Source organism: Betta splendens, chromosome 9 (assembly GCF_900634795.4).
Source record: "Betta splendens chromosome 9, fBetSpl5.4, whole genome shotgun sequence".
Lineage (NCBI taxonomy): Eukaryota > Metazoa > Chordata > Actinopteri > Anabantiformes > Osphronemidae > Betta > Betta splendens.
Genome location: NC_040889.2, coordinates 6,781,290 through 6,852,882, shown reverse-complemented (window position 1 = coordinate 6,852,882; position 71,593 = coordinate 6,781,290). Strand labels below are relative to the sequence as shown.

General features: G+C 47.3%; 2 protein-coding genes and 1 long non-coding RNA gene across 10 annotated transcripts in view; all 3 read left to right on the top strand.

Annotated features, from left to right (window-relative positions):
* nudt4b (nudix (nucleoside diphosphate linked moiety X)-type motif 4b) overlaps positions 1-3,255 on the top strand; it is a 9,368-nt gene extending 6,113 nt beyond the window's left edge. The window contains exons 4-5 of the mRNA XM_029163241.3: positions 22-109; positions 628-3,255. Coding sequence (XP_029019074.1) covers positions 22-109; positions 628-848 — 309 coding nt within the window. The 3' untranslated portion in view covers positions 849-3,255. The remainder of the gene's footprint in view (positions 1-21; positions 110-627) is intronic.
* Positions 3,256-12,740: 9,485 nt separating this feature from the next.
* Positions 12,741-25,409, top strand: rassf8b (Ras association domain family member 8b). Of its 8 annotated transcripts, XM_055511858.1 has the most exons (11): positions 12,741-13,072; positions 13,357-13,421; positions 13,546-13,685; positions 18,012-18,187; positions 19,374-19,724; positions 19,826-20,022; positions 20,957-21,160; positions 21,248-21,322; positions 21,395-21,517; positions 22,019-22,145; positions 22,729-25,409. In XM_055511858.1, exons 4-11 carry the CDS (start codon positions 18,076-18,078, stop codon positions 22,842-22,844), a joined length of 1,305 nt encoding a protein of 434 aa, XP_055367833.1. In that variant the 5' UTR covers positions 12,741-13,072; positions 13,357-13,421; positions 13,546-13,685; positions 18,012-18,075; the 3' UTR covers positions 22,845-25,409. The 8 variants fall into 8 exon arrangements, with proteins under 8 accessions (XP_055367833.1, XP_029019183.1, XP_029019182.1 ...); XM_029163350.3 differs by having other exon boundaries at positions 12,741-13,421; positions 13,546-13,665; XM_029163349.3 differs by having other exon boundaries at positions 12,741-13,421.
* Positions 25,410-35,623: 10,214 nt separating this feature from the next.
* LOC114862636 (uncharacterized) lies at positions 35,624-70,422 on the top strand. Its single transcript, XR_003787020.3, has 3 exons — positions 35,624-35,799; positions 42,052-42,181; positions 66,846-70,422. It is a non-coding gene; the product is annotated as an uncharacterized LOC114862636 (long non-coding RNA).
* The last annotated feature ends 1,171 nt before the right edge of the window (positions 70,423-71,593 follow it).

Sequence of the window (71,593 nt, the reverse complement as noted above, 5' to 3'; positions counted from 1 at the left end):
CTTGTTTTTGATTCTCTACAGCAAAATCAAGACCGAAAGCACCGGACGTACGTGTACGTGTTGACCGTCACCGAGACGCTGGAGGCCTGGGAGGACTCTGTTAACATAGGTACGCTTTCCTCCACGTGCTGCTCGGCCCTCGGCATGCTTTTTATTTACGAGGACGGGCCCTGCGCTCTGCACGGAGACAGCATGCGGCGACAACAGGTGCCCGTAAATCTGGGCCACGGATCTTAGCTGCAGTGCTTCTCCGCTGCAGTGGACAGTAAATCAGCTGTCAGTGGGCTGGACATCAGTTTACGGTCTTGTTTATGTGCTCAGTACATCAGCAGCCTCTGTGAATTAGCGGAGGATGCTAAGTGCGGTTTATTGCGCATATTTTAATAAAAGCACTCGCCTTTCTATGACGTCTGCATACAAATACACTAACACATTAACATGTGTTGCTTTAGTTTCCACCTTCACGTTGCTGCAACTGACATTAATTTCTAATTATCTTGTATCATTACTCTAGGATTTACTGTCCAGATATATTATGTATAATAAACACAATTAATAGGCCTCATATCATGTCGTAGTGTTGCGTCATGTTTGGACTCATGCGCTGATCTCTGTCGCCCCCTGCAGGACGCAAGCGGGAGTGGTTCACGGTAGACGAGGCCATCAAAGTGCTGCAGAGCCACAAGCCCGTCCACGCCGAGTACCTGCGGCGGCTCCAGCTCAGCTGCTCCCCCACCAACGGCAACTCCATCCTCCCCAGTCCGCCGCCCAACGACAACTACCCGCATTACAGCGCCACCGCCAACACGCCGTCGGCGGGCAGCGTCATGGGCTCCTCCTGCAGATAGGACTGCACCCGAGCCCGCTCGGACAGTTCACTGGAAGTCTGTACAGCCTTGCATGAATCAGACTTGCAGCGTTTTACATGTATAATAGTCTTAGCTGCAGGACAGACCAAAGCCGTTTGCCAGAACTGCACGAAAACCTGTAGGACTGCGCAGGAGACGCTGGCAACGCTCACATGTCTGTAAATATGGATGAGATCCCAAGAACAGTTTTTCTTTTTCCTGGCAAACACCAGTTTGAGAAGAGGATGCTGCCGACTCTGCTGGCGTGAGCGACCAGGTGAAGGAATGCCTTATAGAAACTTTGTATGAATGTTTTATTTCACTAATGGTCCTTTTTATTTCCTCTTAGCTGAATGGATATGCTGCTAGTCAAAGCATATCCATGTAAAGAATGTTTCCATAATGATAAAGGCTAATATCACGTTATACTACATGGATGTAACTTAAAAAAAACACAAGCGTTTATATGTGAAGTAGGATTTTTCTTTAAACTAATAACTCTAATTACTATGACGTCATTTGACCTAAATCGATAAAATCCACTTCGAAACCAAGTGTTTTAGGCAATTTGTGTTACAAAACCCACAGGAACAAAATCTAAATAAAGTTGCCAGGATAAAAGCTGTCAGCTGTTGCTACCTCAGTAAACTGGAAACTGGATCTGAGTCCCGGTGCTGGTCAGTGTCCTGCAGTGTTTCATAGCTGAACTTCAGCCAATGCCTCCACTTTAGGTCGGCTTCATAATCAGAGCTACATACCTTTCTCCCGTGTAGTCAGATTCAAAGTATTTAATGGTGCAAAGTGCAAATCTTTGCCTGCACAGTGTTTTGCGCTGCCTTTAACCGTAACTGGAGGTCAACTGAGGTTCAAATTTCCATACGTTTCCTTACGCTATGAATGATTTGCCTTGAATGAAGAGTCATGGTGGTTTTTAAGGAACCATAGGATTAACAATGATGTTTCTGCTCTAAGTACAGTTTTGGGGGGGTCATGAACATCAATGTATCGACTTAACTGTGTCTCAGTACATCTCCAGTATGAGCAAAAACCCAGTGGAACAGGAATCCAAAGAGTGTTTCATATTCGCTGGTGAAATGTCACCTCACAGATGATGAGTTATGTTTTGCTCATTCACGGTCAACACACGCCCACACACTTCTGCGCGACGGCTGAATGATGACTAGTAACCACACAGAGATTTGTAAATAGCGTTGAAGCGAAACGGGGAAAATGTGTTTTTAACCTGAATGAGCCTGTAAAAAAAAACGTAATATTTTTTACATTTTTGTCAATGTACAAACTGGTAGAAAAGCCCATTGAGATGCAGTACGGGACGCTGGGGACCGTGATGATGTGCCACAGGTGGAGGGTTATAGGGTTTGTGTTTTAGCATGATGTAGAGATATCAGTTGAATGAACACTGGGTTAATTCCATGAGGTTCTCCACAATGAATTATAATTAAGGTGTAAAAGCCTTTATGAATATCAGCTTGTCTGTTATGGCCAAGCAAGCACACACACATCAGTATTAATGAACACAGAATATTGAACTGGTTGTGTTCTTCTTTTTTTTTTTTTAAAGAATCCACGTCTAACATTTTGGAACAATATCAAGGTTTTGAAACGTAGAGGGAGGAGAACAGAAACTGCTTTATCATATGCTGACACGTCTTTATTTTGTGTTCTGATCCACTTTGGTTTCATAGGAGATGAAAGGCGACCATTTTAAAATTCAAATGTGAAGGTTTCTGCCCAGTTTCATACAGAAAATGCTTCTTTGTAACTTCTTCTCCTAATCGACGTTGTTTAATGACTCCAACAGTTTCAACCTGAGTTTGTGTCTATGTAAGTGTATTATGGTTATGATTAACATATATAATGTGCCAAATGGAAAAAAATCTATTCTAAAGGAGAAATGTTTGACATTATATAATTTTGTAATGTCAGTGTGAAAAAAGTGTTTTGTTGAATGTACTGCATTTTCCATTAATGAAATTATGACTAGCGTTAATTCTTCACCCTTTGGTGGTTTAAACCCACTTGTCATGTAACTGAACAATTGCAGACCACAGTACAAGTCAAGGTGAATTTACTGACACTAGTTCATGCTGATGCTTTATTATTAGCGCCTCCTCCCTCCGGAGGCTGAAACACTGCTTGATACTCGGGTTGCTGCGAGTCATGACAAGAATCCCAAGAGCCTGGACACAACGTCTGCTGAACGACTGGATGCTGTCGATGTGGTCGGCTTGAATGTTCGACATCCTTCACGTCCCGAGGATGCGTCTGGGACAAATGAATCAAAAAGACTGTTCAGCAAAAAAGCAACTTTAATGTGAAATTAATTTGAAGAACCAGACTAGAAAGATTGTTTTGACAAAAAAATGAAATAAAAGGAAAAACATTAGAGTTGTGGTTGACTGATTTTATATAAAGCGGCTATGAGCGTGCAAACAATAAAATCTGCACATGATCATTTGATTATATGACTCGATCCTGATTCAGCGCTGATTGTAATAAGGTGGAACTAAATCTATAAAAAATACCCCAGACCGAGCCTTCAGGACGACTTCTATCAAATGGTAATTACTCCTCATCTCTTCTATGATCTCATCAGCAGACCAACACTTCTGTCCACGTTCATTGGGACTGTCCTTTTCTTTAGCCTCCAGAAAGGCTTAAGAGTGGCTCAATAGAGGTCGTCATCATTTAGACTAAATACATGTCTGTCTGTCTAAGATTTCATGTTGCATAGTGATTTTACCCACCAGGTTCATCTATCTGCTTCAGGGCTGATGGAGGCTGGACTGGCACATATTTAGAGGCCAGCCATGTATTAGGCAAAGATAATGATACTGTGAAAACATTTAGGGAAATGATGCTTTGATTCCCCTTAATGATTAAACAGACAGATTTTTGTGATCTGCCAGCTTTACCCTGCTGAGACTGAAGAATTTTTTTCACACACAAACCCATTATCTTATGATAATTGAGATAATGGTAGCGTCTGGAACTTCTGGGTGTTTGTCCCGCGCTTTATTAATGAATTATCAGTTATCATCAATTTCAGGTGAAGTCCATTCCTGTCTGTTGTAAAACAGATGTAATATGTTGCACCTTAAACAATTACATTAGGCTTTATCTGTTAATGTGGAGCTCCACTAATGCTGAAAAATGATGCAATCATGTAAAGTTAGAATGTGTTGAGTCTAATTTATTTATGTGATGTGATTCGAGCCACAGACTTGATTTTAACTTTGTTTTCTTTGTTGCTTTTTTTATTTTTACACAGGGAGTCAGAGACAAAACCTCAACAGATGAGAGTAAAGACGACTGTGAAGGTGAGGACAAGGTGAAAGTGATCAGCTAGAACAAGTCCCACAATGTGGAAATTTCGTCTCAACAGCACAAAGCTTGATACAATGTCGTACAAATGCTCCATAGCTATCGCTGTGGAGACAAGATAATTAATCCAAGCTTAGTTATGAGAAAAAGGGTTTGCAGTGTGTTGTCATCACCCATCAAGGCCTTTGTTCTATAGAAGTTCCCTTTAAGCCCAATCACTGAAACAGATTGATATCTATCCACCGTACAGTTTTACAAAGACGCCTCAGACGCACCGCTCCCCTGGAAACTCCAGATGAAAAGAGACAAAGGCTGAATTATTCATCAGCTCTCTGCTCTGCTTGACTTGGAATCACTCAGTTCTTGCCGTCCCACACTAGGTCTCCTTATGATGCTCTCAAACCCTTTAAGCTCCTCGCGGATAAAAAAAAGTCCACAGAAAGCAGCGTCTGCATCCTGTGCAACTTGTCTTATTTCATGAAGCACCTTGAATGTTGAGACCAGAAACTAAAACACTCATGACAGCAACATTCTTTAAAAGCTGCTACAGGTTCAATTACACACACTGAACTGTGTAGGTACTGTCACGTAACGGCAGATGAACGGACCCACATGCACAGCGAGGACTCGGTAGACAGTGGATACGATTAAAGAAGTATTTAATGACAGAATCCAGGTCACAAAACGGTCCAGGTCATTCACAGGAAGGCACAGATTAATAACACCACAGGGGTTAGGCGAATTCGGGTCCGAGGACAGGCGGGAGTCAAAACCAGAAAGGGCTCAGATCACAGGAACAGAATCGGCGGGCGTAGACAGGTCCAGAAACGAGCAGAGTTCAGTAACAGAGTGACTTACGAGAGTGGTCAGGATCAGACGAGAAGCAAAGATCAAAAACGTAACAGGGTCGATAACGGGGTAAGCTGAACAAGACGAATGCTGGAGCGTGAGAACAATGAATCAGTAAACAACGATCTGGCAGAGAACCAATGTGACAGGTGGTGGTTAAATACACGGAAAAGATCACTGATACAAAACAGGTGAGTGTAATGAGGACCGGGAGTGAAGCGGGAACGGCTGTGGTGTGATGGGAAACGGAAGTGTTTACAAAATAAAACCGGAAACTGGGATCAAAAACAGAAGAGTCCTTTCAAAATAAAACCAAGAACGAAAACCTGACAGTACCCCTCCCTCTAGGGCGCCTTCCACGGCGCCCACGGAAGCCCCCCCCCCGAACCAGGGCGGGCGGAGGGTGGACACAGGAGGAGGGACCGAATCCCTCCCCTTCCAGGCAGACAAGCAGGGTGGGTGGAGGGAGGACCGGAGGAGGGTCAAAACAAGAGTCCACAGAACCAAAACCGAAAGTCCATGACAGGGAGAACAGAGTCCAGGAGTTCCTCACGAGGGTGGTGGCAGGAGAGTCCACCACGACGGCTGGCGAGGTCCGGGAGAGCAGGGCTGAGCCCAGCCCCCTCCCCGACGGAGATGCTCCGGGGGTCCCAGGGTCGCGGCGGACGACGACGGCAGAGGCTTCGCCATCGTCGTGGCAGGCGGGGACTCACCCCAGGCGAACGGCCGTGGCGGTGGCGGAGTCGAGGCGGACGGCGCCGAAGGAGGCAGCGCCATCCAATCAGCAGGCGGAGTCGAGGCGGACGGCGCCGAAGGAGGCAGCGCCATCCAATCAGCAGGCGAAGCCGAGGGCGAGGCCACCAGTCCGGCAGCCGAGACCAGGACGAGGCAGGAACCGATGCAGGTGCGGCCGGAGCCGAGCCGCCAGGAACCGATGCAGGTGCGGCCGGAGCCGAGCCGCCAGGAACCGATGCAGGTGCGGCCGGAGCCGAGCCGCCAGGAACAGATGCAGGTGCGGCCGGAGCCGGGCCGCCAGGAACAGATGCAGGTGCGGCCGGAGCCGAGCCGCCAGGAACCGATGCAGGTGCGGCCGGAGCCGAGCCGCCAGGAACAGATGCAGGTGCGGCCGGGGCCGAGCCGCCAGGGACCGATGCCGGTGCAGCGGGAGCTGCGACGGGAACGACCCCCTCCTGGAGGTCCGCCGGGACTGCGACGGGCGCGACCCCCTCCTGGAGGTCGACAGGAACTACGACGGGCGCGACCCCCTCCTGGAGGTTCGCCGGAACTGCGACGGGCGCGACCCCCTCCTGGAGGTCCGCCGGAACTGCGGCGGGCGCGACCCCCTCCTGGAGGTCCGCCGGGACTGCGGCGGGCGCGACCCCCTCCTGGAGGTCCGCCGGGACTGCGACGGGCGCGACCCCCTCCTGGAGGTCCGCCGGGACTGCGACGGGCGCGACCCCCTCCTGGAGGTCCGCCGGGACTGCGACGGGCGCGACCCCCTCCTGGAGGTCCGCGGGGACTGCGACGGGCGCGACCCCCTCCTGGAGGTCCGCCGGGACTGCCGCTGGCGCGACCCCCTCCTGGAGGTGCGCGGGAACTGCGGCTGGCGCGACCCCCTCCTGGAGGTGCGCGGGAACTGCGGCTGGCGCGACCTCCTCCTGGAGGTGCGCGGGGACTGCGGCTGGCGCGACCTCCTCCTGGAGGTGCGCGGGGACTGCGGCTGGCGCGACCTCCTCCTGGAGGTGCGCGGGGACTGCGGCTGGCGCGACCTCCTCCTGGAGGTGCGCGGGGACTGCGGCTGGCGCGACCTCCTCCTGGAGGTGCGCGGGGACTGCAGCTGGCGCGACCTCCTCCTGGAGGTGCGCGGGGACTGCAGCTGGCGCGACCTCCTCCTGGAGGTGCGCGGGGACTGCAGCTGGCGCGACCTCCTCCTGGAGGTGCGCGGGGACTGCAGCTGGCGCGACCTCCTCCTGGAGGTGCGCGGGGACTGCAGCTGGCGCGACCTCCTCCTGGAGGTGCGCGGGGACTGCAGCTGGCGCGACCTCCTCCTGGAGGTGCGCGGGGACTGCAGCTGGCGCGACCTCCTCCTGGAGGTGCGCGGGGACTGCAGCTGGCGCGACCTCCTCCTGGAGGTGCGCGGGGACTGCAGCTGGCGCGACCTCCTCCTGGAGGTGCGCGGGGACTGCAGCTGGCGCGGCCTCCTCCTGGAGGTGCGCGGGAACTGCAGCTGGCGCCGCCTCCTCCTGGAGGCCGGCGGGCGCTGCGGCTCCGAGGGTGACAGAGACTGGAACGGCCGCGACATGGCCGACAGAGACTGGAACGGCCGCGACATGGCCGACAGAGACTGGAACGGCCGCAACATGGCCGACAGGGACTGGAACGGCCGCAACATGGCCGACAGGGACTGGAACGGCCGCAACATGGCCGACAGGGACTGGAACGGCCGCAACATGGCCGACAGGGACTGGAACGGCCGCAACATGGCCGACAGGGACTGGAACGGCCGCAACATGGCCGACAGGGACTGGAACGGCCGCAACATGGCCGACAGGGACTGGAACGGCCGCAACATGGCCGACAGGGACTGGAACGGCCGCAACATGGCCGACAGGGACTGGAACGGCCGCAACATGGCCGACAGGGACTGGACGCCGCACATGGCCGACAGGGACTGGAACGGCATCTACTTGGCCGACAGGGACTGGAACGGCATCTACTTGGCCGACAGGGACTGGAACGGCATCTACTTGGCCGACAGGGACTGGAACGGCATCTACTCTGGAGCTGGCATGGCTACTTGCCGCTGCCAAGCTCGACGGAGCAGACGTCGGGCCTGATCGGGTGTGCATGGCACCTGTACGACAGGTGGTGCCCTCTGGTTGGGACACGACCTGCGCGTGACCGGACTGAACTGGAACCTGGACAGGAACGTGACCGGACTGAACTGGAACCTGGACAGGAACGTGACCGGACTGAACTGGAACCTGGACAGGAACGTGACCCGACTGAACTGGAACCTGGACAGGAACGTGACCCGACTGAACTGGAGACTGGACAGGAACGTGACCCGACTGAACTGGAGACTGGACAGGAACGTGACCCGACTGAACTGGAGACTGGACAGGAACGTGACCCGACTGAACTGGAGACTGGACAGCTCGCGGCTGGACTGGAGACTGGACAGCTCGCGGCTGGACTGGAGACTGGACAGCTCGCGGCTGGACTGGAGACTGGACAGCTCGCGGCTGGACTGGAGACTGGACAGCTCGCGGCTGGACTGGAGACTGGACAGCTCGCGGCTGGACTGGAGACTGGACAGCTCGCGGCTGGACTGGAGACTGGACAGCTCGCGGCTGGACTGGAGACTGGACAGCTCGCGGCTGGACTGGAGACTGGACAGCTCGCGGCTGGACTGGAGACTGGACAGCTCGCGGCTGGACTGGAGACTGAACAGCTCGCGGCTGGACTGGAGACTGAACTGGGCTCGACTGGGCTGGAGACTGAACTGGGCTCGACTGGGCTGGAGACTGAACTGGGCTCGACTGGGCTGGAGACTGAACTGGGCTCGACTGGGCTGGAGACTGAACTGGGCTCGACTGGGCTGGAGACTGAACTGGGCTCGACTGAACTGGGCTCGACTGAACTGGGCTCGACTGAACTGGGCTCGACTGAACTGGGCTCGAGACTGAACTGGGCTCGACTGAACTGGGCTCGACTGAACTGGGCTCGACTGAACTGGGCTCGACTGAACTGGGCTCGACTGAACTGGAGACTGAACAGGGCTCGACTGAACTGGAGACTGAACAGGGCTCGACTGGACTGGAGACTGAACTGGGCTCGACTGGACTGGAGACTGAACTGGGCTCGACTGGACTGGAGACTGAACTGGGCTCGACTGGACTGGAGACTGAACTGGGCTCGACTGGACTGGAACGTGGACTAGACTCGACTGAACTGAGACCTGAACTGGGCTCGACTGGACTGGGCTCGACTGGACTGGGGCTGGAACCTGAACGGGGCAGGGCTGCACTAGAGCGTGAGCGTGGCGAGGCTGAACGGCGACTGGAGCCTGAGCGGAGCATGACTGAACTGGGGACTGGGCAAAACACGACTGAGCTGGGGACTGGGCAAAACACGACTGAGCTGGGGACTGGGCAAAACACGACTGAGCTGGGGACTGGGCAAAACACGACTGAGCTGGGGACTGGGCAAAACACGACTGAGCTGGGGACTGGGCAAAACACGACTGAGCTGGGGACTGAACAGCTCGCGACTGAACTGGAGACGGGGGACCGCATGAATGCCGGGAATCCTCCCAGCGGAACAAACATGGAGCTGGGCAGGTTGATGCAGACACAACGGTCCGACGGGGCGGGGAGAAGGAAACCGAAACCTTCGGCGGTGCAACCGGCGCTGGCGTGGTGCGGAGCGCGTCGCTTAGTTCATCAGACCTAGCGCACAGTCGCTCATAGAGGCGACGAACACTGGGGCGCTCTAACACACTGTCATCGTCCTCCAGCGTCAATATCGCCACCTCCACGGCGCTGCGCTGGTTCTTCGGGGTAACCGCCCGTCGGTAATCCTCCGCGAGGATCTTAAAATAAACTCGTAGCTCGCTAGGTAGCTCGGCACAGGTGAACTCCATGCTCCCTCGGGTGGATTATACTCGCCGTTAAAAAAAAAAAAAAAGGAGCGAGAAAAACAGTCACTGACCTGACCGGGGGCTGAGTGCTGGCTGGGTCCAAGTCTGGCCAGATCGTTCTGTCACGTAACGGCAGATGAACGGACCCACATGCACAGCGAGGACTCGGTAGACAGTGGATACGATTAAAGAAGTATTTAATGACAGAATCCAGGTCACAAAACGGTCCAGGTCATTCACAGGAAGGCACAGATTAATAACACCACAGGGGTTAGGCGAATTCGGGTCCGAGGACAGGCGGGAGTCAAAACCAGAAAGGGCTCAGATCACAGGAACAGAATCGGCGGGCGTAGACAGGTCCAGAAACGAGCAGAGTTCAGTAACAGAGTGACTTACGAGAGTGGTCAGGATCAGACGAGAAGCAAAGATCAAAAACGTAACAGGGTCGATAACGGGGTAAGCTGAACAAGACGAATGCTGGAGCGTGAGAACAATGAATCAGTAAACAACGATCTGGCAGAGAACCAATGTGACAGGTGGTGGTTAAATACACGGAAAAGATCACTGATACAAAACAGGTGAGTGTAATGAGGACCGGGAGTGAAGCGGGAACGGCTGTGGTGTGATGGGAAACGGAAGTGTTTACAAAATAAAACCGGAAACTGGGATCAAAAACAGAAGAGTCCTTTCAAAATAAAACCAAGAACGAAAACCTGACAGGTACAGTAGAAAGTATTATTGTAAATTATTTCTTTATATTATAATTCTATAGACTAGAGCCAGACACTTGACTCAGGACATGATGTAGACCAACAGTGAGCTAAAAGGAGACAAACAGATGCTAATAGGCATCCTTTTTCCCCATCTCCTAAATTGCACACTTACAAAGAATCATCAAAGCACATTACACAGCTCCAAGCGTTGCTATACCTCCAGTGAAGTATTGTAGTTGTTGTGTTGTTATGTAACATACTGAGTTCACTGCGGTCACTAATTCTTCGTTTCCCTTTTGGTTCTGCAGAACATTAGGGCTCCTTGAGTTAAATTCCCTGTTCAGTACCATGATTGCATTGTAGAGCACTGACCGCACTATAGACAGGCATGAATTATAGAGCTAAAAACAAATAGATGCTAATGTCTAGCTGTGTTTAGTGGAAGATGATAAAATGTTACATTTCTGCTGTCATCAATTAGCAATAAACACTGTTCAACTCGTAAGGAGTGTATGTTCACTTCAAAGGTGCTTGAAACAAGAAGCGCTGATGCTTTTGACCTTTGTTTCTTTCTGGACACCTTTCTAGACCCATGTGCTCCAGAAAAGCTCCCCTCTCAGCTTTTACAGCAGCATTCGAACACATGGGGTCACTTCCTGTGTTGGGGCAGGGGTCTGAAGCTGTGGCCTTCATCAACCAGAGGGTCTTCATCGCATTAAGAAGGTGAAACCATATATAATATTGAGCCATATATAATAAAACCATATATAATATTCTTATGGTGTTCAGTATTTATTATTACATGGGTGCCAGTCCTGAACAAAGCTATAGGGACAGAGCAGGGTGGAGAACGGGGAAATCGCAGGTCTGCAAACAAAAGACACGCCAATCAGAAACGTACAGAGTCCTCAGGTCTTGTTCAACACTTCATATTTAAACCAAACCCCCCCAGAGACCCGCTTGATCTAATGAAGTCAGATCCACCTGGGAAATCTGCTGTAGGCTTCACCTGATTTCAGGCGGTGGTTGAAATTTCTAAATCAAATTAACATTTTCCCCACAAAGCAATTACAGCTTTCATCCCTCGCCGTCCACTTCCAGCCTGTGAGCATAAGCAGACATATAACATAATGTGAATATTCAGCATGGACATGGTTCCTCTTCTACAGTAGGTTGAAAATGAAAACAAATCTGAAGTGCATTTGAAATTTAACTTTGTGTAAATATTAGGCCTGAAGAAAAATGAGTGAAGCGCATCTTGTCCTGCAGATGGCGGTGGTGTCACATTAACGCCCGAGTCCTCCATTAAAGCTGAGGAAGCCTCGTTTTTATCTGTTAACCCTTCATCAAAACTCAAACCTTTCTATGAGGAACGATGGCGATTAAAATCGAATTCCTCCGTTTTGACTTCGGCGACAGTGACTCTCGGGGCTTTGGTTTTGGTGCAAGGAGCCAAATCCCGTTAACAAACGCTCACTTGTCCCTCTGTGATTCTGCAGCGCTGGGAACTGGTCTGATTTGTTCATTTGTCGTCCCTTCATAATGCATTAGGTGACCGGATCACAGCAAAGCGTTGTGGCCTCAGTCAGTTCAAACTCGCAGTGATCAACTCCTGTCAGAAGCGGGACGAATGATGTTCATAGAGCAGAAATAATACGTCTGAATCACAGAACACGGGTTTGTCTGCTGCTGGAGCTGGAGGGAACGGATTCTTGCAGGCTTTTACTTCACACTGACGCCCTTTGTCCGACGTCCACTGACGCGAGCGCTCGAGACGTCCGCGCTCCGGCGTCCTCTGCAGAGCTCAGCCCAGAGGTCCGCGCTCCACGGGACGCACGCGCGTTCGCCCTCTGATCGTGTGAGAATGTGTGCAATGAAGCGCCGCCCCGCAAACGCGGACACGGCGCGTCGTGTTTTCGACGGAGGATCAGACGGAGCTCAGTGCTTCACCTGCCACGAAAGCCACACACACACGCAGCGCATCAATTAAGTGCAAGGGAGAGGGAAACAGCACCTGATTGGCTGCTAGAGTTGAACGACTGAACTTAAATATGGGTTTATTTCCGTTCATGCCCCATGGTTCTTCTGGACCCAGGCCCTTTGTTCTGAGTTCCCTTTCCTGAGGAGCAGTGGACCTGGACAAAGCACCGATAATTAGTCAGATATTCAGATGAAAGCAGAGGCTGTTGACTCCAGGGAGGCAGCGGATGCTCCGAGAAAAGGGAGGTGGTTCCTCCACTTAGACATAAGCAGAAGGTTTTAACTTAAAAAAGAACACTAAAATATAAAAAGCCAACTTTATTTATGCTTGTAGAAAGAAGCGATTCCAGACATTTCTGTTTGGGCCTGAATGTTTTCACAGGTGTTTGTGGTTCTACCTGAAGGCGTGAGGTGGTTCAGCCATAAAGTGGAGTGAGATTTGGAGGAGGACGAGTCACATCAGCAGCGCTTGGCTCGAAGCGGGGACATCACGCAGCCGCAGACGGCGCCCTGGCGCAACTTAGCAGGAAAAGCCCTGATGGATGCGGTCGGCAGGCGGAGGGAGGGCGTCCGCGGCTCAAACACGAGGCCTCTGCGGCGGAGCCAGGGAGGAAAGTTTGGGCTGTCGGTGCCAGACGCGGCGGACGGGTCAGGACGGATGGGGACGGGCTGTGGAAAAAGCACTGACCCCGCGTGTGAGCGTGGGCTTCTCTTCCGGCGTGTTTCTCTCTGTGGCTCATCCGTGTATGGATTAATTAGAGCTTAGTCTAAACTGATGTATGGACGCGCAAAATTACAGTCACTGGAAAAGGAGCGTGTCGTGACTTTTATTAAATTTATGAGTCATGTAAAGACATTTGTCTACACAATGGCTTTTTGAAAGGCTGCTTAATTAAGCAGCAAAGAACGAATTAAAAACTTGAATCGCAGGCTGTAATCTTATCAAATTTGTCACAATCATTTTTTTCTTCCTGCGCAGCGCTGAGACCACAGTTCACTGAAAAGCCCCACGTCTCCAGCCGTCACGTTATTTGTTGTTGCCTGGTGCGTTTAATGGACGTCTCTCGTGCTTTCTAATGAATGTAGTCATTTGACACATGTTGATTTCATTTTGCAAATTTCTGCAGGATGAATGTGTTTGTTGCTTCCCACTGTTTTTGTTTTCTAGCGCGGACTAAACCTGCTGGTCGTGTTTACAGTGAGAGCCGCAGTTCGTGCTCTCCGGCGCCAGGGAGCGCTGATGAGCGCGCTGTGCGCGGCGCAACGAGGCGAAGACGGCGAAATCCCGGTAAATCAAAGCGTTTAAAGGTGAGCGTTGCGCTTTATGCGGCCTGTGCGCCACACAGTGCAGCTTGCCGCCGTTCGGGACACGACTTGGGAGCTGAGGGGCAACTTCGTGGTTTCGCCGGTGACTTGCTTTGCTCGCTGGCAGGTGTCGGCACCGTCTCCCACGCTGTGAACGGCCCAGTCCGGGACGGGGCTATAGGCGGGGATATATTTATATACACGCACTCCGTTATCCGGTGCGGGCGCGGATCGGCGCGGAATCAACGGGATCTCCCGCAAGTAGCCCGCATGACACGCAGCGGGGAGAGGCGGCTTCTATTCCAGAGGGAAACGGGGAGTTTTAAAGGCTGTGACACGAGGGTCTGCGGCTGTGAAGAGGTATGTCGCTGGGCTTTAACGAGGGCTGAATGCAGAATGCGTCAAAGCTGCCACAAAGCGACGTGGTCGCTCAAAGTAAATGACGGGGAAAGTGCGGGGCATCTGGAAAAAAGTGCCCACTTAGAGTTGCGTAACTTTATTTACGAGATCACTTCACGCTCCCAATAACGTACAACCGGCCGCGTCTCAATCTACTTTTAGTTTGTGCTTCGTGTGTAAATGGCCCATTTTCCACATGGCCGTGGGTCGTACTTGATCCACGGGCTCAGCGGGGAGCGGGTGCGTGAGTGGATGTGCTGAGTCCGGCGATGATGAAAGTGATGAAAGGACACAACTCATTCACGGTGGGGAAAACTCCTCCACGCGAAAACAGATCAATGTGTCACTTTGTCTGGCAACAAATCGGGCTTCTGCCGAGTGGGTTTTATGCTGACGCATGCTTTCTTTCATCCGCTTTAAAAACGACCCGGTTTAAAACCCCACCGCCTCGCGTCGGGCGGGTGTCGTAATGTGGTGAGTTTAACTTCAAGACGCGAGACGACTCATTTATTTATCTGCTGTGAAGATGTGTTGGGGCTTTTTCATCTTGTTCTCCCGTTAGTGATGACTGCCGCCTCGTGCATCTGGGCTCACGTATGAAAGGCCTTCTGACCAGAACCCCTCCTGTCGTCCCGATATTGATTCTCAGTGTGCTGATTTGGCTTTTATTTCTATCTTCAACCCCCACCAGCACCGTGTGGTCACTTAAGCCCCGAGTTAAAGGGTTAAAGGCTAATTGTCTCCAAGCTGATTGCCCAACTTCTGAATGGCTTTTAGAAACGTATTTAACTCGCCGGAGTTCGTTTCTGCGAGCGGTCATCGTGGTCTGATGGTTGAACCCGAGTCCAAAGCTGCCGCGTTTATTCCCACAAGCCTTTCTCTCTCCACTTGTTCTGAGACCACCTTTAGGCTCTAAAACAAGTGTCTGTTGTAACGTGCTGTAGAAATCAGCGGCACCTCGTATGACGTGGATGTGTCATGAAACAAGGACACTAAAATCCACTCAGAAGCCAGCTGTCAAATACTAATATAATTAGCTTTTTGTGTTGGACATCCAATCCCTGCTGACATCAGCTTTCCCGGTGGCTATTTTTAGTCGCAGCGGCAGCATCGCCACGGGGACGACGGTGTCAGTCAGAATCAAATATCCCATATATGAATAAAATAATAAGTAAATGTCTCCAGTTGGCTTGAGTGATGGCTTAAATTCCCTTTATGGCAGCCAGCTAGACCATGTGACCACTCCCCTGACATTTCAGCAACACCTCACTTGTAGACCCCATCCCACACACACACTCACACACACCTCCACAAGTTCCTGCAGCAACAAAACACACTAAAAGAGGAAGCAGCAGGAACGCACGGGCCGCTTTCTTAATTGTGGGTTGATTTTTTGGAGGCCTTTCCCTCCAATCAGTGCAGTCATCTGTGTGCGAGGCCGGGACAAAGCCGGGGCCGCGTTGCCATGGCGAGGGATTGTTTGCATCCACTCATGCCGCTGGCCGTGTGGCAGCGCACGCACACACGCACACACGCACGCACGCCGTCGCAGGCTCTTTTGTCCCGTGGACCCTCCTCCCGCCGCCACAGCCCTGTTGTTCCTCTAAAAGCCAGGGCTCTGACCACATCATGCTGTCAGCCTGCTGCTAAGTCATCTGGTGTCAGGTATGCTACATGTGTGATCAGCACGTCGAGCAACAATGTGGCAGGCTGTAATGAAGAAAATAGTTTGGCCACGGTCATGGGTTCGAACCTAATCAGGGATTTTGTTTCATTTCGTGATCTGAGCAAAGCAGGAAATGAACTGTGTGATTAGTGTTTAAACCCAGGCTTGGTCTGACTGTTTGTTCTCATACGTCCTAGACATGAGTTATTACCGCCCCGTGTCCACTCCCTAACTCTGCCTTTCTGTGGCATCCTGAGAATGAAACCCCAGCAGCAGGCGAACTGAAGTCAGCCCTAAGTTTAGCCCAGGAGTCCGTGGCGGCCACCAGGCGTTGGCTCTGCAGCTCCTCTGCTTCCACCTCCTTCCACCTCCTTTCAACGTGAGCGTCTGGTGCTTCCAGCGCCGTCCTCACAGGTTCCAAAATGCAAGTAGACATTCACAATGGAGCTGAACCGAAATAGAACCCTTCACATCTCGGCGCTCGTTCGCGTCTGCTCTGTGAATTTATTTATTCGCACACTCTTGGCAGCGCGAGCATCAAAGTGACTGTAATTTAGATCAAAGGCGCAGCCGCGGGGCGCGTGATGAAAATACTGAAGACGAACGGCAACGTCTGAGGAGGGACGCGCGGCCGAGGCGGCTGCGACGCGACGGAGGCCGAAGCTCCACGCTTCGGTGGCGTCGGTTCGGTGCTTGTTTCCAGTGCAAGAGTGTATCACGCAGGAGGAACGTTTCACATACGCACGCTTTCACATCTGCAGCATGTCATGTCTGTGTGCGAGAGAGAGAGGGAGAGGCATTACATTAAACATCTGGTTGCTACCTTTAGGCCACAGCTGTGAAACCTGAGCTCGTCATCGCGTCCTCTGCTTGGAGACACACCTTTTGTTCACGAGCTCCAAATAAAGGTCTCGACTTGGTTTGAACTGCAGGTCAGAAATAGTTTGCTGTCATCAGGTGTTGTGTTTCTTCCTCGGACTCATCCTGTGATTGTACAGCGTCACTTCTTCTGGCTGCATTTATGGGGAAGCTGTGCCTTAACGAGCATCTGAGCACAGATCCACGCTGGTTGAACGCCGGCCTCTTCCCTCCCAGATGCCTCCAGGCCGGGGAGCGTGCAAGCTAACGCAGTCTCAGTAGGAAAAGGCCTCCAAGGGAACTGTTAGTTAAATTGCAGGAGGGACTTTGGTCCCGTTCCAGCTGTGATGAAGATGGAAGACGCTGAAATTGTTAAGGGCGGCCTCGAGCGATACGTACGTCAAGGATCAGAGCTGAGCTGATGGCCCTGTCAGGGAAAAGGGGCCACCGCCCGGCTGGGATGCGGGAGTCTGAGCATCAGACACCTGCTCCTCCTCCACTCCTCCTCCGCTGCTCCTCCTCCTCTGCTCCTCTTTCGCTGCTCCTCTTTCGCTGCTCCTCTTTCGCTGTTCCTCATTCGCTGCTCCTCATTCGCTGCTCCTCCGCTGCTCCTCCTCCGCTGCTCCTCCGCTGCTCCTCCGCTGCTCCTCCGCTGCTCCTCCTCCGCTGCTCCTCCGCTGCTCCTCTGCTCCTCCTCCGCTGCTCCTCTGCTGCTCCTCTTTCGCTGCTCCCCTTTCGCTGCTCCTCCGCTGCTCCTCCTCCGCTGCTCCTCTGCTGCTCCTCCTCCGCTGCTCCTCCGCTGCTCCTCTGCTCCTCCTCCTCCACTGCTCCTCCGCTGCTCCTCTGCTGCTCCTCCTCCGCTGCTCCTCCGCTGCTCCTCCTCCGCTGCTCCTCCGCTGCTCCTCCTCCGCTGCTCCTCCGCTGCTCCTCCTCCTCCGCTGCTCCTCCGCTGCTCCTCTGCTCCTCCTCCGCTGCTCCTCCGCTGCTCCTCCGCTGCTCCTCCGCTGCTCCTCCGCTCCTCCTCCTCCGCTGCTCCTCCGCTGCTCCTCCTGGAGCGTGCTGCCGGGGCCCTGCCAGCTTCTTAATGACCGCCTCGCTGCAGAGGGTGCTTGTGTCAGCAGTTTGAGTCGTTGCCGCCTGTGACCGCTGCTGCTGCTGCAGATCAGCGGATGAAATCTATATCAGACGAGGCCTGTTAGACATATAGGTAGAATCAAAGCAGGAAGCTTCAAAAGAATCCAAGCTTTTCTCATTTATCCTTTAATAGCGTATAGTGTTTTGCTCTGCTTTGGTCTCCACCAACACCTGCTGCTGTCAGCAAACTAGAGCTGAAATGCTCTTTTACATAAGTCGATGATGAGTTTGTTGTATTACCTGCCCTGATCTGTCTTTTGTTTTTACTTTAGCATGGACTTTAACGCACCACTAGCACCCCCTTGTGGTGTGGAGGAATGAGGACCCCTTCTCTTAATGAAGGCCATGGAGCTGAAAGTGTGGGTGGACGGAGTGCAGCGCATCGTCTGCGGGGTCACGGAGTTCACCACGTGCCAGGAAGTGGTCATTGCTTTAGCACAAGCTATCGGTAAACCACGACAAATGACCTTCACGTCAGTAACACACGGCATGAAACATTATTCATCACATGACAGGGACGTCTTAGCATGATGTGAAGTTGTCCTAAAGCTGTGGTGGGATGGATCCTCTGCTGCTCCACACTGTGTGTATGTGTGTGTAAATGACACGGTGTCCTACATAAATCCCCACGGGCTTATTCTGTGATGTGGGCTGTGTCCAGCGTTGGCCAGGCAGCCTGTCAGACGAGCTGGAGATGATAAATTGCATTAAAATGAAAAGCGACTTGAGGGCCTGGAGAGATTTTCACCATAAACGGGCTGCACAGAATGAGATGAGTCACGTTTTTAACGGCTGCAGGGAGAACTATCAGCGTATTCAAATGGAAACGGGGCTTAAAATTTATACCCGGGTTCCTCGTTAGCGCCGGCGCCGGACGCCTCTAAGGTGAAACGCGTGACTTTGGGAGTGACAGCGTGGCAGGAGTTATGGCCGCCACTGTTCTTTGTGTCCACCGTGGCTTCTGTACAGGACCGGGGGCACTTTGATGCCCATGAATGTCTCCTTTTACAGCCGTGAGGCGGCGTTGAGCTCTTATCTGCGCGCGCTCAGGCCGGGGACACGCACAAACACGCGGAGCCGTGACCCATGGACCCATGCTTCCCAGCGCAGCCTTTGTTTGAGTTTCCCCCACTGCGAGGTGTTTTCACCACACGCAGCCTCACAGAAGGTGTTCACAGAACACTGGGCCTTTGAATGTCTGGACGGAGCACAAACACCATCTGTTTGGCTTCTCTGTGAGACCATCAGAGATAAAGGATCCAAAGACTCACAGTAGCGACAAAAGGTAGCATTTGTCAAGGGAAAGGTATTTGGGTGGGTTTTAGTTTTTAGAACCTGAGGAATAATTGGTATGAAGCGTTGACCCTCGTAAAAGCCATTAATACGTCCAGTCACAGCCTTTTATTCCCAGATACTGTACCTCAACACAGGATTAACACGCTGAACACCAGGGGGCTGTTTTCCATTTTAACATTTGTTTATGGAATAAAGGCTGCTGGAAATATGTACGCTGCTCAAAATATAATCCTAAAAGCCTTTTACCACTAAGACTGGGCACGCGCGATGGCAGCGTCTGCGGAGGAACAGCTCCTGCCGATCATCTCAGTGACACCAGCCCCTGTGCTCTGTCCCAGGAAGGACCGGCAGGTACACTCTGATCGAGAAGTGGCGCGACACCGAGCGCCACCTGGCGCCGCACGAGAACCCGGTGGTGTCGCTCAACAAGTGGGGCCAGTACGCCGGCGACGTGCAGCTGGTGCTCCAGCGAACCGGGCCCTCCGTCAGCGAGCGGCCCGCCTCGGACCGGCAGGCGCCCGCCCCGGAGCGCTGCTTCTACCGCCAGAGCCTGCCCCCACTGGCCAGGCTCCGGGCGCCCGGGGGCGGGGGCTCGCTCAGACGCAGGGAACCCAAGCGCAAGTCCCTGACCTTCAGCGGGGGGGCCAAGGGTCTGTGGGACATATTTGGGAGAAGCAGAGATGCTGAAGGTGGGAGTGGTTCATGTCTGTATCATTTGGCCTCACCTATTTTTATCCCTGTCAACAATCCAACCTCCGTGCTTTCATCTCCCTTTCATGTTTCCATCCAGCCAAGCAGCAGCGCGGGGTGAGTCTGAGCTTCGACAGGGATGGAGGAGGAGGGGGAGGGGTAGCGTCTGTACCTGGGAGTCCAGCCAGGGAGCTGAGCCGGCTGGTGCAGCTGCAGCGAGGCAAGCTCCAGGCGCTGGAGGGCCGGCTCGTGGGCTGCGAGGCCGAGCTGCGAGACTGGGAGGACGTCATCACTGAGGTGAGGTTGCAAAAGCGCCGCGAAAGCGCTGCAAAAGCGCCGCAAAAGCGCTGCAAAAGCGCTGCGAAAGCGCTGCAAAAGCGCCGCGAAAGCGCCGCGAAAGCGCCGCAAAAGCGCCGCAAAAGCGCCGCAAAAGCGCAGCGAAAGTGCTGCAAAAGCGCCGCAAAAGCGCAGCGAAAGTGCTGCAAAAGCGCTGCAAAAGCGCTGCAAAAGCGCAGCGAAAGTGCTGCAAAAGCGCCAGAAGCGCCGCGAAAGCGCTGCGGAAGCGCTGCAAAAGCGCTGCGAAAGCGTTGCAAAAGCGCTGCGAAAGCGCTGCAAAAGCGCTGCAAAAGCGCAGCGAAAGCGCCGCAAAAGCGCAGCGAAAGTGCTGCAAAAGCGCTGCAAAAGCGCTGCAAAAGCGCAGCGAAAGTGCTGCAAAAGCGCCAGAAGCGCCGCGAAAGCGCTGCGGAAGCGCTGCAAAAGCGCTGCGAAAGCGCCGCAAAAGCGCTGCAAAAGTGCCGCGAAAGCGCCGCGAAAGCGCCGCAAAAGCGTCGCAAAAGCGCAGCGAAAGCGCTGCAAAAGCGCTGCAAAAGCGCCGCAAAAGCGCTGCAAAAGTGCCGCGAAAGCGCCGCGAAAGCGCCGCAAAAGCGTCGCAAAAGCGCAGCGAAAGCGCCGCAAAAGCGCAGCGAAAGTGCTGCAAAAGCGCTGCAAAAGCGCTGCAAAAGCGCAGCGAAAGTGCTGCAAAAGCGCCAGAAGCGCCGCGAAAGCGCTGCGGAAGCGCTGCAAAAGCGCTGCGAAAGCGCCGCAAAAGCGCTGCAAAAGCGCTGCGAAAGCGCTGCAAAAGCGCTGCAAAAGCGCTGCAAAAGCGCCGCAAAAGCGCCGCGGAAGCGCCGCGGACGGGTCGCGGACGGGTCGCGGGCTTGCGTCTTAAGCTTCACTCGTTCTCCTTCGCCAGGGAGAGCAGCTGGAGGAGGAGCTCCTGCTTCTGGAGCAGCAGGTGAGAAGGAACGATGCCGAGATGGAGGAGGAGGAGTTCTGGCAGGAAGAGCTGCACGCGGAGCAGGAGCGCGAGCGGCGGCTGCGGCCGCAGCTGGCCGAGCTGCAGGGGCGGCTGCGCGACTGCGAGGACAAGCTCTCTGAGTACGTGGCGCGCATACAGGTGAGCCGCGCCCCCCCCACCCCCCACCCCCCCCTTCAACCCGATGGGCAAAAAGGCTCAACATGCGCTCTCCCCAATGTGGCGCAGAGCATGGAGGCAGGACTGGAGCGGGAGCGGCTGCAGCAGGAGGCCGAGCTCCACAGGAGGGCCACCGAGGAGGAGGTGACAGCATGTTGACCCGCGCCCCGCCTCAGGAGTCCTCCTCGTCACTCTGCGTCCGTTTTCCCATCTCAGGTCCGAGCGCGGCTGGAGAGCGCGAGGTCCGAGCTGGACGCGCAGGTCCGGCGCGCGGCGCGGCTGGAGAGCAGCTGCGGAGCACTGGAGCGCTCGCTGGGCCGGTCCGGCAGCAGGCTGCAGGTCAGCTACAGCTCGCAGCTAATGGTCAGCTAATGCAGCAATAAGGCAGTGGCTGCAGCGTGTGCGTGCGTGAATGACCCCGGCGCACGGGCGGAACCACAAATCTAAGCCCATTAAGCTCCAGGCAGCGAAGCGGAGTTTCATCTGCAGCAGGAAGTGCAGTGGATCCTTGAGGCTGCCTGTATGTATCTTAGTGTGAGTTTGGGGTTTATGTGCAGACGAGGTCCGGCAGGGTGTGGGAAGCATGAGGTAATGCGATGGGGGAGGGAGGGTGTTACAGCATTCTTTGCCTGATTAGAGAAGGGCCTGTATAAGTACACAACTTCCCTGCTTGCAGTTGCACAACCATCCGACCCCGTCCCTTTTTTTCTGTAGCTGGATTCCTGACTCATGAGACTCATGTCTGACATTCACCTCAGTTAAAGTGCAAGGAACACAGGGATCTTGGAATTTAGGGTGGTTGCGTGGTACCAATAGTGATTATTTATTTTACGGTGGCAGGAGAAGGAGCAGGAGCTGGAGCAGCTGACAAAGGAGCTACGACAGGTCAACCTGCAGCAGTTCATTCAGCAGACTGGCACCAAGGTCACCGTGCTGCCTGCTCAGCCTGCTGGAGGGAACGCCAGTGGTACCAACACACACTCACATATGCATCCATATGCACTACACAGCGCATGACTTGGCATATTACCAGTTTATTCTGAATAAGGTATGTTTCATGGAGAATCACAGCCTGGCTAGATATTACGTTTAGTGTTTACCGTGTGGCCACAGTGCCACCTGGTGGCCATTCAGAGGATCACAGGTTAGACTGTGGGCATATCTGACAAGACGTGGCTGTTGTGCCAAGGCAGCTTAAGTCTGTAACCCCATTATCACCAGCACCCTGAAGTGCTGCAGGTCTTTTACAGCAAGTCAGAGAAAAATCCCCACTTTTTATTTTTTAAAAGCAAAATGCCCCATTTTTTCTGCCATGAATTAAACCAGGGGCGTCCAACCCTGGTCCTCGAGAGCCACAGTCCTGCTTTCCTGTTTTCCAACTCTCCTGTCACAGCTAATAGTAATTACCTTGACCAGGTGTGTTAATCCAGGTAGTCAATCAGCAGCTAACTGACAAACTGTAAGTTTAACGTGTTTGAGCTCAAACACACACACATAAATCATTCCAGCTGACTGCTGCATGTGTTTGGCTTTTGCATTTCTTCCTGCAGAGGTGGAGACAGGTTCTCTGAAGAGACTTGGTTCCTCGCGTCTCTTGCCCAGCAACCTGCGTGCTCTGCAGAGCATTGTCTCCTCCAGCCTTAACCCTGAGGGCATCTATGTTTGACCAGCAGACACTCCCAGGACACACTGTTGGAGGATTGGGATGCTCAAGTCATCGCGGGGACTGCTGCAGTGCTCTGAATAGAAAAGCTTGTCCAGATAGCTAGTGGTCAGAGAAATAAAACTGGTTTGGCATCATTTTTCAGGACTGAGACTCAGACTGATGTCAACATCCATTTGTGAACTAGCACTCTCTGAAACTGAATCTGAAAACTCTCTGAATCTGTAATATATAATAAAGGATGTGGGATTATACCGCTACAGGTCAGCAGGCATTCAGCAAGAGGTTTGAGGCACGAAATACCTACAGAAATACCTTATTTTTGTGTTGTGCATCATAAACTGTAGAGACTGTAGAGATGCAAAATTTAATGTAAGCAAATATGAAAAAAGGTGAAGCACAAGCATGAAACACACTTGTGCTATAACCATAGCCATATCTGATTGCCTTACTCTGGAAACTGGATGTCAGTAAGTGTGAACCCGAACACTGTACAGTATGCGAATGAATTTACTATTAGCATCAATTCAGGTGATCTCTGGCCATGATGACTGCTGTCACAATAGCGTCGCTTCAGTCTTTTTTCTTTTGTATTTTGTATTGATTTGAACAGGAACTTGGCATCATTTTAAAGTGGACAACTCGTTAACCATCAATATTACAGAACAACATACCCCAATATCAGCTGATTGTCACTTGGTTGGACTATTTCAGGCTCCAGTGTGGCTTGTTTTTGCTTTGGGCTGTCAATCTGCACTTTGTTCGTGTTCCTTCAGAGGCTCTGTCATTGGAATGGATTGATGCGGAATCTGTTTAACAAATCCTTCTTGGAAGACAATTCCCAGTTCGGCCACTGGGTGGCAGCAAAACACATGTTATTTCGCCAGCGGAAAAGTTAACTCTGTGAAAGTTGATTCTGCTTTGTTGTGTAACTAAGCCTCCAGCTGTGAGCTGTGAGTTACAACACCGGCCAAGTGTTCCACTGTGTTGTTTAAGCAGGGACCTAAGCGTTTCTGATCGTCATCCATTTGTCCTGTCTGGAGCTAAAGGTGGCGCGTATGAACCAAAGCTAGTGTGTAGTTAAGTGAATGTACTTTTTATATGTATTTGTTAAAATAATGCAAGTATAATACTAGGAGGTGTCACTTGAGCATAATCACTCAAATTAGTGTCAGTAAGATTTGAGTTTGCAAATTATGCCACAAAAATTGCAAACTAGCCTTATTTAAATAATGTAACATTGAACAAACAATATCTCTAGTGGAAAAAAAAAATTCTTGTGCGCATAAAGAATTTGCTAGTGTTATCACAATTTTGCATTGTTTCTTTGTACTTGAGCAAAGTCATATTCAAAATATGAAGTTCTTTCTGAACATCATGAAACATAGATGAAGGATAATATATTTGTGCAGTGAATGTGTAGTAACACTGAATTCCACCCTCTAGGATTAAGGATAATGTTGGATATCTATAATAAAAAAGGTAACTTGAGGAATTTGCATCAACTTGGCAGAGGCTTCGGAGGAACTGTCCATTGACATTACTTTTCTGTTTTGCTCCCCCTATGCAGTATTATCGTCATGGCAACAACTTCAGCTGTGACAAGAAACTATAATAATAAAAGAATTGCAGCTCTGGTTGACTGAAAGTTTTGAATAATGGCATGCCTTACTGAGGAAAACTGTACATAATGTCTACATGTCACATCAATCTACGGACTATTTTTAATGCAGATTGAAGTCTGAAATATGCAGAATGCCAGAGAGGTTAGATTTCAGTGCCGCTGTTCAGGAAGCAGCCCTGTGCATGCAACAGTGTGCGATTGGATGATTCAGGCTCCTTATTAGTGGCAACAGAGGATGCCACAATTCATCTGAGATACATTTTGTTTGTTTGTTTTGTCCCTTTTCGCCTTGTTGACATTTACACTGATGGGGCTGTGAGCACAGTTAAAGAGCAGGCCGGCGGGTGGTAGCAGAAAATATGCACAGTCCTCTTTTGTTATTTAACTTTTAACAAATAATAATTATAAATGTAAAAGAGAATTTAACATGGGCACAGTTACTAACATTGCTATGTTTTCCTCCTTTAACTTTATCGCTAATAATTCATCTTCTGTGCCATGAACATTACTTTTCTAATATAAGTGCATATACAAATGCGATTATGGAGCCATTATGGAAGCAGCCATCAAGATTTGAAAGCTATTTTAGAAACGATGCGCCTCATGGATATTTCAAGACATAGAATTATCCAGACAAGAATGGGCAGAAAGTAATTATGGATAAAAGCTGTTCATGATGTCTCCAGCCATTTGACGTTTAAAGTGTATATTTGCTCGGATGGTGGCTTGAGCAGCTGTTTGGTGAACTATGATTCACGACAAATGAATCCTACAGAAACGTCGACATCATGCTCGTAAGCCGAACAAGCTCAAATGCAACCCTTGAATTGCTGAATTTTGCATTGTTCTCTTAACGGCCTGCTGTATTTCTTTTCATAATCTAATATGTTCTTCATGTGGAAAATGTACAAATAAATCAATAAAATATTTTTTAAAACAGGAAACATGTGACACAGTTGAACTTGATGGGTCCAAATCTTTTTCAGCCAATCAAATCATAGCCTAGTGTCAGCGTCGCCTACAGCCGGTTCGCGTCGCTAGCGTTAGCATCAGTATGAGCTGGTGAGATTTGGAGATTTTAGTAGAAAGCCGCTTTACTACGGAAACAACTTGAAGTTAAACCAACTAACAACACAGTTCCTGCTGCATAGAGACAGGAACAGGAAGCCTTCAGAGGTTAACAAGGTTAATTACGCGGTACAGAGCGGCTAGCGGCTAGCGGCTAACCTTCACGTTGCCTTGCTAATGGCCTGATCCAGCATCAGCCCAGCTCATTCCCGTCTGCAGAGAATAAAAAGGCGAAGCGTGTGGACAGGACATGCTTTGTAACCAAGGCTGCTGCTGTGGAGGAATTAAAGGCCACTGGGAAATGCAGCGACTGGCTCTTGACCTCTTCACCAGCATAACGGGCCGGAGAACGACCTTCCGCCTCAACCGGGGCGAGTGCGACGCTCGTCCTCGTCTCTGCAGCCTCCTGTTGACTCAGTTCATCACAGCCACGTCATTACCTTCTCTGCTTTACTTTGCCTGTCTGGACGTAGCTGCGTGCCTTAGTGCACTACATGGACAACAGTTGTGCAATCATAGCGACCAGTTCTTCATATTGGAGAGCCTGTAATCACAAGCAGTGCCTACAAGAAACAAACAAAAGCTGCTCCTGTTGTAATAATCACTATATGTCTCTTTAATTCAATTTGGTTCAACCTTAATTATTTATAAGGTTTACAACAAAATTAATCTCAAGGCACTTCAAAGTAACAACAAATCTTGGTGGGGCAAGCTTCACAATAGACAATGTTTTAAGAGATGCTTTCAACTATAGTATAGTATAAAGTAAAGAGAAAAAAATACCCATCAATTTCACCCTTTTCTTATTTTTGAAGCCGTTCAACTACAACATGATACACCCTGCTGCCAGGGAAAATCCGCATGGCTGCCGTGTCTAGTAGGCACAGTAGTTGTTTGGGGAAGGGATTTAGCAAGTGGTCAATTACCAAAAACCCAAGTGACGTGTCGAGAACCCGGGGCTTTGGGCCCTGGGGCAGCTGCCCACTCCACCCGTGGTAATCTGGTCTATGCTGACGGCGAAGGAGTAGGAGATAAAAGCATGTCTGTGAACTGACAGACCACTGGAAATCAAAATACTGGCTCTGGTAAAACCAGCTGGAAAGTGATTGACATTCATACGAGCAGACGAACAAGCAGGTTTCGGGAGTGTGGCCTACAAACAATGGGCACTCACGGCCGTAAATGAGCCACAGAGGTGAGGTCACCCCTACAGTGGTCCAACACAGAATAGATAACAGCGTGGACGGCCTTCGCTACGTCTGCAGAAGGATGAAAACAACTTAATTTTTAATACGTCTCTGAATTGCAGGAAGCAAAGCTGCAGGAGCCACTTTACCTGCACTTCAGAAGTCAAGTAAGTGTAAGAATCACTCGCAGCTCTCCAGCCATGCAGCTGGCTGTGCTGGAAGTCAAACAGGACTCCTGCCAAGGCTGACTGGAATGAAAACTTCTTCACATCAGACCCAGTTTTAGATTTATTTCCAAGTTCGGAGGGGCACTTTTGATACTTTTATGGAATTGGAGAACTTTGGTTATCACACCAGGTGTTTTCGTGTGAAAAGTCATTTGTCCCTCAGTTTCTCCCCAGTGTATTCCAGCTTTAATACAATAAATGGAGCTCAACAGCTGGGTCAGAGGGGCTCTGATTAGATCTGTGACCCCCTCACACCAGATGATACGTGAAGATTTGTAGCTTTAAATGCCATTACGTTCATCCAGCTTGTTTTTTTTTTACCCACAGTTGTCTCCTGTTGTTTATAAGGTGCCATCAGATTTAATAGTTTGCCATTTTAACAGGCATTACTTGTGGTGATGTATTATACACTGTATCTCATTAGGGGATAAAACTTCTAAAAGTGACAGCAACTCTGTATTCACACAGCAGTCAAGTCTGCAGCTATAAAAATACTACAGTACAGATTTACTGTTTTAAGCCACTGCAGCCAAAATTCGTGTTACATGTAAATATATTAAAGGACAAGCATTTCACATAATTTATAAGTAAATCAAATGGATAAAGGTAATACCTGTTAATAATATTATTAAGTGCTGTATTATCATTAAGTATATTTTTCAAATATTTTACATAACCAACATAGTACACAAATGTCAATGCATAGTTGGATTCCTTCCAGATCAAAATACACCACAGGAAGAGTCAAACGTGCCTCTTTATTGGCTGCCTAACCATTAGAAATCTGTTTAGATGAAGCGTTTTGTCCCCGATTCATATCCTGAGCTCTGCTGATTCACTCACGCAGCTCTCCCAAGGTTCATAAAAACATCAAAGTAGTCCGATTTTGTCAGAAGAAAATCTGTGTGACAAGACTGTTTTTGGAGAAATCGTCTGGATGCAGATCAGAGATTTTGTGACTTGTGAGTTATCTGAAAGTTTTCCAGCCAGTGCTCTGAGGTGGGGGTGAGTAATAGTGATGGATTCATGAAGCCTAATTAGTTAACCCCAATTTGTGAATTATGATGCAAATATCGCACCTTAGATGGATTAAACACTTGTTTTTAAAATGAATTATAGTTGTGCCTGAAGATTGATTACGCTGCAGTCTGTGTGTGTGTGTGTGTGTGTGTGTGTGTGTGTGTGTGTGTGTGTGTGTGTGTGAATATTTGCGCACGCTATGGCTGATGCTGTCATTAAATAGCCCCCTGGCCCCTCTCCTGATTTTGTTTATTCTGCACTGGGCATGGGAGTAGGTGGCAAACAGATGGGCATCCATGAATTATGGAAATTATGGGCTTTGATTAACCACCACACACTGCTGGATAAAAGTAACTCAGCGATTGCCAAGTTGTGTGGTGCACTGGGCTGTGCCGTCAGTCAGCAACACCATGGACCTGAGCTTGACTGATCTGTACAGCTCAGTCCTAAACGCAGTACAAAACTACTGAATTTCCTGTTTAGTTGAGTCTAAACTAAGTAAAGGGCAGGTCCAAGTATTTTGAATGGCTGTTATCATAGATGTATAATAAAAAGGCTCCGGGGCCTGAGAGGCCCAGAGCCAGAATCACACAATGAAGTCACCAATAAAGCCACAGTAAAGCATGAAAACATTCATGCTTTACAGAGAGATGCAAAATCTACAAAGCTTCAAAACAACAGTTAAAAAATAGCCTAAAAGACAAAAGGAGCAACCTACAGTACAGTATAAAAATAACTACAGTAATAATAAGACAACTGAGGAGCAAAAATAAGAGAAACGTATCGTCAAACAAGACAGAACGAACCACAGAGGGCTTCTCTGGGTTCAGTGTCTTATTCAAGGACAACCTGACATGTGGCACGAAGGAGGAACCCATAATTGAATATGGTCCTGGAGGCACAAACAAACAAGCAAATGGAGCCAAAAAGATGTCTACAAACGATGAAAAGAGGAGAAAAGATGAATTTGTAAAAAAAATAGACACAAAGTCAAAACAACAATGGACCAAAAAATCCTAAATGATGAGATTATGGCTGTTTTATTGAGGGAGTCCCGCTTTGTGGCGAGGAGCCCACTTTTCCAAAATCCACCCGTGGCCGTTCGCACTATTTCACATTCCATTTATTGCTGGATCCTCGGTTGGAATTCTGTGGAATAATGCTGATTAGCATTGGTCTGCTACTGCACAGCGGCCGTGTCTGAAAACACACTACGACGACGACGGTTCGGCCGCTTGTGTCTCATTTGTATCACAGTCCACCCATTAAGAAGGAGTGTTTAAAAGTCGAAACGTATTCGGTGCTGCCGGATAATTAATCACGTGTGTCATAATCGTTTAATTCTCCCCTTACTTTCATCAAATGAAGTCGGATTGTGAAGTGTTTAATCAGAGCTCTTTTAAAAAGTGTTTGATTTGTCTGAAACGGCTACCAATTATCTCGGCGCTGGCCTTGGAACTCGCCCGCAACCAGCACCACTTTTGAGCCGCCCGCCCCACACGCACAGACACACACCGTCGGCCGCCCCCCCGACTCAACACTGTCCTCATCGCTCCACTCTCACAAATGAAGAGAGACAGCCTTATCCCGGAACCAACGCGGAAAAGCAATTAAAAAGGAATTAAGGGTGTGCAGGGAGAAATTGGATATGATATCCGACGCCCATTGTAAATGTCAACCTTATTACTGTGTTGTTGTTTCCCGTTCCTTTGGCCGCCTTGGCCGTTTTCTGGAGTGACAGCCCATAGTCTGCTTGGCTTAATGAAGCCGTCTCAGCAGCCGGGGTCTTGGTCTATAAGGTGACGAGTGGTGCTTGTCCTCTTCTGCGTGCATCTCTCATTAGGATCAGTGTTGTTGGTGAGCAGCGCCTCCCCGTCTCCGTCGTGAAGCAAATGCCCGTTCAACTTATTTCACACCGGGGCCGCGATGTTGTGTGAGCGTTGCTGAGCGATTGGTTCATCTAATCGTGTTTTCAGCCCCGCTCACGCCAAGAACGCGCAGTCTTGCCTCTTTTTAGCTAATGGGCTTTTGAGACGACAAAATAGACACAACTTTCATTCCTGTTCTTTGCCTCTGTTATTGGCGTTATTTCCACCGGTACAGTGATGAGATGAATGATGAGATGAATGTCCCTGTTAGGCGTTCACTGTGTGCACACTGTGCAGCTGGAGACCCACCATCGACGCACTGCTCTGTGAGCAGCCCTTCCTCCCGTCGCTTCGCTATGCTCTTCCTCACTTTGAGATGTGATGAGTTTGACATCATGGCGTCGACAGCACCTCCATGCAATAAGATGATGTAAAAAAACACACCGGGGGCAGGGGGATATGCTTGTTATATGAGGAGCTTGATGCGGTAGCTAACTCAGACGACAAAGATGAAATTGCTTCATATTATCATGTACTGTGATTGATTTACAGTATCATCAGATTTATTGGCTTATTTGCTATTTTCCTCCTAATTGGTTTTTGAAGACGTAGATCAGTTCAATTCCAACTTGAGTAAGTTTTTTCGACACTAAATGAATTAATAATTACTGCCTGTGGAAATCCATAACCTGCTTCTGTCAGTTGGAATTCCTTATAAAATTCAGTCATGGACTATTCCCTCGGAGGGAAATCTACCTGGAAATTGAACTTTGGAGACACTGAAAAGCAATTTCACTTTCCAGTCGGCGCTGGCTGCTGTCCGAGCTGTCACCGAAAACATCAGAACTGATTCTGATAGGACAGAGTAAAAGGAATTACGCTGGGATCTGGGAAATCCACGTTGAGCGCGGCTGGCTGTATTACTAGAATATATGAATGTCCTGTTTTATCACACTTTAATTTCCCCTAGGGACTTTTACTTTACACCTTGTAGCTTTGGCTCAAATGAATTGCCGTTCCCCTGGGTACTGCTTCAAATTTCTTTAAAATACATCCTGAGAGGGGTTTTGCTCGCTGCTTTTTCAAGCGTGAGCTTCAAATTCATGCAGACATTCACTTGGTGCAGCTACAGTCTGATGCTGCCGGCCACTGAGCAGCTCCACTGGAGCGATCTGAGGTTTAAGACTCTTCCTCAAGGGCACCACAGCGCTGTTTGTCCAGGGGGCTGGGAGCTGGTGCTCACTCATTTTCCACACCCAGACATCTTCGAGATGATCTGTCCCGAAATCTCAGCCCGCAGTTCAAATGAAAACACACGAAAACAGCCGTCCCTCCTCGCGTTAGCGAGATTAAGGACGACGAGTCCAATCAGAGGAAGGTGTGCGCGTGCACGTGCATGTCCTCGTGCACGTTTCTCAGCTTCCTTTGTTCTCTCTCCCCTGTCTTACAGTCTGTCCCACTTCATCCTGCTGTATAATGGAAATGGGTGACAGCCACATCTGAAGTCAAGAGATGAAAGACATCATTTACAAGTAGGTGCCTGCTCTCCCTTTGTGTGCCCTCACACACTCACACACACTCACACACACATAGAAGTGAAAAGTTTTTTTTAAAAACCGACTGTAATGTGTCAAATGTGTTTTTAAAGGGGAAATCACTTTAAACCACATTATAAACCTTAGCAACAATAGTTTTCATCTGTCACTTTGAATCATTTACTGCACGGAATTCGTCGTACACAAGCTCCTGTGAATAAACATATTGTAATGTTCATTTACATTGCCGCTACTTAACAGATCCAAATGGATGTCGCTCCAGCTCACACGTTCTGCGTTGCTTCTAATATAACGTTCATGCCCACATTAAATGAGCTGGTGCACAGATGCATTGACCAGAATAGTCTTTATTAAAAGTATTGCAAAATTTATACGGCTCTGTTCCAGATTCATAGGTCAAGTTGGAGATGACATTTAATTTTTCATCTCACACTGAGGAAAACGGCTTCCTAAGTGGTAAAGTATTAGATGGAGTGTAGTGGTAATGCCTTATTTTACGGGTCAGTAATTACTGAATGATTGCCTAATAACTTTTTAGTCCCCTCAGAAGGACTATGGATGGTACTAGTTGTAGTGAAAATACAGACAGGCTACTTTTTTAATGAATTCAACATAGTTGCAAGCAAAGTGCAGCTCTGCACACATCTCCACCTGAGACCTGGACCTGGCTGCATCTCTGAGATTCGACTGGACCGAATCCAGCTGGAACCGCCAAATGTGAAGCCCTAATCGAACCTGACACCTGGAGCTATGTTATTGCTTAATTCCATCCGTTACTGACTGCTACACTCTTTGATTATTAAATGAATTATAGGCCAACCCAGCCTTAACTCAGGCAACTAGAACTAGTGCATGTGGACAAGGCGTGAAAATAAAACTTGAACATGAGCTTTACAGCTACATTTGTAAAAAAAGTATATCAGCAAAGAATTTGGCTCTATTGTCAAAGTAAATATCATTATCTGTTTGCCACGTTGAATGCATTGGTCATTGGGTGCGCTAAAAGTAACTTCTAAGCGTTTTGGTTCTACATTCTAGGTTGTGCTTGTTTGCCGTTCAAGGAAAGCCTCGGCGCTACTGGCGAAAACAAATTCTCACAAGAAAAGCCCGTGTCTGAGGTGAGTTGATAAAACCCATAACTGACAATGACCCCGGCTTATCATTCACCACCTGCTTCAAACGGTCTTTTTCCTCCAATTACACGAGACATAATCTGCCGGGTCTGATTGCGCCGCTGTAATCTCTGCCTCTCCCTTTGTCTGCATCCATACTGTACCCTGTGGCGCAGAGCACCATGAGGGGTTAGAGTACAACCTGCACTGTCGTCAACCCGCTGCACCTTGTCTTGATGCCCTTGAGCAGTAATTGGTTGAATCCCTCTAGAATCTGACTTGAGGGCACAGAAATCCACCGCTCCCCAATCAGCCGGCTGTCAATCATTCTGCCAACTAAACTAAAGCCCGGGATAACTAACAGGCTGAGATTGGAATTTAGAGTTAGAGAGACATAAATCTTCCCGACAAGTTTGTGCTTGGCCTCTCGGTACTCCTTTATAGGCAGGTCTATCACCAAATTGGATGATAGGGATGTTGTCAATATGATGGTTTGGGGGAAGCCCAACATCCAATTTGGTTTTTACAGGGAGACAGGATGTGCATTTTTCATGTTTTAAAAATGGGACAGCCCTAATAAAAGCTCCAACTGGATGTTTAGCCCTGAATCATAGACAAACGTCAACACGTGGGGGCTGGTGGACATGCACCGCTACAGCATCTCTGTGTGTTTAACACCCTGCCAGTCTAAACACATTTTGAGTTGATGAGTCATCTGTTAGTTTAATAGTGGCATATGGCATTAGACCTGAAATACCCCGGGGTGCAGAGTGGTCGTCCAGCTGAGCACGTTGGCTGTAGGATTTCACAGAATACTACATTTTATTTATATATTTATGTAGTATTGCTCCTAAAATACTTTGCCTTCATTCACATAGAACTAAATAACTTAGGTGTTTGTGCCTCCCTGCTTGTTAATGTAATAGTTTACTGTTTGGTAGCTGCAAAGCTACCATTAGTTATAACAGTAGCTCTCTTTGTTAAAAAAACAGCTCATAGGCCAGTTTCTGGAAGGAATTGGTAAAATATTAGTCAGTGCAGCTTCAATAAAATTTTATTGTTAGTCTCAAACAAAGGAAACATTGAAAAAGAGATAAATCTTGCTTCTTTCCTGAATAGGGAAAAGATTTAAGATACGTGCTAACATGGTGGTATAAAATCCAGCCCTGCTCCTCAGCGCACTGACAAGGTGTTATGTCTTCGCTCCCGGTGACTGAAGAGTTAACTCTTCAATTCATTTCCTTGTGGAAAACAACAGCAGAGGAGCCCTGCGGTAAAAGAAACCATCCTGTATCCCATAAAGTGTCACATTTGATCCACGTAACCTCCCGGCGTCCACCTTGCAGTAATATCCCTTTAATCATGACTCTAAATGTGTTGCCGCTGCTCGAGCCGCTGACCCTGCCTTCTGACCTTCCTGGTGGGGGAGGCCGGCCGCAACACAGCAGCTGCACGATCGATGGAGAATTAGAAGGTTCACAGGCTGGATTTCTACTGTTCCTTGACCACACGCGAAGGACAGCAGCTCACAGCAATCACATTTAACTGTGATTCATGGGACCAAATGAGGCGGTGCTATTTTCACTATGAGCTACGGCACGAAAGATAGTGATAATTATTTTTGATGCTACCTCGTTCAAAGGTCGTGGAGACGCGTTACTAAAACACAAACATGCTAATTTAAGTGTGAGGGTGATCCTCAAGGTCAGCAGGTTTCACACAACCATCCCTCAGCATTGTGCGTTACTATCCTGCAGCATCCGAGGCGTTTTCTCCACCGCTGGCTGGCATCTCGCTTTAGACCCATGCTGAGCACCACTCACATTAAAATTCAGATTGATCAACACTATCCCATAATTCATTTCTACTCTGGTGGGAGCATTGTCACAAAGCACAAGTGGCCATCTAGTTGTTTGATGAGCATGGTAATTATTTCAGCCATATGCCAAGGCTTCCTGAAGCACCTGATCTGAACCCAGCATAAGGCGGAGATGGACTCGAGCCCAACGCACTGTTTGCCACCGACAAATCATCTTTATTGAGATTCTCTTTATTCATTATTTGTGCCTTCATCTTTCGCTGTTTGCCCGTTTTTATCGTTCACATCTTGGCTGTTCCCTCAGCCCCCCACCACCACCAACCCCTAGTTCCCTCTTTCGCCCCCAACCCCCACCACTATCCCGTTTGCTTGATTATGTCGTGCCAGAGTCTGGGAAAGTGTCACTATGGAAACAGGGGCAGAGGTAGTGGAGGGCTCTCTATGGGAGCGAGGGGAAAACGTGAGGATGAGGAGAGGCTCACAACTGGTGCTGAGGAATCCGCGAGTGGTCATCTGATGTAAATCTACCCCAATCTAGGAAATGATGGAATTGAATTGTATTAATAGGCAAGTGGTATGTTTCCCTCCAAAGCACCTCACCGTGCATTACTTTTATTACTCAGTTCACACTTTGAGCAGTTTATTTCCAGCATATCAGATCAGGTGAGATCGGATCACTGGCTGTACTTAGCCTCAGCTCATTTCAAGATAATCCACACTTCTGAATTATCATAGACATTAAAAATTCATTATCTCCTCGCCGTATTTTTGTTATCTTCATCATCGCTTTCACGATTAACATCATATTCACAAAAGAAATCAAAAATTCAATGTCATTTTTGCCTTAATTCACCTCAGTAATGTATGACTTCAGTTATATTTCTACTTAACATTTTGTTATTTTGTATTAAATATGAAATCTATGCTACCTTCTGCTTCTTGTGTATCAAAATTGATGCTTCTCTACATAACAGCATGCTGTTGATTAGATAAATCAAGCAATTTGATGTCACACTGAATTCTTCTAATACAGCCTTCTGGCTTTTATGGATTATTGTGCATTTTCAGATAAACCTAAACCATTGTGTAATTATTTAGATTCCCCGAACACACGAGCTTTACCAGATGCTTAGATGCAATATTTGATTCCATTTTAGCTAAAAAGCAAAGTGAAAGTAATAGCAGAACCCTTCATTTCCTTTGTCACAGGATGGTGCAGGGGAATGAAAAGACAGGAGGGACCAGGTTAGAAAAGGGGAGGAGTAAAGAAGAGGAGGGGGAGCAGCGTGGGAGGGAGGTATGATAGTGAGCGGGGCTGAGGCAGTAGCAGAGCGAGCCAGAGGCAGGAGGCAGGCAGCGACGGAGCAGCTCTCCTGCTGAATCTCCAGCCCACAGACGACCCAGAGAGTCGGCGGTCCCGCCTCAGCGCCGCTTCCCAGCACCTCCTGAATCCAAAGAGCAAGTCGTCCGCTGTGAGGTACGTGCCCTCTCGCCGTCCCCTCTGCTGCCTCCCCTGCTTTCATCTTTGTCAGAACTGGAGACCAGCAGCAGGCAGGTGCTGGAGGGTGTTAAATAGACTGTCTGTGTGCAGAAATCCTGCCAAGTACGAGGCTTTTCAGCAGCAGGTTGCTCTGTGTGTGTGTGTGTGTGTGTGTGTGTGCGTGTGTGTGTGTGTAGATGGAGCGAAACAGGGTTTAATTTATCAAAATGTCAGCTGCGATTCTGCTGAGATGGAGTTTCTTTGACATTTGAAAACTGATAACATTTCCTGCCATCAGACTCATTGGTGGCGCAGTGTGACCTGATGGCACAAAGGACGCAAAGAGAGTTCAGCGCAGCCTCAACGTGGCACAGATGTGTCTATTCTTGTCACTTTCCTCTCGGTTTTGCTCAGGTGCGCTGAACACAATACGCCAAGAGCCCAACTTTCTCTATCTCACCTGTGGCAGCTTGTTGCAAATGTGTTATATATTATGTTTAAAATATCCTAGTTATAGATGCACACATTTCCGGATGATAACATTTTCACCTTCTTCTGCATCCAACTACTAGCATATAATTAAGTAATTGCCATTTTCACTGCAAATACAACGATTAGTTTATTATATAATTACCCCAGTCTTCATCTTATGCAGCCAAGTATCTGTTCAGCTAACAGACTGTTTCCCTGACCTAAGTCCCTCTGAGTATGTGTCAACCACTCTCTTCATTAGAGCCATTAAGTGCGGTCTAATGTTATCAAGCACATTGTTGCTATTGATCTGCTAACCTGTTCCCAAGGGGCAGAACCCCAGACCAGGTTCTAGCCCGGGCTTCGAGCGCTTCCCAGCATTCTGTGGCGATCTGCAGGCTCCGTCTTTGTTGCAGATGTCATGATGTCATAGTAGCTGGACCCTCTCCTTCCTGCTGCACACTGGAACACGTCCTAACATTAGAGAAAGGAACAGAACAGTCTGTTATTACTGTTATTACTTGTGCGGCAACAAAGACGCCAGTAGAAGTGTGGTGGCAGTTTGGTGATTCAGTGCGATAAATCCAGCCTTTTTAAAGCCGCGTGGCTCCTGGAGTATAATATGTAATTCTAACTGTGTGCATTTTACAGAGCATTTCATGTAAAATTCAAGCAGTAGCGAAAACCTGTGCTTCTACTGTAAGTGGCACGGTGGAATATCAGGAGCTGTGCTGTGGCTGAGTCTAAGGTCGATTACGCTCTAAAACCTATTAAAAAGCACAAAACTGTTGACTTTCTTTATTATTCGTGGCTTTGACAAAATATTCCAGATTCCAGCATTAAATTGTGTAATTACCATAATGTCCTCAGTCTCGGGGTAGAGCTTTTTACTGCTTTGCTCCTATGTGCATAATAATGTGGTGCTTCAGCATTCCTGTTTTCTTACAGTACAGTAAGCAGCTCACTATTAATTTTAGTGGGTATAATAAAATTCTCTCTAATCTCGGCACAATAGTATTTTACTTATTTCCTCTAAAAAAGTCAGACATGGTGTGTTTGCATAATTCTTGTTAATGCTGTTTTACCACACGTTTTGACTGTGATGACGTGTAAATATTCTTCTTATGAATCCTGTGATTGAGGATTAACACAAAGAACCACATAGTCTTCTATGTACTGTGTCACTAAAGCTATAATCATTTTCACTGTGAAAATTGAGCAGTGAATGTTTTATTTAACTGTATGAAACAAAATCGGTTGCGAGTTTAAAGACTTATTTAAAGCACCTGTTCCTCAGAGAATCAATAACCGATTAGGATAAAAGTCAAATAATGGCATTTAAAAATCTTACGTGACTGGACTGTGTTGCATTTCTGCTTAGATGTCGAAAGCCCCATGTTCAGTCGTGACAGATCTGCAGCTGCTGAAGCTTTGACATGAGTCCGGAGAAAGTGAAGTGCTGCTGTCTACAGTAGATGCATGTATTCATGTGCCCATGGGCAGCATCTGTGTGCGTGTGTGTGTGTGTGTGTGTGTGTGTGTGTGTGTGTGTGTGTGTGTGTGTGTGTGTGTGTGTGTGTGTGTGTGTGTGTGTGTGTGTGTGTGTGTGGACGCGTGTGCGGATGGCAAAGAAAGTATATGGAGATCAATGCAAGCAGCTGTTCTCTCTACACTTCAAACGCCGCTCTGTTGTTGGCGCTGCAATGCTCCGACAGGCCTCACGCAAGGGGATCAAAGGCTAATGAGACAGCCATCGCACAAACGCACCCGGCAGACCCATGAATATTGATACAGCTCAGGAGAGAGAGAGAGCGGGCGAGCGAGATGGATGCAGGGTGTCTTCAGTTGCTCAACAGCAGCCTGATAAATTAAAGTGGGGGAGGGGGCGCGAGCGCATGTTGGAAGGACTTTGGGGTTTAATGCATCACTAGAATATGTGGTCAAGTGTTGAGCGGGCTGTTGACAGATCTCATTTAGATTTCTTTAAGATCTTCAAATGTATTCCACGCTTTAGTACCACAGCGACTTCTGTTATTGTACGGCCTCAATCCCCACGAGAAGGTCACAGTGAAAACTGGAAGAAAGCCTCTCTTCGAATAAGATCGGCAGCAAATGTTCTTTTCATGTCGGACCCTAATGCTAATGGAAAGCTGCTGATCAAATGAATTGGCTTCCAGGCCGCTGCGTTCAGAGGATTTACTCTCAAAAACCTCTAGTTGCAGCCAAATGAGACATTTTACTGGAGCCTGAGCGATACACAAAGGCCTCCGTCCACGCACGTTTACAGCGTAGGCTTTAAACATGAGCGCTGGAATGCCCCACTGGCCCAGTTCCACCAGCAGGTGCACACCACTGCACACTGAGCGGCCCCAGCAAAACAATGCGCCGTGTTCCTTCCGTCGAGGTGCCTGGATTGTCTAGCAGCACACTTAACCTACTGGGTGTCACCAGTTTGTTTCTCCCAGTGGTCGACGGCCACCTGGCATGTTGAAATTAGCGCGTTCTCTGGCGTTATCCATCTAAACGTCAGCGGGAGTCTCCCCTCAAGTGACGCTTGTTTGTAAAGAAATAACTGGCCAAAGGTGACATTTGGGATTTCAGCCTGCAACAGATCAGACTGAAGGCAGGGAACACGCTGAGATGTTTGTCTGGGTGCTATGTCATTGCAGCCTGTTCCTGCTGTCAACAGGCAGGCTAATAGACACTGGAGGGAGGACAAGCACGGCGGCGGGCGGGCGAGCGAGGGAGCGGATGGAGGGGAGAGGGAGACTGATGTTGCAGGAAGGCCGTCTACAGTATGTGGGCGACCGCGCCTCCATCTCGACTCTGGCTCGTAAATCAAGCCTCGCCTCCGGGGCCCATCTTCCATTCTCAGACCTTCACAACAGCTTGTTCTCCAGCCTGTGACGAGAAGGGCTGTTGTCACAGCGGCGATCGATCGCGCGGGATGAGTTTGTCGGACCGGGGATTTCACCCATCGGAGCGTGGTCACTGAAGTGTCCCATCTTGTCTCTGTGTCTGTCTGTAGGCTGCGCATTCTGTCTGGTGCCAAGTCACCACCGGCTGCTGTCAGCTGCACCTCAGAGGTTTCTACCACACTAGGATTCAGGGGTTTCAAAGAAAGGACTCACAAAACTCAGCCCACTAGATTTCTTTGGAACTGCAACTAAATAAAATATTGACGCCTCATAAAATAGTGATAAATTATAAGTGGATTGTAGCGAGATCCCATCAGTTTGTAGCTTTAACGCCCTTTATTTAAATAGAAAACACAAGCCTCAAAGCAAAATAGCTCAAAAATAAAATAGCTTCCTGACACCTTTTGAAAGAAGTTCAAAGTCCACGAAGTCAGTCAGCTGTTCTGGCTGTGACAGGCACAGTCTGTCCTCCAGGGCCCAGTGTCCCTCTCTGCAGCTCCAGGGAAGAAGGCCACGCTTCCAAGAAGGAATCCCAAAATCACACTCAAATGCCGTGCAAACATTTCATGCTGACAGGGCACAACGCAAACAATGCCAGAGCTTTCTGGGAAGTCACCCCAGCTCACTCGCTTTCGCCCATGTTGCTGCTCGGCGCCGACGTGACTGCTCTGACTAAATGTTTTAATGGGCTCCTGGTTGAGAGACAAAATTTAAATCAAATGCAAAGCGGGTTTCTAGATAGTGGTTTGATAAAAATAGAGCGCAGCGCTGCGCAGTAACAGATATGCAGGAGCATCCCCAGCAAAGTCAGCCTGCTTTAAAGCCACGTCGTTAAATAATTCACTTGCACTCGATCCACCCCTTAAAAGCCAATTAGGTGAACATTTCATGGAAATCAGGGACAGTATTTGATCTCCTGATGCCTTTTTGAATTCAAGAGGGAATAAATTACACAAAAGTTGACACATCCAAAATTAAAGGCCCCCGTCCGTCTGACAGTCCTGTCAGGTGAACGCTTAACAAGATAACACTCACAGTTACGACTTTATTTGCACACGCAGTCTTTTTTTACAGTTCAGGTTTTGTGTAGTTTGGGGAAAAAAACTTTTCTTTTTCATTTTAATAGTTAATATTGCATTAAAGTTTCAAGATTAAATAGAAATGTCATAAATGTCCAACAGAAGCGTTTTCACACAGCTTCCTAAACTCATATTGCCGTTGCATGGTACAGATGAAGAATCATTTCAGAGACAAAATGAATTTCGCCTCGGAAAAATTAAAATGTATTGAAAATGGAAATAGCAGTAATATTGCAGTGCCATGTCACCAGTGCCCCCTCCATTCTTTGTCCTCAGGCAGTTTCAGAGCATTTCTTCATCTTGTTTCCTCACCCTGAAAGCTTGTTTGTGAAACTCCACCAGCGCTACACACAAGAGTACTCCCACTCAACCTCCCAGCCTGCTGAGAGCACTTGAAAGCAATTTTCTTTTAATCAACTTCACTATAAAGGCCCCACTGATGCCAACCTCAGCAACACTACCATTTTGTTTTTTCAGCTCCGTCTCTTTCTACATGATATTGATTTCTTCATGAGCACTATGAAATACCGTTTGCTGACGTAATGAGAATTCTCTTCGAGTTTATTGCTCTTTCAGATACAAATGTAGGTGAACTCTTAGGTCGAAGCTGAATTTTTATAAATATCTGCTTTATCAAAGCAGCAAATGCCTACTTTGTGGCACACACTTCAATCAACTGCATAAAACATCCCAATTATCTACATGTACAACAACTATTAAAGGTCAAGTAAAACTATCACAAAATAAAATAATAGAAATATGAGTTTCACATTTTATGGTTAATGAAAATGTCTTTTATGATAAAGAAGAGTTCTTAATGAGGTTATTCAACTTCAAATGATGAGCTGAATACATCCCTCAACTCATTAACATTCACTGTTGACAGATAAGCTTCTGTTTAAAGATTTCCATTCATGATGGAAACTTCTTCTATTCCTTTTAATCATAATGACAAAAGAAGTTCATTCCTGAAGAGACATCGAATTTAACAAAGTCTATGGTAGCTGTTTGGAATTAACTGATTTTGATAGAAAATCATTTTTCAGAAAAATTAACCTTTGTGATATGAAAAGTTGCCTCTAAACTTATAGCAGATGTTTTAGAGCAACAAATAAAACGCTAGCATGACTTGACTTATAATTTTACATTTCTGTTTATCAACAACAACAATCAGTCCGACTGCTTCAGTTCAGCTCACCTGTGTTCTTGTAGCAGAAGGGAAACCTAACGGTTGTTTTCATTATCTCAGGAAATCTGTTATTTAAGTTGGTTAGATAAACTACAGTACTTTTCTAAAAGACATGAATCTTTAAAATATGTTTTTCATGTAGGCTGTGGCTGTAGCTCAGTGTCTGTACATGATTAATGACTACGCAGATAAATGTTGGAGGAGGGGCGACTCACACTACACACAGACATGTCCTCTGGTAAAGACATTCCTGCTGTATCATATTAGTGAATAACATATTTTAAAGTGACCTTGGAAGTGATGTTGCAAATGAACGTTACGCTGCTGCATAGTTAATTCAGAGGGCAGCACCTTTTTTAGCACGTCATGAGTGCAGATGGGCTGCATCTCGCTTCTGTAACGCGTGTAATGTTCGATTTGATCACAACTTTTGAATACTCTGACAGAACAGAATGCATCGATTCATTGTTATTGTTTAATTCAATCAGTGACCAAACTTAAAGTCAGCCATCTTCATTCGCGCGCCTGCAAAGCCATGAATGTTTGTGCAGCCCTGACTGAATTTATATGTAATCTGACACTTTGTCTGCAGGTCACAAGAACATGACGTGCTACGAAGAGCGTCTGCGGTGACTCCACCTGAGAACGTGTCAGAAGACTGACTGCCCTGAGCTCACGGGTGAGCCTCACTGCTCCTACGTCTCCTCCCTGAGATTAATAAGGTAGATCCTTGAAATGATGGATGATAGCCCAAAGTTTACATCACATATTATGAAGTTGGAGCAGGATTTGATGTGTCAGGACGTGACAAGTGAACCCTCAGTGTATTTATAGTGTTTTATTACTGCAGTGCTCTGCCCACTTTATCTGTATGTAGGGTAAGCTGCAGCATATAAAATGAAAGTGAAAACGGTTTCATATTCACTACTCCAGGAACGTAATCCTCACCCAGGACTTAGCCAGACTGTTCTTTCCATGAATTCTAAAGTGGTACACCTGTAAGCACCAGGGAAGCTGCACATTTCACTTCTTTCTTTCACTCCCCTGCTGCATCATTGATGGCCAAGAGGAAAACCTGCAGTGCCTTTGCAGGATTGAAGCCATGCAGACAGATCATAACACCAGGAGTAATACAGTAGATGTTCACACTGCAGCAATAACAATTTCAACAGTATTTAGGCTTCAAAAACAAAAGGAGGTACTGACTTTTATATAACCCAAAGAACTAAATTGCAGTGAATGCAGTAAATCCTATTCTTTATTAATTTTTCATTTAAGTACATTTTCAAATTTAACAAGCTCAAAAAATGACCAAACTTTTGAAAGTACAGTAGCTGTAGTTCTTCTCATGCACACTAATTTATAATCTAAATTAATTCAAGAGGGAAGTTGTAGTTTAAGCAAAACTCTCCTCACATACAGTATATCAGATATACTGTACAGTATATCAAGTATGGAAATTACATGACCTCCCACAGCTGCCTAATGTGTTTTCACAAAACTCAGAAAAGAACCTTGTGGTGGGAGGGTGGGTGCAACCAACCAATAAAAGTAGAAATGTATAAAGCCCTGAAATGTCCTTATAGGATATTAATATGCAGTCCCAGAGCAGCACAAGCCCAGACGCTAATAGGCACACTCGCTTGACTTCCTCATATTTGCAGTTTTCTGTTTTTCGCAGCCCTGTTTATTTTCAGCGGCAGAAACTGCCGATCTGCAAAACCCTGAGGTCATTACCTCCCGTGTCTGTTTGTACAAACCTGTTGTAATGATGATGATATTCTGAGTGCGCGTTGTGCAACAATGATGCTGAGTTGTGCGTTTACCTGCCAGTCTGCGTTAACGAGGCGCCTCCTGTCTGCACACTTTGCTGTGCCGTTCGGAGCGCGTCACAGCAGCTGTGAGGAGGCTCAATAACCCGGTGCATTCAAGCAAACGTTATATCTGCAGCTATATACAGTACAGCATGCACTGTATCAGTCGTCAGGTACAGTAGTTATACTGCGCTGGATGATGTGAGTGCAGGTATTTTGCATTTCAGACCTTAAGTCCCGTGTTTTGTCACAGTTTTAATGACGGTACCTGACTAAGCTCAGGTTGCAGCCTATCAGTGCTGACCCTCACACTGAGCCCTGGTGACACCTTCCAATATGTGTTAATGAGATGACTCCGCTCTGTCTACAGGTCACGGTGATATTTACAAAAAATCTTGTAGCGGCAAAGATCCGCGCTTCCCCGCGGCGCTCCCATGCTCATTTGCATAGCTTTCAGACTTCCCTTTCTCGCTCTCCCTCCTTCACCGCTCTGACTGTGCTCCTTCATGATCGACAGGCTCCTTCGCGCTTCTCTTCAGTTTGTGTCGCACATGTTAATTAAAGCCTCTAATTAGCTTTCCCCACTAAAAGGCTGCATTAAATCAGAGTTGAATGGCAAATGATTCCTGGCATTAGCATAATTGTGTTTTTGAAGTTTAAAGATTTGGGCATTAGGGAAGCTAGCACGCATTTTTGTTTCAGTGATTTGTTGTGTTCGGGGCTTGGGGCCCGAGGGGCTACTGGAGGTTGGCTGGATAGGTTTGTGGGGCCCAGGACCCTACAGGGGCCGTGCACTAATGAGGCCGGCTCCTCTCTGATGGAGCAGATACAGGAAAAACCAACCTGTGATGTGGTACCCTCAGGTGGCCCTTAGAGCCCGGTGGAGCGGAACAGGACACTGGTGGAATATGAGTGCGAGTTGTGTTGGTGTTTGTGCAAGAGAAAACAGTTGAGGGAGAGGACAAAATTAAATATTTAAAATATTTACTGCTTGTATTACTATAGTTTTTAATGTTTATAGTCGTTTTGTACAGTGAATAATGGGATTGGTTCAAGTTGAAGCAAACTGGTGTATTAGTAAACTAGTATTAGTTATTATAGTCTACCGTACTTCAACCGACTCTAAATAAAAAGCAGTGATAGCATAATAATCAGAAGAGGCCAAGAGGCTTAGTAAAATATTTAACAGCACTACAGCTTTTGGAACGGTCACACGGGCAGAACCTCTGTGAAAACCTTGGTTCTGATCCCCTCTCAGCTGGTGCCTCGTCGTAGCTGGTCAGCAGTCTGCCAACGGAGGCTCCCCAGGGCCCATGTTAGCTTCAGCCACCTTTGGAGCTACCGTAGATGTGCCTAATAAACTGGCCACTAAGCCAAAATAACCCTCAACTGGATTGAGACATTTGTGTCCAGGCGGCGATGGTTTGAGAATCGACTTCCTGTTGGTGGCTACTGAACACACAGGGAGTGGCGCCTCAGGTCGTGTCCTCCTTTACGGTGCGGTGTACCTGGATTTACCAGTGATTAGTGCTGTGCACATCCTCAGCTATCAAACATGATTGAAGCTGTCACCATGAATCATGCCTCGGGGTAGACATGATGTACTTTTCAAGAACTTCCTCTGGGTGAACTTGCTCACTGACTACTGTGGCTAAATTATTCAGGCTGAACTTGTCTTCCCAAAGGCGGCGCGGTGGAACAGTGACAGTTTGGGGGTGTGTGATAGCTGGGAGTGTTGTCATATGAGTTATTATTGAACCAGCCAGATATACCACAATGCTGCAGATTCCCGCTCCGGCCTTGATTCTGCTTCAGGCATGAAAACCCATTAAGATGCGTGTGAGGAAGCAGCAAGAGAGTTCAAGAAATGCTGCGAGAAGGAAGAGGCTGCAGACTGAATTATGGCTCCTCTTCCACACAAGGCTGCTTTTAATTAGATTAATTCTAATAAACGCTTTCCGTGTCAGCAGTCAGATAATTTTGGGTTCTGTCAAAGACCCGTTTTTCACCAAGGGACACACGGTCCAATCCTAAGGAGACAGATGAATTTGCACGGAAACATTTTTTAATGGCAGGAAAATCCTTGGCGCAGTAATGTGTTTTTCCTCATGAAAAGAGATTTAGACAGAAAACAGAACAAAAAAAAGTAGAAAATACAGAAAGCAAGAGAGGAGGGAAGGAGAGAAATGGACAACAGACAGAAAGCGGGAGAAATAAAGAGACCGCGAGCAGCGCCAGGCTGTGTTTGGAAGTCTAACATTCATTATGTCTGTTTCACTGGTGCTGGCAGTCAGAACGCAGGAGGAGATCTCAGACAGCCAGCAGAGAAACCAAGGGCACTGCCAGAGGCTTGATTTACACAACAAAAAGACATTTCACCCTACGTGACCTGAACAGGACTTTTTTTGTTTCTCAAAGTTTGCCAAGTTTATGCAGCTGCATCTGCCAAAAGGAAATATTCCTGTATCGCGCTCCCCCTGCACTCCCAGCATCTGCGCTGATTGTTGATCCAACTGATGCGAGGCTGTACTGAACCTGCAGGAAGAGGCAGGAGGAGTTGGGGGGGGGGGGGGGGGTTTGCCTGGCACCGTGCAAAGCAGAAAATCACGGCACATTCAACTGAATAATTGCTTTTATAAACAGTAATTTGCTATTTTGTTATAAAAGACAGAACAGCAGCATGCAGCTGGCAGAGCGCATACCATGTAATTATAATATTTCTGGTTTGAATGTGGCCGCCTCTTATTTGTCGTCTTCAATTCATATTTGATTTATTGGCTCACACTTATCTAAGCATAGTAATGGCAATGCAGGTTCAATCCAAATACAATATTCCCTATTTAGGAGATCTTGTCAAACTAAATTAGATTTTTCTTGTTATTAGTGTATGCTTTACTTATTTTCATTAGTTTAAACATAATCACATATGAATGTACACACATGCAAGACTGCTCAGCAGTGGATAAAAGTCAAAATCATCAATACATTTGTGTAAGTGAGGCAGTAGTGCAGATCTAGAGGACACCTTCTTTATTAAACACCACTTATTAACTTACAAAATACAGCAGCACATGATAGCGTTGATAAAAAAAGTCTAATAAAAATGTATGTACTTAATCTAAAATCAAAGTCGTGAATTTCCTAGATTAAAGTGAGAAGTTTCAAAGTCAGTATTAGAAAAACAGAGGATGAAGTCAGAGAAGTCATCTTCACACATGTCACATTTGCTCAGAGCTAATGACCGTAGCTGGTTGTATGACCTGCTCAAGGTCCCAAACGGCAGCACCGTGGAAGATTCATGCTTATTTAACAGATTCTTTTATAAATGAGGCCAAATACAACTTTAATGATCCGCTTATGCCATGTTTTCTCTAAACCCTCTTTCGCATTCTATGACAACCAGGTAGCTGGTAATTGTGGGTATTGCAGTGTGTTTCTGCTTTAGGTCATTAGTTTTCAAATGGACCATGATGTGCTTACAGATGTGCATTTATTAGCTTGGAAAGTGACTCACCTGACCAGAGCCTTTAGTCACTGCTATGCGACAAAAACACACCTTAATCGTAGCCTTAAGCATCACGAGTGGGAGCATTTGTTCTTAATTTGAGTTTTAATCTGCGAGACAAAAAGGAAAACTCATTATCTGAAGTTCAGCGTATAGGTCGGTTCTGTTTAAAAGTTATCTGTCAAGGACTCGTGGCCTTTAAAGGTGCTCCCTGCTTCTAATTTATTATTAGGATAATGATGTGCTTTTCATTTTCAGTCATAAATGATGGGAAAACAACGCTTAAATGTTAAAAGACTTTGTTTAGCTGTCAGGGCTGACATGTAAAGTCATACTTGCTCATTTATGAAAAAAAAGGGGGTCCAACCCAATGTGACAGGTAAACACACATACACACACCTTCTGTAGCCCTGATTGAGTGTAAGTGTCTCTGTTGGCGGTCAAGGTCAGCTGATAATGGGAGAGATTGAGGACAGGGTGAGGCGGAGGGGGGGGGGGGGGGGGGGGTCGTCGGCAGTCTCAGGTAATGAGATTTACGACCCTGAGCTCTTGCTGCAACCCCCCCCCCCCCCCCCCCCCCCCCCACCAGCCCCCACCTCTTGGCTAACATGATTTATAGATCTAATGGATGTCAGCGCTCCCACCCAAGATAGAGGCTTCGCATTATCACCGAGGGAACAGGACATACGTACGATGAGCAGGACAGGCATACGTAGACGCCTGTGTGTGTGTGGCTGTGTGTAAAAGCGCTGGTGCTTCAGTCAAAGGCATCAGCACATGAACGCGTGCCCTTTTTAGATACAAGTCAGTGAAGTAGCTTTTTAAATGCAGTGTAATATTAATAAATGGCTTTGGAGAAAGTCTTTGTTACTGACCTTCCAAGTGCGCTAATCAATACTTTTCTATTAACCGTAGATCAAATCACTGGAGGTGCAACCTATCGTTCAGAGTGAGGAAACACAAGATAATCACAAACTCTGCAGATGTTTCAACAGACATGTTTAATTAGGCCCTACACGTAGTTTTCTAGGACATGGATGCGAATAACATCGCCTGGCCAGACCTCAGTGTTATGATCCTAATTGAATCCTGCACCAAAATCACTTTAAGTAATGATGTTTGTTCCTAAATGTAATAAATGTGAAGGCTATTCAGGCGATAGCGGTTTCATTTAAGGATGTAACTAAAAGCACATTTACAGGAATTAAAACAACAAACACAGTGAAGGCGATTAGCTGCCACACACACACACACACACATACACACACGAGTAATGGGATTACTCCGACAGGCCGCCCTGCGCGCCGCTCGCCTCATTGTGCTAACACTGGCGACAAAATGACATTCAACACACAAACGATGCCATTGTTCCGCTCCGCCGCGCACGCCGGCAGAGGCGCCGTGGCAGCGAGGACGGCAGCCATTGAACTTACTGCTCATTACCAGTACAAGTTCTCCTAGAGCGGCAGGAACAACAGAGGCAACATTCAGTGTCTGTTCAGCTCTGTTTACTGACGCCCGTGTGAAAAAACACCCAACAATATGGTGACAGCCAGATTGCCTCCCAATAGAGGCAGTGCTAATATTTGCACTAGGCCTGCTGTACGTGTTGAAAAAGATGGTGGATTGGATTTCGAGCACACGCTTACACACACAAACACATACAAACACCCCCTTCAGTTGTTTGTTCTTATGCAGTCTCTCATCTCGGTGTATTTTGAGAATTAAACCAATAAGCCCCCCTGCTAAGCCCAGCCTAGCAGTTATTGATGTGCTGCCTTTTCATTGTCTGGAGTTTATTCAGTTCATATTCACTGTGTCTGCCTTTGTGCCAAGAAGCAGCTCCCTTTTTAAAGCGACTGGCGCCGTAGTGCTCACAGACGCGAGTGCAGCTGTGAAATTTGGGGCAAAAATATGTTGTGGAAATCATTAATGCGCTGGCAGTCTGACGAAATCGTATTCCTTTATAGTTCGTACATGGATTCTTCATTTTTAGTGAATGACATGGACAAAGACAAGATTAACTGATGTTTCAATTTTCACGCAAATTCTCCAAATTAATAATTTTACAATACTTTTTCTTACAGTAAGCAACGGAAAATGTGCAGAATGCAGGTAACTGGGATCAAAACAATAAAAGCAACCACAGAACCACAACATGCAGAACAATGTGATCCTCCGCCTTGAAGTTCCATCAGCTGTCAATCAAGCCCCTCATCATTTTCACCCGCGCGGTGCTCTTTAAATTATAGTTCATCACCGCGTAGAAATTACATAGAACTTCACTAAGTAATTACAAATATTAGACTTTAAAATTCAACTAATAACGTGACAGCATTTTTTAACATTGTACATATTATACGTTGTCCATATACATGTATTGCGTTGCTTCAGAACAATTACAGCCTCAAACATACCGCTGTAATACTTCTGAAATTCAAATGACAACATATGTTACATTTACATATATTTCTACCTATGAAGCACATGTTACTGTGGTGAGGAGCCTGTTTCATATGTTTGATTGAATATTCAATATTATGGTACAGTGTGTGCAGATGACATTTACTGCACACATAATGTGTACTGTATAACATTGTAAACTTTAATATATTTTCATGAATATTATGCGTATTATTCGCACAGTAAACATTCTCTGCAGCAGAATTATGTGGCTTTAGAAAAATATCTTGATTTCTCTTAAACAAACCTATGTATGCATTTAAAATCTCTAATAGGTCCATAGAGTACATGCACAGGTCATTCCTCAACAGCCACTTAGTATCTGTTTTCGCAGCCTTTTCTGAGCTTTTGCTTGCTGTAATGTAAATATCCCCCGCTGGGGTTCAATGAAGTCATTAGTTTAGCTCGAAAAAAGGGATTAATTAGTGAAGGATCAAAGAAGCAAACATGCTACCTTTTTAAAAATATCCCCAAAGGACGTGTGAAGCCTCTGAATCACCTCACATTCCTATGAACCACAAATGATTCGCATGACATTTGAGCTTTGCTGCACACTGTAGATCACAGTGGGGAAAAAACACAGAAAGATGAGAGGAATTACAAACGTAATGACACAAAAGTTCGGCTCTTAAGACTTTTTTCATTTATTAGTTACTTGAAGCCGCTGCCTCCTGAATGCCTCTGAAATCATTCTCCATTATCTCTCCTGTATCATTTTATCTCCTCACATCCAGCCGGTATCTCTGTATGTCGAAGCTCAGGCCCATGGGGAAGTTTGTCATTCTGATAACAGGTGGGATAACGCATGAGGGGTGAAAATACAAAATAGATTTAATTTTCAAAGTTGGAGTCGTAACCAAGCTGCAAGGTTTTAACAAAGCTCAACAAAAACTTCCTTTTATTTATTTTGAGATGAAAAAAAAATATTAAATGAAGGCATGCGCACAATCTCCGGATGCTGCTCATTTCGTTTATTTGTTAGCTGCTCAGCTCTTTTCACTTGAGGTAACATTCTCGGCTGAAAGGACAATAAATAGCGCTGTTCAAGTGCCTCGACAATTTTCGGCTCAATAGAGAAAATGCACAGTTGATTTCTCTGTGGCGTCTCGGCTGTTTCATTAGCACAGAACCAAAGGGGCTTTTTTCCCTTCTGTTTATTCCTCTGTTGGTGAAAACGATGGTTTCTACAAAAAGTACGGTTGCTGAAGTAATCAACAGGAAGTCCAGAAGGGAGAGAAATAATCAAAGTTTAAAGTGAAACAGCTTTCAGTTGAGCCTGGTGTGTTTACACAGACTTTAATACTTTGTCTGCATTTTCTGATCCAACATTTTATTCTATATTACACGAGGCAGTCTCAAAATGCACTAAGAGGCTAAATCCTTTGCAAATGTGATATGGATCCTCTATTAGATGCCAGACTTTTAATACCTGGTACATGCACTGGAAGCAAACAGATTATTAGACACTTGCTACAGCCACTCTGTTCACATTCATTCAAACAAGCACAGGAGCAGCACTCCAATGCTAAAATATTACAGCTTTGTTTCAACACAGAGGAGGGCGAGTGTTGCCAGAGAAAGCTTAAAATGGCTGCTGAAAGTCAGGATACTGGAGCTGAACCAAGCCCAGCAGACGGTGGACAGGCTTGTGGTTGGATGGCTGGGTTCGAAGGCATCAGCTTGTTAGGGTGGAAATGGATTAGTGAGAGGCACAATGGGAGTCTTAGGCGTGTCTGCGGTGTTGTGTTAAAGCCCTGCCTACGTTGCCCAGGCGGCTACACTCATTTATGCCCAGCGGTGCATGCAGCAGCCAGCGCGCGCACACACACAAGCCTTTTCTAATTGCCATGGTTTCTTCAGAGCTTGCAGCGACAGCCCCGATTCTGCATCCATCAAAGCCGTAAATGAACCTGCGGCGCTGCACAATTGTTCTGTTTGTCACGTGCAGCTGGCGGTGGAATCATTTCTGGAACACTCCTGCGCTACGTCGTGGGAGACACCGCAGTGAGCTTCACAGTGAGATGGGGGAGTAAACATTGATTCAGGTCTCATTCATTAGATGAAATTTATGTCATGTCAAATGTTTATTATAAATCTCATTCATGAAATGCTGAAAGGTTGAAATCGTGGCCTGCTGTAGCTCAACGCTGCTCCTCTGATATGTATAGGACACTTCAGCTATTACCACCACTGTTACTGACACAGTACTAACTGGAAAAGGTGTTGGTTTGAATCCGTTCGTGGGCCGTGTGACTTTACAGTACGTGTGTCTTCTGCAGGTTCTCCTCGTTTCTCTACGGGTTTTCCTTCACCCGCCCAAAGACATGCAGTGGCTCTAAACCGCCATTTTAAACCATGTAAGAACATCGTCTCAACTTATTGGACAGATGTGTCACCGCGGGAGCAAAAAAAAGTAAATAGAGGAAGGAGATGCCGCTGTGAACGACACACATTTACTCACATTCACACCTACAAGCGTCCAATTAAACCGAGCTGCGTGTTTTTGGACTGTGCGGGAAACTGGAGCACCCGGAGGGAACCTCGCGCGAGCAAACTCCACACGGAGCGGGAATCAAAGGGAAAGTCTAGGGAAGTGTGGGCGCCGTGTGAGTGACAGGTGATCCCTGGAAACGGCAGTGGAGAGACATCACAACAAAGATGCTGCAACAAAGGCCGAGTCTAGTTGCTGAGCTAATTGTCACAAAGACACACCAGAGTAACGGCGTCTAATAGTAGGAAATGTTCCAAAACAAACACCGATCTGATCCCATCACTGCGTATTTGTAGCTTAAAAAGGATCTGGAATAACACTGACTCCTGATCAGCCCTGATACCTTACTTCGTGTGGAATCATGTGGCATCGCAGATAAAGAGCCCCGGACTTCCCTCCAGCGCCTCCGGGGGCTTCCCCAGCCGCCGCGGCCCGGCCCGGCCCAGGACACAGTCACTCCAGCTCGTCCTGGGTCTTCGGGGAATTTTGTGCTAAAGCCAAACGTGTGTGTGGTCACGGTTAATTCTGTGCAAGCGCAGCCTGTGCAAATGAGGATTGACGGGCGCCTAATGCCCACTGCAGAGAATAAATGGATGATGGAGAATCCTGTTGTGACACCCCCCATCCTGCGTCTGAAATGAGACACAGCCATCTAAGATTGATTTTGTGTTTGTGTATATTTTGGGTGTGTTTGTGAGAGAATGACGGAGCGATGAATTCATTCTCTGACTTTCATAGTATCAGTCACAGTATTTACATATTCATTTCTCATAGTGAGATGACAGTGATGTTATTCTGTTGCTGTCTTCACAGCATCAGTCTCGCTTTTGAATTTATTGAAACAAATTCGCCCTAAACCTTTTGACATTTTCTCAACTCTGTTACTACGGTAACGTACATTTCTTTTGTAGCATTGAACACATTTCCAGCTATTATCATTTTTTAAAGCATTCTCAAACGACCCTGTTGCTGCTCAGAAAATGGAAATTTGCGCTTCTGCAATTCCAAACACTGAGCCAACTTTATCAGCGCTGGAAGATTTTGTTGCATGATCAAAAGCTCCTGCTGTTAAATGGACCTTTTTGGTTGGATGGAGTAGTTTTATCAAGAAAAGAAATGAATAAATAAATAAATAAATGAGCTTATTTAAAGCATTCTTATATTAGAATGCTCATAGAAATAGACTTAAAGTAAGAAAGGGAGCTTCTTATCACTGGAAATATCCCTCTGCTTGGAAATCAACTCAAGTAACTTCAAGTGCACATCTTAGATCCGCTTTGGCTTTTATCCATGTAAAACCCACAATGTAGAGACTCAGTCTGGATTTTCAATGCAAAATTGACTGTTTAGAATCCAAGACTCAGATGACACGCCTGCATTTGCAAAACAAAACAAATGTGTCTATTTTTTGAATCCAACAAAAGGATGTTTACGTTCCCTGGCTGTGTGATCAAGGACGATAGAGAAGCGTAATGAAATAAACGTCAGGCAGAGGAGAGATAGACTTCTGGGGTGAGTCACGTCCGCCTCCAATGCACTTATCAGGTGGGGATTTTCTGGAAGTGTCACTCGGTATAGGAAGCCTTCAAGGCTCTCGGGGAAAGGGGATGCTGCGCTAGTGACAGGGCTATCTGCCTCTGACAGCCCAAAGACCTAAAACCGGATGGCGGCGAGAGATAAGGCTCTGTCAGCACCGGACACACAAACAGGAGGACTCACACGTGCACACACGATGCGTGCACGCACACACACACACACACACACGCACACAGACAGACACACAAACACTGGCATTCACTTTGCATTAACAAATTCCCTATTGCCTGACCACTCACTCATTCATTCACTCATGTGCACTGATACACACACACACACACACACACACACACTGGCTCCCTGTCTGCCAGCCAGCGAGGCTTCCCATTAGCTGTGGTGCAGTGTGCTGGGTGAGGAGCGCTGGGGCGAGAGACATCAATTTGCTTCCTCTAATGCTCTTGCTGCCCCCACAAGACATATTGATTATTTCTTCCCCGCAAAGCGACAAATAGCAATTTCGGGGGCATAATGGAGATAGATGGTTGGTTTATAAGAAGCCCCCAAAGAAAAGTTGTGAGGGGGGGGGGGCAGGGGGATGGGCACGCTCTTCCTCCATTGCACGCCTCCTCCTCTCGCTCCCTTTGCATCCCTGGCGTTTGACTTTCTCTCCCCTCCACCTTCTCCACGTCGCCCCCACTTCCGCACACGGCGTGAAACAAACGCGCTAAATATGACAGGCGAATAAATAACCAGGAGCGGGAACGAAGCGGGGCGTGTTGGGGTGAAGCCACGTAATGAGGGACGGCTGTACATTTGATAAGGTGAAGGTGTGATGGGGCTTTGGGGTGCGCAGATGTTGTGGCGCGCCATCAATGCACATTCATTACGCAGCGCCTCCATGGAGCTCTGCCTCCTCCCATTTTAATGGTCGCACTACAGAGAGCAGCTGCTGCCGCAGTGCTTTCCTCCGCCGCACTCTCCGTCTGTTACTTCTACTTTATATCCCCTTGTTAGCACCACTGAGACTGATCCATAGGTTGCTATTATGGTGGGATAATGAATTTCAGATCCTTGGTTCACTGTGGGGTTGACTGCGAAACCTTTGAAGCCTATTTTAAGTTCTCAGATGAGTTTCTGTGTAAGTAACTGCACTTTATTGATATGTGGTGAGAGGGCTGTTGTGTGTGTTGGCTGTTCTTGGTGCAGCGCTTCTTCAGATCAACTCTTCAAATGTACTGTAGGGCCGTACACAATTCTTTTGACAAGGAGGCAGCTGCTTACAAATTCCAAGACAAGCGAGATGCTTAGATTTTGAAAAGGAGAACATCAGTGTCATAAAGCAGTCTGTTTTCCTTGAAAAACGGGCCTCGGCGCTGACAGGAGCTTACAGATAAATCACGAGATATGTTGTTAACAACCCAGTTGAGCCTTGAGTCTGTGCATCCATATGTCTTCATTTATTTCCAGAAATGTCCCTCAACTTTATCTGACTGCGGTTTTTACAAACTTCCACAGTGAACTTCCTCCTCTCACGCAGCTTCAGTCTCCACAGCATCAACGGCTGACAGCTGAACAACAAGCGCCAGTACCTGCTCATCGCACGATGAACTGATTGGAAAACTAGTTTAGCTGCAGACAACTTTTTCCTTCCAGAGATGATTTCTGCTTGTAACAGTAGGGTTTGAAGTAGGCTGTTGACAGAGTTTAACCTGTAAGAATGATCTATTCGCTCCTAGTTGAGCTCGATTATAGTAGTTGTTCTATATGATCAGATGATTAAGCAAAAGCTCACCTCCAGGTTTTTCAGATATGCTGTGTTTTCCGTTGTGTGATCAGTTTCTGCAGCCATGTTAAATCCTCTGGAACGCTTTGCATCCTCAACAAGTAAAATATCGCAGGGGGCTTTGATCTCTAAATCTTCTCTTTTCAGAGAGCTGTCTTCCTCCTGTTTCCCAAGCCTCTTTATCACAATTCTCCTGAATATTTCATCATCTTTTTTCCCCAGTCTTAAACCGCTGCCATTGTTTAGTCACCAGAAAATCTGAAAGGACAAATCAAGTTTCTGTCGGAAGTTTGTTAATCAATAATTCAGTATTTTGGCTTAGTTTGACAGACTGAGTGACTAAAAGTGAAGTTGTTGCTTTTCTAAATACATTTTTGTATGGATCATATTGTGGACATGTACCTACAGTCAGTTTATATCACTGCACTTTGGGAATTAGTCATTCAAAGCATATGCTGAAATATATATTTACTCTGACTAATAAAATGATGTTTAATATCAGTAGCATGTTTGTGCAGATAATAGGGAAACAGCAACAAAGGTTCTCGGCTCCCTTCCTCGCTTTATGAATGTGAAGCACACATGACAGGCCATTTTGTTGTGTTATAGCGATAATGGATCACATCTTTAATTGCATGCAACACGCCTGTAGTGGGTCATAAATCACAAATTATTTTCAGTGCTGCGTTGAAGAATTACCAAAACTTTGACCGTTCCAGAGGCTTTTATGCCCCTCCGCCGGCAGCCATTATCAATTTAGTTGCTTAAATGAAGGTAATGCAGCCATTACAAAACGTAGCGGCAGCAAGTTTCCTGCTCGCGCGCAAACAGGCGCCCGTGACCAAATGGAATTTTTAAACACCCCGGCCAATCCTCGACAGACTAACGACGCCGCCCTCCTCCGAGATGCAGCAGAGCTAAATTATAGGAAGCAGCCCAGACAGACAGAAGTGACACGAAGCCACATTCACAATGAGCTTATTATCCCTGTTACTGTCAACGCTGCACGGCCAAGCTGTCAGTGATCACAACAGACATGTTATATACGACGGCCGTATTACAGGCCGCTGCCTGATAAGAGGAGTGATTCACTGCGGTGATGAAAACAGACAGGTGAGATGGAAACCAAGGAGGGGCCCGGGGGAGGGGGGGGGGGGCTGGTGTCAGGATATCGGGGCGCAATAGGGCAGCTGAAGGGTCGGAGTGGGAAAGGAAAACAGACGCCAGAGGAGAAGGAGAGGATGCAGACACAGGAGACGGAGGAGAGGAGATGGATGGGTGGAGGAGCGAGGGGGACGCCTATTATCCTGCATCGATTTACTCCGGTCAGGGACGGCTGGGCGTGTAATGAAGTGTGGGATCTAGGGGTTGCCGCGTGGCGTGCCGCTGCCTTATAGCTTTCTGGATGTATTGTGGGATGATGTGTCACCGTGGCGCGTGTGTGCGCGACATGCAGATCCTAATGAGCGATCTGCTGTGGTTAACCTCAACGTGGGGCCTCTGCCTCCACAACGCTGTGCTGCTGGAGTAGCTTTTCCAAACTTTGAGCGAATTTGAGCGGCGCAAAGTTGAATATACAATTAGAAATTGTGGAAATTCCTGAATATGTAACATTTTCGAAAATGTCTTCTTCTTCCTTAAAATAAATATATCTACCGTTGACTGGTCAGACAAAGGCAACGTGCTTGAGCAGGATGCTCCCAAAAGGCCACCCTCCACCCCCTTGACGTTCTCTTAGTCATTTTCTCTTGCAACGTGTCGTCCATCCTGGCGCAAATCACAGGCGGCCGACGGCTGCAGAACGGGGCTCGTAGCGCATTAGAAGACGACAAAGGCAGCGTTTGCAAATGCCGGGCAGGAATTTCATCAGGTACGAGTGAAGAAGCGCGGGTGCCGTGGGGGGAAACGCACATTACAGCTACTGTATGAGCGAGAAGCTGCCCCTTTGTTTTCCTCCTCCATTCGCTTCACTGTCTCGTTCGGATCCCTCGTGTTTCTCCTTCCTTGATTTCCTCCCCCAGAAGCCCCAGCACTTCCTCCCGCAGTCTAATCCGCCGCTCGCCGCTCCCCCTGTGCTCCGCGACCTTGACACGTCGTCCCGTTCCCCCGCTTCCAGGACAGCCCCGGCGCGCTCAGGATAATGGAACGGAATGCTGGAGTGGTGAACCCCCCCGAGGACGCCGGGAGAAAACACAGGAGTGTGTCAAGCAGGGTGATAACACTCCATTCTCCCGTGCGTCTGTCGGAGGAGCAGGGATTATGGTTTTACAGGCAGGCTTTGGCAGATTTGCAGGCTCTTTCTGCGGCCGGGGGTGTTTACACCGGAAGGGGGGGGGGGGGTTCTCACATCTGTCTCACACAAAGGTCTTTATTAGTCTGGCATTGCTGCATCGTGTGCACTCACATCTTAGTGGACAGGCAATTTAAAAGTTGCCGTCGAACTTCAAGACGTCAACGCTCCCACAGAAATGCCGCTGCACTCAGGGATGCGCTTCTAATTTGCCTCCCGGTAACAGGCGTCATCGCAGGACGTTCACATCTGCAAGCTGTGACATTTTGGATGTGTGAGTGGGCACGGGCGATTCCTTTGCGCCACAGACCTCCGCCACAAACTATTAAAAACACATCAGCGCGCTGTTGCACCGGGCGCCATCGTTCATTTTTATCAAATGTTGTTTCAAATTCAGTTTTTGTTATTGTTTAAACGTGTGTGGGAACTGAGGTGAGTTCTTACAGTAACTGCTGGTTTACAGATAATGTATTTGATGATTTCTGATTAATGTGGATTCACACATCACATGTTCTTATGTGCGATTTGCGCCAGTGAAGCTGCATTTGCCGCGCTCTGCCTCCATCTTCATTATTCTGGCAGTAATTGTCTGTGAAGGGCACTGTCTGTGCCGCAGATTTTGATTGGGGTGAGGTATATTTTATATCTCAGCCCTTATTTGCTCCGGCCTGCACTCCGGCTTGGTCGACCTGGTCATTATCAGACGCCAAATAAGATTCGGGCGCTTCAGAAGACGTGGAGGCTTTGAGCCTGGATTTTTAGGTGTAGTGAGACTGTGAGGTGAGAAATCAATAAAAACTGATTGGTAAGTCTGCTTTGTTGCTGAAAAACAATTATCAGAGTTTGAGACTCTTGGTAAAGTTCAACAGATGAAACTTAGCAATTTCTAGTAAACATCCTGCCTTGTACTATTAGACTGCAGCCGCCTACTCTTGACCCCAATCTACCTCAGATCCAAACAAGCATGGGCGCTGGACATGATCCGCTTCCTCGGTCCAACGCAACCTCAGCCCACCTGACAGTCAAACATTCTTTAAAACTGACCTTCACCATGAGTTAAGAAAAATAAATCCAATAAGAGGGGGAGGGAGCCTCATAAGAACGCCTCCCACCCTAAAAATAGAAAAGGTGGCAATTAAGTGCCAATCTAATCATCCCTCTGGTAAACGAGCCCTAAAGATTCCACCCTCATATCCCCGAGGCTTTTTTTTTTCACACCGCTTCCTCATCATCGCTGGCTATCGGCTTAATTACGCCCCCGCCATCCCCAGATAAGAGAGTGATAGCCTTATCACCACGGCTCATTTCCAAATCCATGAAATTAATAAAGTCCACCTCCCGTCTCAGTTCTGGGGCCAAACTTATATGAGCTGTCACGTATGAAAACTCACTGAAGTCGTACTTTTCTTGTTCTTACAGTTGGCAAAGGAAAGCTACGGAAAATCATTGTCCTGGATATTAAATGGAAGGAAGGAGGTTTTAGTGTTTGGAACGCTGTAATTCTTCACCCTGTGTGTTAGTTTTATGATTTTCATTTATCACTCTCACAGTAGCTGGATCATCTGCTCGATTCCGTTAACTACTTAATTTCCCTTAATCTCCACCTTGGGAGAACAGCGAAATTGCACACACTTGTTTCCTCCGGGAGCCGACCTTTAACACTTTACTTTACATGCGTGTAAAATATCAATTAGCAGGAATGCGCTGTAACAAACGCGCGGCCAACAGACCTGTCCATAAAAGTCCCGGGTCTTTGTCAGTATATCATCAATAAAGCTCCAATCAAATAACACTGAGCTGCCTTCCAGTCAGATCCACCTCCAGCCCTCCGTGTTGGCTGCTGTAATCAGTGGGGAGACAGCTGGTTTCACCACGCCGTTCCACCTGCCCGCTCCCCTGAGTAAAGGGCTGTGCTTCACCAACCAGATCCACTCCCAGTCTCTTTCCAAGGCACACTCCAGCATGACTGGCAGGGGTCTCACATATCGATTTGAGGGAAGGGAGAAGGTTGGGCGGACCCGTCACCGCACCGATGCTGGCAGTGGAATGAGACGGGCTCCCTCTAGGTTTGGGCCTGTCATTTATTTCTAAACGGCGGCAGATGGTGGGTTTGGCGCTCGCACCGTCCTCTCAGCCTCCCAAGGTGCACTTCTGTGATGGATGTGGCGAATGGGAGCGCTGCGGAGAAGACTGAGGCACATCTGCGCAGGCCGATAACAGGGGGCAAAGTATGTCTGGGCTCTCCAGCCGTCAACATGCTTTCACATATTACTCATTCCCACACCGGCCTCTTGAGGATTCACATCTTTTTGAGTTTATTTGCTTCTCACTTTCATAGCGGTGCTTTTTGCGGCTCTTATCAGCAGGACACCTTTCTGTTTACTGTGCAGGTGGACTTTCAGGTTTGACATTGCTACTGGGCTGGAAAAATCTATACAAAGTTTTCTTCCAGTAGAACATGTACTGAAGAAAACCTGGAGCCAGGTTTTAGATCTTTTGATAGTCTTCACCTTACAGAAACTCTATTGACTGGACTTAGTGAAACTATCCACACTAAAATGCAGTTTGTAAATACGTATTATTATTTCAGATCATATTCAATAAATACCTTTTCCGGACACTGTAATAACTTTAACACCAGCTTCAGTCACTGTAAGCGTTATGTTCTGATTCATTCTCAGTAACGATACGTGTAGTGGACATCTTTCCACCTGTGTTGTTTTTCAAGGCGCACTGAATCCAGCCTTTGTTGCAGCGGTCCACACCCTCTGCCCACTCACCGTCTAACGCAGTAGATCCAAAAGGCGCGTTAAAGTGAGCGATCGCCGCCTAACAAAACCATTTGTAAAGGTCACGTCAGCTCCATCATCCTAATCATGGAACACATCACTTTCCGTGATTTAGGGTTGCAGTAAAAGCATCATAACCCGCCCAGCCGCATCCCTGCCCATAAACGTATCCATGGCAACAGAGACTTCGGCCTGCCCTCCGATGATGCATCTTTGGGATTCTCTGTGCATCGCTGCAGGGTGACGAGTCAGGCGTAAAGAGTCGATTTAGCTGCGGCATTGGGGAGGCTCGCACATTAACGGGAAGGAAATAGGAGCCAGCAAATACTTAGTGGGTGATTGGCTCCGCAATAACAGAACACCCCCTTTGGCAGCTCGTCAAGCGGTGCTATACGGATGCCATTACAAACAGGGAGCCATTAGCAGGCACCGAGGCTTTGTGAGGCATGTCGCCGCTTCACGCCTTTAACCCCCGGGCCTGTTTTAGAACGTGTCCGATCAGCTGTGTAGTGCTCATCCCCTGTGTGCGTGTTTATGTGTTTTACCTTTCAGACGCGCGCACACACAAGTGCTGGCATTTAAGAAATATTAGTTCTCGCCCAACAACGACTGGTAAATGCAGCACTTAAAGGGAGATTTCATGTAACATCATGCAGGTCCCTCCTAAGGCCCAGTTACATCAATCCCCTTTGCAAAAAGAACCAATTTAGGTCACAACATGGCACAGTGTGTGTACACAACGCCCCCGAGGATCAGACCCAGATCTCAGACATAAAAAATAAAACCTTTATCAACTGAGAACCTCCGTCTGCACTTTCAATACATCGAGGTGCAACAACGTCATGGTTTACTGCGTTAATAGAAGCGTTACATACACACGTGTTTAGTGCATTTATGCCGCGTTACGCTTTCCAAGTAAACACATCAACACACACATCTAAGAAGCTTCCTTCGGCCGTGAGCTGCACTAGAGACTAGAGCTGCATTATAATGACATCACCGCAGGAAAGTGTGCGTTCTGATTTCTTATGCCTCGTGCAGCACACGTGCGGTAGAGAGATACACAAGCAGGCGCGTAGCATGCAGGTGAAAAGCCAGCTGAAGCAGTAGAGCGATGAATATTACATCACTATATGATGCTTTATGTTCTATTTTTCAGAGGTTTTTTAGTGGCATGGAAATTTGGAAAATGATCCACAGAGAAATCCTTTCATTTGCATCTGTTACAAACTACAGATTTAGATGCCAAGTGCTCAGAGAAGCCTGTTAAGGCTAATTTCATACTCTTGCACTTTTACTTATCGGCAGTCCTGCTTTTATATTTTGTCATAAATGACACATCATCTTGATAACTGAAATAATTAGTAGCTGGTATTCACTGATAAGTTGCCTGTGAGTGTAACAGCTAATTAGACAATTAGGAAGCTGCTAAAGTGGAAACCAGGATATGTTCTGTTTAATGTGTGTGTATATAAAATACAAAATACAACCAATGCATTTGTGGGTCACGTGATTATGATGCATGTGCATAAATAGCCTCAGGAAATACTTAGTAATAGCTTAGTAATATAGTAGACATACTGTAGGTCTAGACCATGAATGTCTTAGTGTCTTATTTTAGCTTGGCAACTGTTTTGTCTTTGTCTATACATTTTTGTTTCACCTAAAAGCCGACAGGCGTCATATGAGCCTTTGCCGTTGTTCTTATCCACAATACTGCAGTCCTTCCAGCCTCTGCATCCACAGCCCCCTGACGATCCTCGTCCCCCTCCAGTGGGACCCTGTGCAGCTAAACCTCTTGTAAACCAACGGCGTCCAAACTGTGTGCTAAAAATGCATCCAATTCACGCTCGAGTACCACCACCAAACAGCGTGCGTTATGTTCTATTAGACGCCTGCCCGGCCTGGGCCAGCTGTCTGCACTCCAGTAGCCTCCTCTACCACCCATGAGTTGGTGCACAAACACCCAGGAGGGTTTTTTTTTTTGTTTTTTTTTTACATTTTACTTTCACAGTCCCGCAGGCACCCTCACTGACTGGCATCTCATTAGTAGAGCAGAGCGCCGCGCGTGTGTGTTCGCCGCCAGACAGGCCACGCCACATGCTGCATGCTAATTGCAGAGGCGTAGCCAGCGTGAGACGACCTTGCATGGTAAAAGAGGAGGGCGGCAGATGAACTGGGTTTTGTTCGGCGTCTGGTGGGCAGGGGGCGCCGCTGCAAAGCACTTTAGTCGTGACCTTGGGTGGCAAAGTCGGCCAAGTCTGACCACTCGCATCATAAAAACTGAAATCTCATTAAAAATATGAAGGAGTGTGGTGTTTAATACGTGTAGCCCTTCGCTTATCACACAGGGCGATATAACAGCGTGTAATGAGTAAAGCGTCTTATTGAGTGACAGTATTTTGACATTAATTTGCTGCTTATCATAACTTTACTACAATTTCAAAGTCTTGGTTTGTGCTTTGGTTTGACAACTCATTAGGTTCAGGGCTTCACGCGAAAGTCACATTCAAAACATGTGATGACAGTAATTTTGCACATCTTGGTGGTAATATATATATTTTCACCTTCTCTGACATTAATTTACAACATGTCTGAGCTGTATGATAGTTTTGAGGGTGGGTCATCCTTAGAAAGGGCATGTAATTTCCACTGAATTTGAAAAATGGCTTTATAAACCCAAAACATCAGTGCATATGATACAGAGGGAATTATTTCCCTTTGCTAGAAGACATGTGCTTGTTATGACCAGCGTATTTCAAACGCTGAACCCGGCCCGTGTGTATCTGTAATTTCATCATAACCTCTCCGGTTCAATAACCCGACCTTTTGGCAGCTCACTCAATCTCGGCACTCGCATCTGACAGGTTTTCTCCGGCCGCCAACCTGTAAAATCCTCAGATTAAATTCCAATCAATGACACAACACTTGGACATGAAAAGGAAATTGAGTAAAAACCAAGAGGAGGGTCCGGACATGCTTTTGTCCATGAAAAGGTCATCCAACTCCATGTGAAGTATCTTGAGTAAAGTGATAAGTGACATTACGGGGTAAATAAAATGCAGTGCTTTTCCTAATGCATGAAGCCGGGCAAAATGTCATGTAGTTGCTCCAAATAAAGGGCGTAAAGAGCGCGTTGTGCATGTGAAGGGCCCAGGCAGCCCGTCTAAGTGCCATTACTTCTTCCCTGCCACTCATTGATAAAGAGGCGCTGCCATCAGCCAAACCAGCCATCTCCTTCAGTCCTCATTAAAACGTCGTCATATTAAAAAATCATTTCGGGCCTTAGCTGATGAGCGTTTTATTGCCTTCATGAAAATGTTCGCTCTTTGGAGTCAACGGGAGAGAGGAAACCTTCAATGAATAATGAAAGCGGGGAGGGAGGGAGAGAGAGAGCGGACGGAGCAGATAAGGGCGTTCTGCTGCATACTTGGGAGGGCGGCTTCGATTTCTAGACTATTAATAATTTCTTCAATTCGCTGCCCTACATCAACATCCTTTCTTTACAGTGATGCACGTAGCGTTGGGAGGGCAGGCGTGTTACAGGCGTCGCCGTAAAAACCCACTGGTGCCTGTGTGGGTTTCTTGGCACCGGCGCTGGCCCACGGCACAGGCCTGCGTGCTCTGTGCGTGCGCCGCTAACAAACCCACCTTCTCAGCAGCACCGCGGAGCCCCGGGTGAACGGACGGCCACGTTGGTGATGGGGTTAACGCCACCTTTCACCTCTGCAGGCCGGGCAGACATTGGAGTTGAACACGGGGTCTGCAGGTAATCTCCTGCTCCCCTGCAAAACGCTTCGGCGAGCACTTTTTATCGCGGAGACGTGCGAAATGGAAAAAGCAATCTCATAACACCCCTGCAGTGGAGGAAACAGTGGCAGCTGAGACTTCAGGCCTTCAGGACCTGCTGGAGTTCACACCCTCGGCACCGGGCAACCACACATTACTGTGGATGTACATTATTCCTTTCTGGATAATCAAAAGCATTTGGCAGCGATATCCCACTGCACATCGCTCCACGGTGCACGTTTAATGCCACCATATGCCCATGTTTTTAGGCACCGGGGCTGATTAGATGAGTTAGATCTGATGAAGCAAGTTCTCCGCCGTTCGTTATGTTGCAGGACGCTATCTGTCTCTCCGCTCCATAATCACATTTCTAATCAAGCAAGAAAAAACAACACAAAACACGAGCGCACACGCGCACACTACGTCGCTGCGCTGGGTTTTGTTTATGAGCTGGTTTAATTGTAAATAGGAGCCAAAGTGTACCAAAATCAATCTATTAATGCGGGAAACCATGAATTATGGGAGGAAATTAGACTAGTTCCACACACAGATGGGAAAGCACAAACACAAACCCGCGGTTCATGGGGGTGCGTTAATGTCCCAGCAGAATATACACATAACTACTTGATTGGCCTCAAGGGATGTAATATCTACGCTTTAATTTCAGATAGCAAGTAAGCATATCCTGTTACAAGCCATTACAAGAGTTTAATGCCAAGTGCTATGTTGGGGGATGGGGTTTGTTATGCTCTCATTTATATCCCCACTTCTTAGGGTTTAGCTCGGTTTGAGACGAGATGAAAAGATTTCCACTGTTTCGGCTACAGCTGGAGTTTCCCGACTGGCGAAACGCACTCGTCTGATTAAAAGCGAAAATAATTCCACTGCTTGTTTCTCCCCCGTTTTAAGGCTGATTTAGAAGTAGGAGTAAAAGGTGGGGAGACATACAGTAGATGCATCTAATTGAATTCCTACCCGCTGGGCTATCTACTCTATTTTGCATGTGTACTTTTTATTTTTAGGACGTAGACTCGCTCGCGCTGGCTGCGGGTCGCACTCTCTCCAGTCACAGATCTGCTCGTGGCTCGAGTGTGTTTTTAGTTGCAGCGCCGACAAACGATGCCAAGAACGGTGTTGGGTCATTGCTCATCCAACAACATATTGCACTTGGACTGAAATCGAGCCGGGCTGAAAGACGCCTGGGGTGCAAGAAGTACTCACATTAGTTCAGATAAATAGAAGCCTTCAGGCTCATCGTGTGAATCCACCTACTACAGTAAGTGTATGAGACAGTTGTTTGAATCCATGCGATGTACAGGACCTCCACCACTGGCAGAAGTGCTGCTCTCTTAGTTAAATGTGACTGAAGCAAATCCGAGTGAAAATGATCTCTAACTTTCTAAAAACATGTTTTGAGTGTGATGAAGGTGGAGGAATACTGCGCAGAGAGGCATGATTTTCATTTGTGACTTCCCACATTTCATATTCTCGCCAGTTGGGCATGCCTCAGTTTGGAGGTGTAATATAGGCCTGCCAAATCAGCGGTGGCCCCATTACTCATCCCCCTCTGCGCTGTCTCCTGGCTTGTGCTCCGGCGCTAATGCAGATTACAGGGATGTATGAGGGCTATTTTGTTCGCTGCAGGGTGGAAACGATCACAGGCGCCCCTATCCCTCTCTGATGCACGACTCTACATCTGTTCCCCCAACGAGAGCCTATCTGGAGATCCATCAGAGCCGAGGCCTTATCACATCTAAAGCTGCTACATCTATTCAACATCAATTATGGATGCTATGTGTAAAAAAACGCGTTGCTCCATCAACACCCACTCGCGATCCTCAGGGACCGTGTTTGGTTAAGTGATTAGTGGCTTGACTTTTGAGACAGTTGTGAGCAGAAGTGTTAAATGGCCCATTTATGATGCATGAATATACAGTACAGATACAAAGGGCACAGCGACGTAGAAGAACTCATTGAAAAATCCTTTTCCCAAAATGATAATGTGGCTCATGCACAAAACTAAGTGAATTATTCGCTCATTTTCACACTAAATTCCCACGTTCGTCGGATTTGCACAGGTGAAACTCATCACCCCCCATTAAGCATTTTCCCTTGATTTTCTCTAAATCTGAGCCAATGGTTGCGTTATCCGTAGCTGGACATCACTTGCGGCTTTAATTCCTTTCCCACTGGTTTCCCCGACACAGAACACGAACATATTATACAGTCTGCTCTGCGGCCAGGACACGTCCAAGAGCACACGTTTAATCTTTATGCGAGTCTCTCCTCATCTGTTGGGTAAATAGACCATTCATCATATTATTGGGCTTTTACAGCCTGACTGTTTGAGCGATCTGTCTCTCAAAGAGCCTCTCTCCCTGGCAGCCAAATCAATCATTTTTCAATGAAGATGTCACAGCTCATTGTGTGGAGTGTTATCCCAAACAATTTCCAAAGCCTTTTTAAATGACAAATTAAGAAGCGAAACTTTTCCCTCACGAGGTGGTCAGTCTTCTCTCCACAACGTGTATCTCCAGGAGTCCCACTGAGCATATTGAGCCATTTACCTGGATGTCTGGTGGCTTTAATGCCAGTTCTAATTACAGCAGGTGTAGAAATGTCTAAGTGAGCTGTCTATTAACTCTGCATTAAGCACTGTAAACCACGCAACTCATCAACGGCGTTGCTGCTCAACAAGAGCCATAATTGGTTTGTGCCTAATGGCAGTTTGTTGAAGAAGTTGTTGCTGTGACTGGAAACTCTGGAGTTGCTTTCTTGTGCTTGACTCTTTTTTTGGGGGGTGGTGTTTGGGAGATAGTGACTCATAAGGCATCAGGTACAGAGTAATAGGTTTTCCACTGTTCAGGGTGAATTATTCTTCATACACTTCACATCTTCTCTGCACTCTCTTCTGTATTTGTCACAGGATCCTTCAGGAGTTGATGCAGAGACCTGCAACACCAGGAGCCTGAATGCTGATGACCCGGAGCAGACGAAAGAAGCGGGGAAGACGCCAGCACAGGCATCTGTACATAATGTACAGTGCATAAAGTACCAGTCACTCAAGTGATTTTATAGTTTGAATCGTTTCCATCACTCACATCTGCATCTGCATATTTAGGTTTAATATTTTATCATTTATTTATAATCAAAATATGCAAAAAAGAGGATCAAACTAACAAGCATTTGGAATTGAAATATTATCCTAAAGTTTCAGGCAGTTGATTCTGCAATAATACATCATGTGTTATTTGTTTTCATCTGCATATTCAAAAGCTTTTCATCTGCCAAGTTAACGCAGATGCCAGTAACATTTTGAAAACAACAGTGCAGTGGAAGATGAAAGTCGCATAAATTGAAACACGCGGAATTTTTATTCACGGATTAATATTTGAGCAGCATCATAACAGCCACTGAAATGATGTTTTCCGACGTGACGTACGCTCCAAAGTGGTCTGTTTTACGAGTGCGTTGAAAAGCCAGCCTTGTCTAATTAGTGAGATGAATGTAATCTGTTACCTCACCGCTCGCACCTCATCTCGCGAGGGCCCGTGTAGTGATCAATGGGTCCGTTCTCCGGCGTTGTCACCCCCCCCCATCGCCACCTGCTCTTCCATCCCGCCACCCTCCGTTCACCGCAGTTGCATTATTAAACTTGTATAAGATCATTAGCATACAAAGCAGGAAACCCACCGCGCTGGAGTCATACATATTTATCCGGACGTGGCTGCGTGCACTCGTACTGTGACCCCTTTTACATGCAGACATGCGAGCTTTCCTGTGAGGTGGACGTGAGCAGGAGCCCGTCCGTATTCGGCCGCTGGATATTTGCTGGTGGAGCATCTGAAAGAAACATGAGCTCTCGTTTGCCCAAAACCGCACATTAAAACGCGCACAGCTGCCTGTAAGACTAAGGAAATATGTGTATTTGCAGACAGAGCAGATGGAGTTTAGCTGGGTTCATCAGAGCGCTTTGCTCCAAGCATATCAAATATAGTTTACACACAGGAATTTCAGCGTGTAGTAATGCCTGCAATACATATTCATCTGCCGCTCATTATCAAGCTGAGAGCGAGGCAAACCGAGAGCATGGCAAATAGTTGTATCACCTGTGAGTTACCTCTCCCCCTTTGAATGACTGGAATCAACCCCTCCCCTGTCTACATCCCCATTTCCTCTCCTCTTAAAAATCCATTTACTATTCCAATTTCCCTGCCCTCATGCAGATCGCTGCACCCTCACGCGGGCCATTCTTCTGTACATCCTCATGCAGATCGCCTTCTTCTTCATCCTTCCAGCTGAGAGCACAAACCCTCCTTATTCCTGCAACGTGGACTCTCCGTTAATATTCCTCCTCTCCCCCCTCCCCTTGCCTCCCTCCTGTGAGATTGCTGTTGTGTCTTATGGCTTTTTATTCCTACGTGATGGTAGATGGGTTCATGTAGGAGTAGAAGCCACTAAACACGCGGTGAGTGCTCAACGCCACCACACACTGAGCTTCCTGTGGAGGTGACGGCTGCCAGGTTCACACCACTGTTTTGCCCGTGTGATGTGCGCACATCACAAAACCGGGACGGGGGGTGAAATGTGAGACTCACAATTGGTTTTAAGACAATTGTGCGGCCTGTTGTGTGAATTTGGACCAATCTGTGAGCCAGACTCTTGAGTCGCTAGCAGACCTACTTTTCCCACCTGCATGCCGGCTGCATGTGCCCTGAATTTCAAACTCGCTCCTGCATTTCTCTGCCCCCGGGTCACTGTAAAAAGCCGGAGATGGAAAGTTCCCGCTATAGAGATGAGGACCGGATGCTGTGCTGTCTGCAGAGGTAGGTGGAGAATGATGTTTAACGCGTGGAATAGGTTTGTTAGCGTCATTAAGCACGGGAGCATCCTGTGTGAGCACCCGCTGGTTGATCAGATCTGTGAAGTGTGAACATAACCTATTACAAAATAAAGCACTCATGAATTTAACATTTGAAATTGATTTTATTTTTAGAAACTTGTAAAAATATGCTTTCTTTCTGCTGTTGCTGTGAAAAATGACCGTTTGTCGGCTGCAAATGATGATTCATGATCATTTTAAGGGGGAAGAATCTTTCTCCCCTGTTTTGCATGTGAAATAGGAGCAGATATCCAGATTCAGCCTGGCGTCCAAGTATCTGCATCCCTCCACTGGACCGAGGCAGCTCAGGGGGTATTTACATGTATATACAGCACCTACGCTACTAACTTTATTGGGTTTGAACAGTTTTGAAGCTCGATGGCAGAAGAATACGAAGAATTTCCCGTTATTCTGCTCTTCTAAACCTTTTCAAGCGTCAGTGTGAAAACTGTAAATCAGCTCTGCACAAACCTCTTAAAATCGCATCCACTCACAAATTAGGTCCGAGACATTTGGGCCATCTCAGGACGGCTAATAGTGCTATTAATCAGCAGTATCTCTCTGCCTGCGCTGAACTCGGTGTCAACCAATTAGGCAAGAAATTCAAATTATCCTGCTGCTGGGTCCAGTTGGGTGCTCAGGGGTTTGGGTTTAAATGTCAACCTTCTGTTTATATTTGCTGTAAAATAAGCTGCACGCGCTCTCCTCCCCGGCAGAATAAAGTCTTAAATAGGTTGTTGTCGGGATCCAAAAACCTGAATTATTAATCCCAGGATATTACAAGACTTTGACACATGCTTGCAATTGTGTGACATTACTCTTCTGCACTAACATGAGGTGGGTAATTATTCAAGATGAAACTGCAATAGTTAAAGTCTGCTGGGGTTTAATGATTTATTCAGGGCTGTAAGTTGTTATGATCTAATATTCAGTGGGTGGGATGGGAAGTTTCTTTTGCTTGCATTATCGGTTTAATTTATTTTTCAGGTTCCCACTCCTACGTAGAGGTTTTTTTTCTTCCCTACAGAAAGATGTGGAGGTCTGAGAGAATTGTATAGCAGGAGCTGAGTGAGCGTTCGATCGTGGACCGGCAGGGTTCATGGGAACGTAAAGGTGGGAATCAACCGTTTCAGCGTCTGTGTGAGCGAGAGTACATTATTTAAAACACCGTTATTCAAAACAAGGGAGGCTTGTGCTGAATGGATCACACTCGCCGGAGGGCGCGTGTGGCTTTTCCCACGTTGGCCAGTTCTGATCTGACGGCGCCGTGGACCTCGCATTTCCAAAATGTCAGAATGTTCAGAGGAGTGAGACGCTCGGCCTCGCGTGAGCCCTGGAAGTGGTGCCGGAGCCGCACGAGGCCGCGTCATCCTCGGGTCCGATAAAAATGGAAATCACGGAATCAGCATCGGCAAAATGGGATTTTCATCTGACACCTGCAATAAGGGGGCGTTTGTGTACAGTAGGATTAATGTACGAGCGTCGCGCCACTGTATCCGCCTCCCTCGGGCTACGCTTTGATTTTCCTGTAATAAATAATGCTCTTTTGTGTTCTGTGTTTCATTTGTTCCCTGTTGTAACGTCAGCGCTGCTCAATAAATTATGAATTACACCCATTCAACCTGCTGCATATCTCTTGTTTTATTTTCCTGTCAAGCTTCTTTTTTATTTTTTATTTTGTCGGTGTTGTTGTTTGCGAATGCCACACAAGAGCACGCCCCCCCCCCAGACGTCGGCACCAACACAGGGCCCGTAGAATCCAGTTTTACAAGAGGGCTTTGTTGTAAGTCAGCCTGTTTTACTCAAATCTTTCACCAGAGCTGATAAATACTCAGGGCAGAGTCGACGCAGGAGGCAGACGGGTTCATGAACAATGTGCAGCTGAAGAGCACAAACGCTTGCAGCTGCTTGTGGCGTTTAGTGTATGATGAGCAGGGATGGGAGGTTCTATTAGAAATAAAGCCACAGCCGTGTACTGACTCATTAAAAAGAATGGAGATGTCATTCTCCCCGCACCGCGGACACGTGCATCAGCGGGCGAGCTGAAGGATTGTTTAGGGGTTACGCTGCTTGGGAGGATGAATTGCGGAGGCTCAGCGTGAGGCTTTCACTTTCCTTTCTCACAGATTTCGGGCAGCGAAGCTCGCCTACACACACCAGCTGGCTGTTGTCTGGGGAAATCGCCTCAGCCATCGTTTTTTTTTTCTTTCTTTTTCTGATGAAATCAGAGGAAATCCACAAGCAGCCCAAGGCAGACCACACATCCATTTTTATTTTTATAATTTTTTTTCTAACTCCTCTATTCAATAATTCTCAGTGATAGGCTTCTCCTTTGAGCACTGGCACCACTCCTCATTCCAATTAGTGAAAGGCAAAGAGGCCCCCTTGTTTGTCGGCACGCAAGCGGTAATTGGATAATCCCCGAAATTTGGGTGAGTTCACAAAAGGGAATCTGTAATTAAACCAGAAAGTCTGTCAAATATTTACACAGATGAGTTCTGCAAAGTATAGATACAGAGACTGAGTCAACACTATTGTGCACGTTTTTCCTCACAAAGTTTTATTCACAAGGGGGAAATATGACTCTAATCATAAAGTTTAGCTTCTGCCTCAGACAGAAGGACTGAATCCGGCCCAAGATTAATGCGAACATTGTTTTGCGTAATCCCTTTGTTTGATTAGCTTTGAATCCACCTTTAACACGTTTCCCCGTGTTCACGTCATCTCCCTCCATGAGCTCGGTGGATTTACTGGGAGAACTGGGAGGATGAGGGAGGCTCAGACCCAAAGGG

What these genes read in the sequence shown, in the direction of transcription:
- rassf8b (XM_055511858.1), top strand. Translation starts at nt 18,076, where the DNA reads ATGAAGGCCATGGAGCTGAAAGTGTGGGTGGACGGAGTGCAGCGCATC. An exon ending in GAGAAGCAGAGATGCTGAAG is followed by an intron (nt 19,725 to 19,825) that starts GTGGGAGTGGTT and finishes GTTTCCATCCAG; the next exon opens with CCAAGCAGCAGCGCGGGGTG. An exon ending in GGTCCGGCAGCAGGCTGCAG is followed by an intron (nt 21,518 to 22,018) that starts GTCAGCTACAGC and finishes TTACGGTGGCAG; the next exon opens with GAGAAGGAGCAGGAGCTGGA.